The sequence below is a fragment of the Plecotus auritus genome (genome assembly GCF_963455305.1).
Source record: "Plecotus auritus genome assembly, chromosome: 11".
Lineage (NCBI taxonomy): Eukaryota > Metazoa > Chordata > Mammalia > Chiroptera > Vespertilionidae > Plecotus > Plecotus auritus.
Genome location: NC_137777.1, coordinates 55,050,992 through 55,122,476, shown reverse-complemented (window position 1 = coordinate 55,122,476; position 71,485 = coordinate 55,050,992). Strand labels below are relative to the sequence as shown.

Genomic DNA, 71,485 nt, shown 5'->3' with positions numbered 1-71,485 from the left:
TCAATGCTTCTCTGACTCTGGATTTGTCCCTGTTCATCAGTTTATGTTGTTCATTATACTCCACAAATGAGTGAATCATGTGGTATTTATCTTTCTCTGACTGGCTTATTTCACTTAGCATAATGCTCTCCAATTCCATCCATGCTGTTGCAAATGGTAGGAATTCCTTCTTTTTTATAGCAGCAGAGTATTCCATTGTGTAGATGTACCACAGTGTTTTAATCCACTCATCTGCTGATGGGCACTTAGGCTGTTTTCAAATCTTAGCTATGGTGAATTGTGCTGCTATAAACATAGGGGTGCATATATCCTTTCTGATTGGTGTTTCTAGCTTCTTGGGGTATATTCCTAGAAGTGGGATCACAGGGTCAAATGGGAGTTCCATTTTTAGTTTTTTGAGGAAACTCCATACTGTTCTCCACAGTGGCTGCACCAGTCTGCATTCCCACAGCAGTGCACGAGGGTTCCTTTTTCTCCGCATCCTTGCCAGCACTTGTCTTTTGTTGATTTGTTGATGATAGCCATTCTGACAGGTGTGAGATGTTACCACATTGTTGTTTTGATTTGCATCTCTCAGATAATTAGTGACTTTGAGCATATTTTCATATGTCTCTTGGCTTTCCTTCTGTCTTCTTTTGAAAAGTATCTATTTAGGTCCATTGTCCATTTTTTGATTGGATTGTTTACCTTCCTTTTGTTAAGTTGTATGAGTTCCCTGTAAAAGTTGGAGATTAAACCCTTATCGGTGATGACATTGGCAAATATGCTCTCCCATGCAGTGGGCTTTCTTGTTATTTTGTTGATGGTTTCTTTTGCTGTGCAAAAGCTTTTTATTTTGATGTAGTCCCATTTGTTTATTTTCTCTTTAGTTTCCATTGCCCTAGGAGCAGTATCAGTGAAGAAATTGCTTTGGCATATGTCTGAGATTTCGCTGCCTGTGGATTCCTCTAGTATTTTTATGGTTTCCTGTCTTATGTGTAAGTCCTTTATCCATTTTGAGTTTATTTTTGTGTATGGTGTAAGTTTGTGGTCTAGTTTCATTTTTTTGCATGTATCTGTCCGATTTTCCCAACACCATTTGTTGAAGAGACTGTCTTGACTCCATTGTATGTTCATGCCTCCTTTGTCAAATATTAATTGGGCATAGTGATTTGGGTCGATTTCTGGGTTCTCTATTCTATTCCATTGGTCTATATGTCTGTTCTTGTGACAGTACCAGGCTGTTTTGAGAACAGTGGCTTTGTAATACAGCTTGATATCTGGTATTGAGATCCCACCTACTTGGTTCTTCTTTCTCAGGATCGCTGCAGCTATTTGGGGTCTTTTTTTATTCCAGATGAATTTTTGGAAAGTTCGTTGTAGGTCTGTGAAATATGCCGTTGGTATTTTAATGGGGATTGCATTGAATCTATAGATTGCTTTGGGTAGTATGGACATTTTGATGATGTTGATTCTACCAATCCATGAACACGGTATGTTCTTCCATCTGTTTATGTCTTTCTCTATCTCTTTTTTCAGTGTCCTGTAGTTTTTCGCATATAGGTCTTTTACCTCCTTAGTTAAGTTTATTGCTAGGTATCTTAATTTTTTTGGTGCGATGGTAAATGGGATTGCTTTTTTAGTCTCTCTTTATGTAAGTTCACTATTGGTGTAAAGAAATGCCATAGATTTCTTGGCATTAATTTTGTATCCTGCTACATTGCTGAATTCATTTATTAAGTCTAATAATTTTTTGATGGAGTCCTTAGGGTTTTCTATGTACAATATCATGTCATCTGCGAATAAGGACAGCTTTACTTCTTCTTTTCCAATTTGGATGCCTTTTATTTCTTCTTCTTATCTGATCACAATGGCTAGTACTTCCAGTACTATGTCAAACAGGAGTGGTGAGAGTGGGCATCCCTGTCTTGTTCCTGTTCTTAGGGGAAATGGTTTCAGTTTTTGTCCATTGAGTATGGTGTTGGCTGTGGGTTTGTCATATATGGCTTTTATTATGTTAAGGTATGATCCTTCTATTCCCACCTTGCTGAGAGTTTTTATCAAGAAGGCGTGTTGGATTTTGTCAAATGCTTTTTCTGTGTCAATTGATATGACTATGTGATTTTTATCTCTCAATTTGTTTATGTGATATATCACATTTATTGATTTGCGGATATTATACCATCCTTGCATCCCCAGGATAAATCCTACTTGGTCATGGTGTATGATCTTTCTGGATCCGATTTGCTAGAATTTTGTTGAGGATTTTGGCATCTATGTTCATGAGGGATATTGGCCTGTAATTCTCTTTCATTGTGTTGTCTTTATCTGGTTTTGGTATTAGGGTGATGCTGGTTTCATAGAATGAGCTTGGAAGTGATCCTTCCTCTTGAATTGTTTGGAATAGTCTGAGGAGGATAGGTTTTAGTTCTTCCTTGAATGTTTGGTATAACTCCCCTGTGAAACCATCTGGCCCCAGGCTTTTGTTTGCTGGGAGCTTTTTCATGACTGCTTCAATTTCTTCCATAGTTATCAGCCTATTGAGATTTTTAGAATCTTCCTGATTGAGTTTTGGAAGGTTGTATTTTTCTAGAAATATGTCCATTTCTTCCAGGTTGTCTAGTTTGTTAAAGTAGAGTTGTTCATAGTATTTTTTAACAATCCTTTGTATTTCTATGGGGTCTGTTGTTATTTCACTTCTCTCATTTCTGATTTTGTTTATTTGAGTCCTCTCTCTTTGCTTCTTGGTGAGCCTGGCTAGAGGTTCATCAATCTTGTTTATCCTTTCAAAGAACCAGCTCTTGGTTTCACTGATCTTTTGTATTGTTTTTTGTTTTGTTTTGTTTGTTTGTTTGTTTGTTTGGTGTCTATGTCATTTATTTCTGCTCTGATCTTTACTATCCCCTTCCTTCTGCTCATTCTGGGCTTTTCTTGTTGCTCTCTTTCTAATTCTTTGAGTTGTAGAGTTAGATGATTTACTACCATTTTTTTCTTGTTTTTTTTGAAGTAGCCTGTAGAGCTATAAACTTCCCTCTCAGGACTGCTTTCATTGTGTCCCATAGATTTTGGATTGTTGTGTTTTTGTTGTCATTAGTTTCCAGAATGCATTTAACTTCTTCTTTGATCTCTTTGGTAACCCAGTCATTATTTAATAGCATGCTATTCAGCTTCCAAGTGTTTGAGATTTTTGGATTGTTTTTATTGTAGTTTATTTCTAATTTTATGGCATTGTGGTCTGAGAAGATGCTTGGTATGATTTCAGTCTTCTTGAATTTAGGGAGACTTTGCTTGTGACCCAATATGTGGTCAATTTTTGAAAATGTCCCATGTGCACTTGAGAAGAATGTATATTCCGTGGCTTTGGGGTGAAATGTTCTGAAGATGTCAGTTAAGTCCCTCTGATCTAGTGAGTCATTTAGGATTGCTGTATCTTTGCTGATTTTTTTTGTCTAGAGGATTTATCCAGTGATGTCAGTCGTGTATTAAAGTCCCCTACTATTATTGTATTGTTGTCAATCTCTCCCTTGATATCTTTCAGGAGTTTTGTTATGTATTTGGGTGCTCCTGCATTGGGTGCATATATGTTTATCAGGGTTATATCCTCTTGTTGTATCAATCCCTTTAGTATTATGAAGTGGCCTTCCTTATCTCTTGTTATGGACTTCACTTTGAGGTCTATTTTGTCAGATATAAGTATTGCTACCCCAGCTTTTTTTTTTTTTTTCATTTCCATTTGCCTGAAAGATATTTTTCCATCCCTTCACTTTCAGTCTGTGTGAGTCCCTTGTTCTGAGGTGGGTCTCTTGTAGACAGCATATATATGGATCATGTTTTTATATCCATTCAGCCACTCAATGTCTTTTGATTGGAGCATTTAGACCATTTAATGTTTAAAGTTATTACTGAAAGGTACTTGTTTGTAGTCATTTCTATTTTTGTGCCTGTGTTCCTTCTTACCTTTTTATTTCTTTTTTTTTACAGCATTCCCTTTAGCATTTCTTGCATTGCTGGTTTGGTGGTGATAAACTCCCTTAGCCTTTTTTTGTCTGCGAAGCTCCTGATTTCCCCTTCAATTTTGATTGATAGTCTTACTGGATAGAGTATTCTTGGATTCAGTCCTTTGCTTTGCAACACTTTGTATACCTCCTTCCATTCCCTTCTAGCTTGATGTGTTTCTGTTGAGAAATCATTTGATAATCTGATGGGGGATCCTTTGTAGGTAATGCTCTGTCTCTCTCTTGCTGCCTTTAAGATTCTATCTTTGTTGTTAATATTTGCCATTGAAATTATGACGTGTGTTGGTGTGGGTCTTTTGGGATTGGTCTTGCTTGGGACTCTGTACTTGTGTAACTTTTTTCTTCCCCATATCCGTGAAGTTTTCTGTCATTATTTCTTCAAATAGATTTTCTAATCCTTGCTGCTCTTCTTGTCCTTCTGGCAGCCCTATTATACATACGTTACTTCTTTTCATCTTGTCCCAAAGCTCCCTTAGGCTCTCCGTCTGCTTTTTAATTTTTTTCTCCAGTTGCTGTTCAGATTGAGCTTGTTTCTCTACCTTATCTTCTAACTCACTAATTCGGTCCTCTGCTTCTTCTAGTCTACTGTTGAAACTTTCCATGGTGTTTTTGATTGTAGCTATATCACTTTTCATTTCTTCCTGATTCTTGCATAGGTTGTTGATTTTCTCATCCATCCGATGTATGAATTGCACGACCATTACTTTGAATTCTTTTTCGGTCACGTTGCATGCTTCAGTTTCACTAATTTCCTTTCTTGGCGACTCCTCATTTTCTTTACTCTGGGGATTGTATAAGTTAGCTTTTTGGTTGATTAAAGAGAAATGGAAATATGGCTTAACCCAAACATATAGGGACATAGATCCTTCTCTCTTATTTCTAGCCAGAGCCTCTCAGTACAAAATGACATCTTAAAAGTGCTATCTTTACTCTGACATCTGTCCAGTCCTGGTCAACTCCCTGCTTAGCCCACATGCTTGTACCAAAGGTTCCTATCTCACAAGCGGACCAAGAGTTCATACAAATGGCAGTATTCACCCGGAGCAGTCCTTAGGCATGACCTCACCTGAGGCAGGCTCCTTTGCACCTGGCAAATGGGAGTGTTTGGAGGACTTTCAATTAAACATGACAAAAACACACTTATTCCCGTGTTTCCTAGTTTTGTATCCAAAACTACTGTAATTTCAAAATAAAGGCAGATAGTAGATGCATAATGAAGAAAACTGTCTTGGGAAATCCTGGCTTTCGGCTTTCTTAGTCATTAACTTTTAAAAACTGTAAATGGTGACTCAATTTTATCATTCCCTCTAATCCAGAAATATGCTCCTGAAAGGTTTAACACATTTAAAGATTTTAGATGGGTCATAGAAAGTTTCATATTACAGGACTTGTACGGCGAACACTTTTGTAAAGTAAGTCATTGCCCCCTCCCTGTAACTGTTGCAAATCCAGATGTTCAATACTGGATGGGCTTAACTTTTAAAATTATAATGTAATACCATAAAATAAGAGTTATAATTTGGGCCTTGATTTCATTTTTCTAAGCCTAGTACCTCCAATCAAAAAGAAGTTAGAAACCCTGGGTAATGAGTAACCCTTAGATTGTGCTCATTGTATTTCTTTGCTTTTTCTATATTTTCTTTTTATCTTTAATTTACTTTCATTAAAATTTTCTCTATAACCCAAATATTTACCAGTGAGTTGATTCTCCTCTGGGTAAAATGCAACTTAAACTATACTAATTGGGAATTATATTTGTAGACTTGAAGGGAGCATTTCATTTTTTGGAGTGAAATTGAAACCAACACACATTGGTTTGTGTTGCTTCTTCAGAAAAGATGTTGTAGCTAAAGATCAAAGCAAAAGCAAGGGTTTGATTGCATTAAAAATTATAAAATAATAGCACCATTTATGCTTATCTTATTTTTCTGAATTTTATGATGCATCGAATTCAGCCATAAAAATATGAGTACTTTAGCAGAACTGAGAATGACAATGTCTCAGCTTACTAATTTTAAAAAGAAATATGCTCTGTGAACTTCTGTTACATAACCCAGCACTTTAAGTATATTTTCCATCAGCCCAAAGGTGCCTGTCTGCAGGTCAGCTCCTCCTGCGTAGGGCACTGCTTCGTTTAGCAGGGGTGCTGGGGGAGGTGGTACTGCGAAGCCGCTTCTGGGAAAACAAGCACATCTTTGCAGCGTATGTCGTCGGACACAGCTGTGTCGAGGCTGGCATAGATTCTGTGCCTATGTTGTTTCCTTCCACAGATAACATCTCCAGGGAGAACTTGCTCAGAGGTCGGACCATAAACCCTTGCTCTCCAAACGCAGCAGAATCGCCCCGAAGGACGGCAGAGCAGAAGGGCACGGGGGCTGAGCAGGAAGGCCTGGTCAGGTGAGCAGTCCTGAGGCACTAGCCAGCCGTGGGCAAACTACGGCCCGCGGGCCGGATCCGGCCCATTCGGCTGTTCTATCCGGCCCGCGGAGCCGAAAGAGCGGAGGGTTCTCTTGCTCTCCCCTCCGCTCCTTTACTTTGAATTTATATTAGTTCACACAAACACTCCATCCATGCTTTTGTTCCGGCCCTCTGGTCTAGTTTAAGAACCCATTGTGGCCCTCGAGTCAAAAAGTTTGCCCACCCCTGCTAGCCCGTGTTGGAATGGGCCAGGGCGGGGGAGCAGCAGTCAGCAAACCACCAGGGACTGGCCGGAACCGAAAGGGGGCTTCTGTCCAGCTCCCTGTCCCTCACCAGCTACTCGTGGCCACTAACCAGGTCCTGGGCAGCCAGTTGACTGTCACCAGATCTCACCCACGAGCGTGTTGTGCTCTGTGTCTGGTCATTGGGGTCACCTGGTTGCTGGGCATGCTTCTGAAAAGAAGGAACTGAAGAGGCTGCAGGACTCTTTCCAGGTTAAGAAGAAGTAGCTGTTCCAGTTCTGTAAATGCTTTATTTTCCCGGAGATCGGCCATTATTTCCTTTCACTGCTGAAGACCATGTGCATAGCCACCCAGTGTAATGACGGGAGTGGGCAATCTCCATGCCCTGAAGGGGTACTGCTCTATGCACACTTCCCCCAGAATTAATGGGACTGTCACAGGAGGCGGCGGTTTCCACGGGAGTCACTGAGCTCACAGCACAACGCCCCAAGGAGCCCTCGGCTCCCACTGCCCGAGCTCTTCCTGGGCTGCTCCAGTTGCACCTGCTCAGCCGCAGCTCATCTCTCTGCTCCACACCCCTGTCTGCCTCAGGCCGCCCCACTCCTGAGCGGGGTCTTCTCTGGAATAACGGACTTTTCTGCAAGGCAGGCAGCCAAGTGGCCTGAGAGCTGTGGACGAGCTGAGTAGATCCACGTTAGCTTGAAGCTCCGGCTCTCGTGTGAGAGGGCGGGCATGTCTCCTCAGGATGGGGTGAAGACCCGCTGCTTGAAGGGGTGACTGGCATGGCACTGGGTCCTCGTGTCCCGGTACCAGAGCCTTGCCGTTTCCACTTCATGGGCAGCAGTGGAGCCAGAGCTGGAGTGCTAGAGGGCAGGGTTTTAATGTGTCACTAGAAAACAGCAACGATGAAACAACTTCCTGTTAGAAGTGTTAGCTCATCGCACACTGAGTAAAGATCACGTTGGGATTTGTAGTCACTGCAAGTCAACACCTCCCCTTGGGCAAAGCCAGGTGTTAAAAAGCTCTTTCTCTGAGAAACACATTAAGGATGTGATTGATTGCAGGCACTCGGTAGATGCTATGTGAGTGACTGGTGCTCACCTCAATCTTTTGAATTTTGAAAGCGTTAGATTATTCATAAGTAAAATTTTAAGATAGGTTTCTCATTCTAAATGAATTTACCTCGTCCTCTGGCCTAAGCCCTCTGCTGAATAGGGATTGTGTGTCAACCTGACCAATAAGTCGGGGGAGAGTGCATGTCCTGGGTTTTGCTGTCTGTGTGTGAAGTACCGTGTACTATTTTTGATCACGCCTTGAGTTTTTGGCACACTCAGAGATGGGCAGAGGCGGGTACCAGAAAACCACAGGATGGATGGATACCGGCAGATGATAGATTGATAGATAGATGATAGATAGAATGAGATTTAGTATAAGCGCCTGGCTCCATGGTTACGGAGGCTGAGAAGTCCCAACATCTGCAGTGGGGAGCTTGAGGCCAGACATCCCGGCGCAGCTCAGCGGAGCCTGCGGCCTGAGCGCGGGAGGAAGGACGGTGCAGTTCCGGTGCAGAGGCTGGCAGGTGCGAGACCCGAGAAGAGCCGTGTTCCAGCTCATGAGAGGGCAGGAAAGACTCATCCCAGCTCCCACAGGCAGGCCCACGGACTTGCCTCTCACTTGGGAGAGGGTCAGCCTTCCTTTGCAGTCACACCTTCGGCTGGTTGGACGAGGCCCACCTCCACCGGAGAGGGCAGTCTGGTTTATTCAGTCTCCAGATTCCCTGGTTAATCACACCCACAGCCCCTCTCAGACACTGAGTACTGTTCACACCTGCAGCCAGTCTAGCTGACACATAAATCACCCGGCACCTGTCTCCATGGCCCATGGAAGAGAAGTGAAACTGCCAGGTGTTGTTCTGATGCTATAGTGCAGTCTCTCACCCTCTCACGCCCTCCCACCTCGCTGCAGTGGACTGGATGCTCATGTTCCCTGGACCTCCTAGGCCAGTGGTCGGCAAACTCATTAGTCAACAGAGCCAAATATCAACAGTACAAAGATTGAAATTTCTTTTGAGAGCCAAATTTTTTAAACTTAAACTATATAGGTAGGTACATTGTTATTAACTTAACTAGAGGCCCAGTGCACGAAATTCGTGCATGGGGGAGGGGGCTGTTCCTCAGCCCAGTCTGCACCCTCTCCAATCTGGGACCCCTCAAGGGATGTCCGACTGCCCTCTCACAATCCAGGACTGCTGGCTCCCAACTGCTCACCTGCCTGCCTTCCTGATTGCCCCTAACCGCTTCAGCCTGCCAGCCTGATCACCCCCTAACCACTCCCCTGCCAGCCTAATTGGTGACTAACTGCTCCCTTGCCAGCCTGTTTGCCCCTAACTGCCCTCCCCTGCAGGCCTGGTCACCCCTAACGGCCCTTCCCTACAGGCCTGGTCACCCCTAACTGCCCTCCCCTGCAGGCCCGGTCACCCCCAACTTCCCTCCTCTGCAGACCTGGTCACCCCTAACTGCCCTCCCCTGCAGGCTTGATCACCCACAACTGCCCTCCCTTGCAGGCCTGGTCCCTCTCAACTGCCCTCCCCTGCTGGCCTGATCACCCACAACTGCCCTCCCTTGCAGACCTGGTCCCTCCCAACTGCCCTCCCCTGCTGGCCATCTTGTGGCGGCCATCTCTTGTCCACATGGGGGCAGCCATCTTTGACCACATAGGGGCAGCTATCTTGTGTGTTGGAGTGATGGTCAGTTTGCATATTACTCTTTTATTAGATAGGATAGAGGCCTGGTGCATGGGTGGGGGCCAGCTGGTTTGCCCTGAAGTGTCCCAGATAAGGGTGGGGGTTCCCTTGGGGTGTGGGGCAGCCTGGGCGAGGGGCCTGTGATGGTTTGCAGGCTGGCCACGCCCCCCGGCAACCCAAGCAGAGGCCCTGGTATCTGCAATTTATTTATCTTCTAAAATTGAAACTTTATAGCCTTGAGCAGAGCCAAGCCTCCTGCTTGCTCCATGGCCACAGCCATTTTTGTTGGGATTTATTTATCTTCTATAATTGAAACTTTGTAGCCTCGAGCGGAGGCCAAGGCAGGCCAGGGCTGCAGCAGCTTGGCTTCCTCCATTGCCGGGGCCAACTCAAGCCTCCTGCTCTCTCCAGCTCCGTGGCTGCCGCCATTTTTGTTAGGATTTATTTATCTTCTATAATTGAAATTTTGTAGCCTTGAGTGGAGGCCTGGGGCGGCCAGGGTGTGCAGAAAACTTGGCTTTCTCCATTGCAGGGGAAACCCAAGCCTCCTGCTCTCTCTGTGGCTGCAGCCATCTTGGTTGGGTTAATTTGCATACTCGATCCTGATTGGCTGGTGGGTGTGGCTTGTGGGTGTAGTGGAGTGATGGCTAATTTGCATATTACTCCTTTTTTTAAATATATTTTATTGATATTTCACAGAGAGGAAGGGAGAGGGACAGAGAGCTAGAAACATCGATGAGAGAGAAACATCCATCAGCTGCCTCCTGCACACCTCCCACTGAGGATGTGCCCGCAACCAAGGTACATGCCCTTGATCGGAATCGAACCCGGGACCCTTCAGTCCGCAGGCCGACGCTCTATCCACTGAGCCAAACCGGTTTCGGCTGCATATTACTCTTTTATTAGATAGGATATGGATGGGCAAAAGTAGGTTTACAGTTGTGAGTACACAAAACAGCTTATTCTTGTATTATTACTTATTACTAGAGGCCCAGTGTAGGAATTGTGCATGGGTGGGGCCCAGCTGGCCTGGTGCCAATTAGGGTGGATTGGGGCCAGGCCTGTCTGGAGGAGGAGACTGTGGGAAGTTGGCCTCAGGGGGATTGGCTGGCACCCCGCCCCAATTGGGGTGAGGGGGGTGATTGGGGGCGGGGCCAGCTGTGGGGACTGGCTGTGGGTGGTTGGCTGGCTGGCTCCGCCCCCAATGGTGTGGGGGGGAGCTATGGGGGCGGAGCTGGCTGGGTGGAGGGGCTGTGGGTCTATGGGGTGATGGGGGCTGATGGGGGTGGTGGGGCTGGCTGTGGGGAGGGGCTGCAGGAGGTTGGCTTCTGACAGCCTCCTATTGGGGTAAGAGGGGGCAATCAGGGGCAGGCCGGCTGTGGGGAGGGGGCTGCGGGTGGATCAGGGTGGGGCAGGTGATCAGGGGCAGGCAGATTGAGAGAAGGGGGGCCACGGGGCATTGGCCGGCCCCCCACCCTAGATCAGGCCAGTTAGTTGGCTGCAGTGGGTGTCATAGCAACTGGTTGTTCCAGTTGCTGGCTTTTTATATATATAGATTTGTATGCCTACTCTTGCCCACCCCTGTATATATATGAGCATGTTATATGTAAAACAATATTCATATATTATGCATCTATCATTCATATATGTGTGCATTTGGTGTAAATTATCTCCTAGAGCCTCCACCTGTGCCTTCTGTTTGTACCCACCAGAAGTTAGGTGCATGAGCAGGATGAGCCGGGGGTGGGCACAGCCAGAGTGTCCTCCGGTGGGCGGCTGGACATGAGTCAGCAGACAAGCAGGCACATGGCCCGGAGAGGAGCCTGCCTGTAGACTCCATTTGTGCTCCCCTGTAATCTCTTTGTTGTTCATCATGGAGAGAAGACAGATCAGTTGCCTGTTGCCATAGAAACTGGAGCAGACACACTTGTGTCTACTTCCTCTCTTCTGGCACAGAAAGAAGAAAATTAGACAACTTTTGTATCATTTTGCAGCACCTAAATGATGACATGCAAACCTGGGTCTTCCCGTGTCCCTAGAAAGCAGTGGTACCACAGGCTGCCTGAAGGATGATTGACTGAGAGGGTGTCTCTGAGGCTGGCAGGTAACACCGTGCGTGAAGCACACTGTGGACGGACGAGCCGGCCAGGAAAGGAGGTGGCTGGGAGAGGAGTGCACCTGAGCTTGTTCCCCACGGACAGCCATCTGCCTGAGAGCTGTCCTATGGAATTTGGGTCCAGTGATGCCAATATCATCAATTTTTTAAGAAAACCCCAAAATCTAGAAGTCCATATTTTGAGTACCACCAGAATACACTGAAATTCTTTTGAATAGAGGCCAAATAAACAGCTCTGGACCAGGAGCTGCCCATCTCTGTGAGGTCACTGTCACAACGCTGAGATGCAGCCCTCAGAACAGCCTTCGTGTGAGCTGGGCCTGGGCAGCGTGTCTGCAGGGCAGACTCAGAAGTGTAGGGACAGTCTGTGCACTGTAAGTAATAACTGCTGCATTCCCTTTAAGTGTAATTTTGTTATTAGTATTTGGGTTTATAGTGTAGTGTGTTTTTACATATTGTATTTTCAGTGTCTGAGAGATCTTCTGCCTGCCGTTATTTAATAAGCAGCATTCCATGTTCTTGCAGCCAGTCAACTTACTGCATTCATGAGAGTCACAGATACATCCATAGAAGAGTCTAGAAAAGAGGTCCGTTGAGTCCATTTGAGTTAATTGACTAATGGAGGTGGGAAAATCTAGTTAATAACAGTGGTGAAAGCAGACATCACTGCCTTGATCCTGTTCTTAGGGGAAATGGTTTTAGTTTTTGCCCATTAAGTATGATGTTGGCTGTAGGTTTGTCATATATGACCTTTATCTTGTTGAGATATGCTCCCTCTATCCCAGTTTGATAAGAGTTTTTATCAAAAATGGGTGTTGGATTTTGTTAAATGCTTTTTCTGCATCTATTGATATGATCATGTGATTTTTGTCTTTCAATTTGTTTATGTGATGTATCATGTTTATTGACTTGCAAATATTGTACCAGCCTTGCATCCCTGGAATAAATCCTACTTGATCATGGCATATTATCTTTTTAATATATTGCTGAATCCAATTTGCTAATATTTTGTTGAGGATTTTAGCATCTATGTTCATGAGGGATATTGGCTGTAATTCTCTTTGTAGTGTCTATCTGGTTTTAGAATTGGGATAATGTTGGCCTGTTAAAAAGAGCTTGGAAGTGTTCCTTCCTCTTGGATTTTCTGAAATAGTTTGAGGAGTATAGGTGTTAGTTCTTCTTTGAATGTTTAGTAAAACTCACCTGTGAAGCTGTCAAGATCTTGGCTTTTTTTTTTTTTTTAATATATTTTTATTGATTTTTTACAGAGGGGAAGGAAGAGTGATAGATAGTCAGAAACATCGATGAGAGAGAAACATTGACCAGCTGCCTCCTGCACACCTCCCACTGGGGATGTGCCCGCAACCAAGTTACATGCCCTTGACCAGAATCGAACCTGGGACCCTTCAGTCCGCAGGCTGACGCTCTATCCACTGAGCCAAACCGGTTTTGGCAAGATCTTGGCTTTTGTTTGCTGGGAGTTTTTTGATTACTGCTTCTATTTCATCAGTAGTTATTGGCCTATTCAGGTTTTCTGATTCTTCCTGATTTAGTTTTGGAAGATTGTATTTTTCTAGGAATTTGTCCATTTTGCCCAGTTGTCCAGTTTGTTGGCATATAGTTGTTCATAGTATTTTCTTACAATCCCTTGTATTCCTGTGATGTCGGTGGTTACTTCTCTGCTTTCATTTATGATTTTATTTATTAGTGTCCTCTCTCTTTGTTTCTTGATGAGTCTGGCTAAGGGTTCATCAATCTTGTTTATCCTTTCAAAGAACCTGCTCTTGGTTTCATTGATTTTTTGTATTGTTTTTTAGTCTCTATGTCATTTGTTTCTGCTCTAATCATTTTTACTTCTTCCTTCTATTTACTCTGGGCTTTTCTTGTTCTCTTTCTAGTTCTTTAATTTGTAGGATTAAATGGTTTATTATTAATTTTTCTTGCTTTTTAAGTAGACCTGTAGTGCTATGAACTTCCCTCTCAGGACTTCTTAGCTGTGTCTCAGAGATTTGGGGTTGTTGTATGTTTATTTTCATTTGTTCCAGGAAATTTTTTATTTCTTTCTCGATCTCATTGGTAACTCATTCACTGTTTAATAACATTCTATTTAGCTTCATGTGTTTGATGTTTTGAGGTGTTTTTACTGTAGTTTATTTCTTATTTCATTCCACTGTGATCTGAGAAAATACTTGATATGATTTCAATCTTCTTGAACTTGTAGAGACTTGTTTTGTGTCCTAACATGTGATCTATCCTTGTGAATGATCCATGTGCACTTGAGAAGAATGTATATTCTGCATTTCTGGGATGAAATGTTCTATAAATGTCAATTAAATCCATCTTATCTGATGTGTCCTTTAGAGCCACTGTTTCATTGTTAATTTTTTGTCTGGAAGATCTATCCAGTGAAGTCAGCAGGGTGTTAAAGTCCCCTACTATGACTGTATTGTTGTTGATCTCTCCCTTAAAGTCCTCTATAAGTTTTTTATATATTGAGGTGCTCCTATTTTGGGTACATATATGTTTACCGGGGTTATACCTTCTTGTTGGACCTATCCTTTTAGTATTATGTAGTGACCTTTGTTATCTCTTGCAATGGCCTTCATTTTGAAGTCTATTTTGTCAGATATGAGTATTGCTACTCCAGCTTTTTTTTTCTTTTCCATTTGCGTGGAAAAAATTTTTTCCATCCCTTTACTCTCATCCTGTGTGTGTCTTTTGTTCTGAGGTAGGTCTCTTGTAAACAGCGTATAGTTGGGTCATGTTTTTATATTCATTCAGCTACCCTATGCCTTTTGATTGGAGCATTTAATCCATTTACATTTAAAGTTATTATTGATAGGTACTTATTTATTGCCACTTTAATTCTGTATATCTACGTTTCTCTCTCTCTTTCTTCTTCTTATTACAGCAGTCCCTTTAGTATTTCTTCTAATGCTGGCTTGGTGGTGATGAACTCCTTTAGCTTTTTGTTGTCTTGGAAGCTCTTTATTTCACCATCTCTTTTGAATGATAGCCTTACTGGATATAGTAATCTTGGTTTCAGATTGGCCTGTAGAGTTTTTGATGAAAAATCAGGTGACAGCCTTATGGGAGCTTTTTTGTAGGTAACATTTTGTTTTTCTATTGCTGCCTTTAAGATTCTCTCTTTGTCTTTAATTTTTGGCATTTTAATTATGAAATGTCTGGGCGTGGGCCTGTTTGGGTTCTTCTTGTTTGGGGTTCTCTGTGCCTCCTGAACTTGTGTGACTTTTTCCTTTACGAGGTTAGGGAAGTTTTCTGCCACTATTTCTTTAAACATCTTCTCTAAGCCTTTTTCCCTTTTTGCCTCTTCTGGCACACCTGCTATTCCAATATTGTTACCTTTCACATTGTCCCACTCCTCCCTTAAGCTGTCCTCCTAGTTTTTAATTGTTTTTTTTCTTTTGGGTTCTCTGATTGAGTGATTTTTTCAACCCTATCTTCAAATTTTCTGATTCGATCCTCAGCTTCCCCTAATCGGCTGTGTATTCCTTTCAACGTGTTCTTTATTTGTGCTATGTCATTCTTCATTTATGTTTTCATAGTTACTGTATCTTTTCTCATGCTGTTGAGCATCTTTATCATCATTATTCTGAACTCTATGTCAGATAAATTTCTTGTCTCCATTTCATTTATCTCTTCTTCTGGAGAATTCTTTTGTTCTTTCATTTGAGGGATTGTTTCTTTGTTTCCTCATTTTGCGTGCCTGTTTGGGTTTGTGACTCTTTATTAGGTAGATCTGCTACACCTCTCAATCTCTAATGCAGGACAGTGTCAAATGCTGGTTTCTGTCTAATTAGATCAGGCAAAGACTTAAAGCCTACAGAAACTGCCTCTGCTTGCAGACCAATTGGATTTAGTCTTGAATAGCCCTCAGGCAACCATCCACAGGTGCAGTGAGAGTTTTTCCTAATAGGGTGGGACAATTACTTCTGCCTGGAGGTTAATTGTTATTCTCAGTCTCTTAATGGGCCTCAGCAACTCCACACGATGGGAAAAGGTGCTTTCCAATAGGGTGGATCAGCTGTCTTACCCCCACCCCCAGGCAAAACTGCCTAGATAGCACTTGTCTGTGAGAAAGATGTCCTCTGCAGCGTGAGGGAATGACTCAGCACAGGAAACTGGGGTGTTTGCCTTCTGAGGTCTAACCCCAGAGCCCCCAACTCTGGCTCATGCTCAAACAGCTCCAGTCCACTCTGCCAGAGCACAAGGTAAGTTGTTCCACAGGGAATATTGTGCATTGGTCCTTTAAGAGCATGCTTGAATTTCCAGCCATTTCTCCCTGGGAGACAGCAACCCTGCTGCATTTCACAGCCACATGTTATGTGGGCACCTTTCTCAGTTCTGGTGCTCTACATTGGGGGACCCAGCTTGGGGATTAGATCCCAGAGTTCTAAGTGGGAACCCCTCAGCTGAGATATCTCCTCAGAACCTTAGTTGCTGTCTGTGGGAGCCTAGTCAGCCCTTTCGCACCTCTGCCCCTCCTACCACTGTCTATGTGGTCTCCACTTTCCATCCTTCATTATCAGGGTTCTCTCCAGCAAGTCTTCAGTTGATTATTTGGTAAGTTTTTCTGTATTTTAGTTGCAATTCCAGTTTGATCACATGCAGCATCCACTTACTCCACCATTTTTAATCTCCAGTCTCAGGTGTTTTCTGTCCTTCCTTGCTATAAGTTGCCTCCTCAGCTGGGCTTAATTTGTTAATTCCAGGTGTATGTTCTCCAATTCAATTGTATTTCCAGTCTGGCATCCATTTTTTTCTCCTGGAAAATCTGGTTAAAACAGACAAAATGGGAGCTCCTTGTGGGGAGAGGATAAGTAAACTCACTGTGGTTCTCACACCTCTCGCTTGGGGAGAGGAGAGTGATGAGTCAGACTGGCAACTGGCTTCTGAGGAGAAGGAGGAGGCTGATGGGGTAGGGGCAGCTGCTGATAGTGGTAGACAAAGGAGTGATCATTTGGGAAAGAAAAAAGATACTTCCTCCTCATGAGAGACAGTCTCAGCCATGAAGACACTGGCACGTGGTTGCAGCCGGTGGATTTTCAAGCAGCAGCACAATCACAAACACCGCAGATAAACTGAGGGAAGCAGCTCCCTTAGCAGCTGGAAGCCAGCTGCCCTGTGGGAAAGTGGGGGGAAGCTCTAAGACCCCCCACCCTCTCTGTCTTTGGAGCAAGGAAGGGATTGAGGGTTTCAGCAGGTCAGCCAGATAAGGTGTGGGGATAACTCACCTGCTGAGGCACCTGCTGGAGGGGTGCCACAGTTTCCTCAGACATTCAGTGCAGAGACCAGCACTCACTACAGCCATTGGAGAGAACCACCCTGTGAGTAAAACACTGTGTTTTATTCTGCTCCAAGTCAATTCCTAGAAGGGGAATTGCAAAAAGCATACATATTTTTTAAGTTTCTGATAGAAGTTTTATGAGTATAGTTTTAGCCTTGAATGTTGCTCTCGTTTTAAATATAGGAATCTTTTCTAATATGGCTGTTTCACCAGCCAGGCAATGTCTCGCCAGCCCTTCCTCTCTGTGGAGGTCATGTTCTCCATTACTGGCATCCCCTCCAGCATTTTAGATGCCTGGTCAGTTCATTACACAAAACAGGGCTTATGTGTCTAACAATTCTCTACCAATAAGTGCCCACTTACTTCTGAGACAGGAAACAGTCTACAGCTAGTGTGTGTGCCTACAACCAGCTAGGGACCCGCCTCTGCCTGGGCCGAGGGAGGTTTCACTGCAACTGCCCCCCACCCCACCTCCCAGTGGCCTTGTTTGGGCACCCAGTTCATGGAAACACTGAGCACTTACTATGGTGAGACACGGCTGTGACCAAGCACGTGGGACCCCAGGCTCAGGTGGGAATGACAGCCAGGGGATAGGTGGTCAGAGGAGCACTTAGACCTCCCCCACCAAGCATAGCAGGTGTCTGTGCCCCCTGAGCCCATTCTCTCAGCCTTCACTCCTGCTACAGTTGGTGAGCTGGCATACTGTGTTCAAGACCACCTCCCTCTCTCCTCCTCCCCAGCACCCCTGCATTTCCCCTTTCTCTTGGCAGCATCCACTTCATCCTCTCTCTGTTGGATCATTTCCTCAGCATTTAAATACCAACAACAAAATGCCCCTTAACTCCACGTGAGCAGATAGCTGTGGTCCTGCTTCTTTCTTCTCAAACCAATCACTGTGTTCACTTCTCTACGTCCTCTCCTCCCACGTCCTCTCCTCCCACATCCTCCTGACTATTTCAACCAGGACTTCACACATTCACTTTGCCAGCTTTTACCTGCTTTTATGAATGCTTTCGAGGGTTATATCCACAGTCACCAAAGTCAGCCCTGCCCCTACACTGCCAGCTACAGGCCAGTCCCGTTCCACTGCCTCCCTCCGCTCGGCAGCACCACAACTGCCCTGGTTTGGCTTCCCAGATGCCTGTCCCGGAATGATGCCTCACTCACGGCCACTCCTCCTCGCTGTTCACTGATGGCTCCCCCCAGTCTCCCCACCCTAAAGCTTTGGAGGCCCAAGCACTGCCTTCAGACTCCTTCTCTGCTCTTCCCACATTCTCACAGTACATGATTTCATCTGGTCTTAGGGCTTTAAGCATCATTGACACCCGGATGACTCCCAAATTTATTATCTCCAATCCAATCTCTCTCCAGAGCCCAGTTTCAAACACTAGTTGCCAACATAATATTTGCACGTTGGTGCCTATGAGACATGTCAAAATGTACATGTTGAAAACCACCTGTTCACTTCCCTTACTTCTTCCAAATCTGCTTCTCCTGTAGCCTTGTCCATCTCCAAATAAAGCACCTTCATCCTTCCATTTGCTCCAGCCAAAGCCCACCCTGTTCCTTCTCAGACAGCTGGTCTACCAGCATATTCTGTTGGCCATTCCTGTGGGACATATTCAACATTTTATCACATCTCAGCATCTCCATTGCAACTACCTTGTCCATCTCTATTTCTGACAGAAAGATTGGAATGCCCTCCTAAGCAGTCATCTAGTTTCCTGTCTCTGCCCCACAGTGGTGTTTTTGTTTTTTTCTGCCCATTTTTAATTAAATTGATGTCTTCCTTTTGTTGAATTGTATGAGTATTTTATATGTTTTGAATATTAACCCCTTATCAGATGTATTGTTGGCAAATATGTTCTCCCATAGTGGGTTCCCTTTTCATTTTGATGGTGGTTTCTTTTGCTGTGCAAAGCTTTTTATTTTGATGTAGTCCCATTTGTTTATTTTCTCCTTTGCCCTAGGAGATGTATCCATAAACATAGTGGTTAGATGTCTGAGTTTTTACTGCCTATCTTTTCCTAAGATTTTTATGGTTTCATGCCTTACATTTAAGTATTTTATCCATCTAGAATTTATTGCTGTATATGGTGTAAGTTGGTGGTCTAGTTTCATCTTTTTGCATGTGTCTGTCCAGTTTTCCCAGCACCAATTGTTGAAGAGACTGTCTTTATTCCATTGTATGTTCTTGCCTCCTTTGTCAAATATTAATTGACCGTAATGGTCTGGGGTCTCTTTTATGATCTTTTGGTCTATTTGCCTGTTCTTGTACCAGGCTGTTGGTTATAATGGCTTTGTAGTATAGTTTGATATCCGGTATTGTGATCCTTCCTATTTCATTCTTCTTTCTCAAGATTGTTGCCACTGTTTGGGGTCTTTTGTGGTTCCATATAAATTTTTGGAGTATTAGTTCTATCTCTGTGAAGTATGCCATTGGTATTTTAATATGGATTGCATTGAATCTATAGATTGCTTTAGGTGGTATAGACATTTTAATGATGTTAATTCTTCCAATCCATGAACATGATATACACTCCCATTGCATCTTCCTCTATTTCCTTTTCTAATCTCTTATAGTTTTCCAAGTACAAATCTTTTACCTCCTTGGTTAAGTTTATTCCTAGGTATATTATTTTTTTGCAATAATAAATGGGATTGCTTTTTTAATTTCTCTTTCTGAGAGCTCATTATTGGTGTATAAAAAAATGCCATCAATTTCTGGATGTAGATTTTGTATTTTGCTATCTTGCCAAATTCATTTATTAAGTCTGGTAGTATTCTGATGGAGCCTTTAGGGTTTTTTATGTACAATATCATGTCATCTGCAAATAATGACCATTTTACTTTCTCCTTTCCAATTTGGATGACTTCTATCTCTTCTTGTTTGATTGCTGTGGCTAGGACTTCCAGTACTATGTTGAATAAGTGTGGTGAAAGTGGACATCCTTGTTTTGTTCCTGAAAATGCTTTTAGTTGTTGGCCATTGAGTATGATGTTGGCTGTAGGTTTGTCACATATGGCCTTTATCATGTTGAGGTATGATCCCTCTATTCCCACTTTACTGAGAGTTTTTATCAAAAAAGGGTGTTGGATTTTGTCAAATCCTTTTTCCGCATCTATTCATATGATCATGTGGTTTTTATATTTCAATTTGTTTATGTAATGTATTATGTTTATTGGTTTGTAAATATTGTACCAGCCTTGCATTCCTGAAATAAAGCCACTTGATCATGGTGTATGATCTTTTTAATATATTGCTGGATCCAATTTGCTAATATTTTGTTGAGGATTTTAGCATCTGTGTTCATCAGGGATATTGGCCTTTAATTTTCTTTCTTTGTACTGTCTTTACCTGGTTTTGGAATTAGGTAAAAAATTCCAAAATTTTTTACTGGTAAAAAAGAGCTTGGACATGTTCTTTCCTCTTGGATTTTTTGGAATAGTTTGAGGAGGATAGGTGTTAGTTCTTCTTTGAATGTTTAGTAAAATTTACCTGTAAATCCATTCGGTCCAGGACTTTTGTATCCTGGAAGTTTTTTAATTATTGCTTCTATTTCATCAGTAGTTATTGACCTATTCAGCTTTTCTGACTCTTCCTGATTGAGTTTAGGAAGATTGTATGTTTCTAGGAACTTGTCCATTTTGCCCAGGTTGTCCAGTTTGTTGGCATATGGTTGTTCATAGCATTTTCTTACAATCCTTTGTAATTCTGTGGTGTCGGTGGTTAGTCCTCTGCTTTCATTTCTGATTTTATTTATTTGTGTTCTCTCTCTTTGTTTCTTGATGAGTCTGACTAGGGATTCATCAAATTTGTTTTTTGTTGTTTTTAAATATATTTTTATTGATTTCAGAGTGGAAGGGAGAGGGAGCGAGAGATAAAAACATCAATAATGAGAGAAAATCATCAATTGGCTGCCTCCTCCATGCCCCCTACTGGGGATCAAGCCCACAACCTGGACATGTTCCATGACCGGGAATCGAACAATGACCTCCTGGCTCAACCACTGAACCACAACAACTGGGCTCATCAATCTTGTTTATCTTTTCAAAGAACCAGCTCTTGGATTTATTGATCTTTTGTACTGTTTTTTTAATCTCTGAGTCATTTATTTCTGCTCTAATCTTTATTACTTCCTTTCGTCTACTTACTCTGGGCTTTTCTTGTTGTTCCCTTTCTAGTTCTTTAAGCCATATGGTTAAATGGTTGATTATTAATTTGTCTTGTTTTTTGAAATAGACCTGAAGTGCTATGAACTTCCTTCCCACGACTGCTTTCGCCATGTACCATAGGTATTGGGTGATTGTGTGTTCATTTTCATTTATTTCCAGGAAGTTTCTCATTTCTTCCTTGATAACATTATTTAATAACATGCTATTTAGCCTCCATATATTTGAGTGTTTTCGAGTTTTTTTTATTGTAGTTACTTTCTAACTTCATGCCACTGGGATCCAAGAAGATGGTTGGTATTATATCAATCTTCTTGAGTTTGTATGGACTTGTTGTGTGCCCTAGCATGTAGTCTATGTTTGAGAATGTTCCATGTGCACTTGAGAAGAATGTATATTCTGTTGCCTTGGGGTGAAATGTTCTGTAAATAGCAGTTAGCTCTATCTGATCAAGTGTTTCATTTAAGGCCTCAGTTTCCTTGTTAATTTTTTTCTAGAAGATCTATCCAGTGATGTCAATGGGGTATTAAAGTTACCTACTATGACTGTATTGCTGTCAGTCTCTCAAAATCTATCAAGAGATTTTTTTATGTTCTTGGGTGGTCCTATATTAGATACATATATATTTACAAGGGTTATATTTTCTTTTTGAATCATTTTCTTTAGTATTATGTAGTGACCCTTCTTTGTCTCTTGTTATGACCTCTGTTTTGAAGTCTATTTTGTTGGAAATGAGTATTCCTACCCCAGCTTTTTTTTTTCCTTTCCATTTGCATGGAATATATTTTTCCATCCCTTCACTCTCATCCTGTGTGAGTCTTTTGTTCTGAGGTGGTCTCTTGTAGACAACATATAGTTGGATCATGTTTTCTTATCCATTCAGTCACCCTATGTCTTTTGACTGGAGCATTTAATCCATTTACATTTAAGGTTATTATTGATAGGTATTTATTTATTGCCCATTTTATTTTCTCTATGCCTATGATCCTCTCCCTCTCCTTTTCTTCTTCCTAAAGCAGCCCTTTAACATTGCTCACATTGCTGGGGTGTTTTCAGCAGAGCAGCCCTTTCTCATCCCGGTTCTCCACTGGCTTCCTGCTCATGCTGAGCCAAAGCTGAGGTCTTCATGAGGACCCCAGGGTCCTCCATTATCTGCCCCCTTCCTCCCCACTGCTTCTCTGCCCTCAGTTCCCTCCACGCTCACCCTCATGCTGGATGGACACCCTCCCTCTCATACGTCCTCAGGTGTCTACCCACCTGCCTCCCTCGCTGTTTCCAGAATCTCTGCTCAGGGGCCCTTTATTGCAAGACCATCCCTTCCCTCCCCACCTGGTTTGTTTTTCTCTGTCGGTGGGTCATCCCCTGGCTTGCCTGGCCTTCCCTCCTGGGTGCTTGAAGGCGGAGCCTCACTGTCTGCTTCTAAATTTACTCATAAATGCTGAGTGGATGAATAGGGTCTGCATTGTACAATTTTAGAGGGCGGATAATGCTTTCCCCACAAATGTGTGGTTCCTTCCTTAAATTCAGCCTCTTGTCACATTCCTTTCTCTTCATTACCTGAGTGCACATCTCCTTCCATGACTGTGGGTGACCGAGCGCCATGTCTAATTTTACAATATTTTTATCACAAAATTCCACCGAGTTTGCCCAGTGGCTCAGAGCAGCTTCACGGTTCATTGTGGTTGTCAGCTACTTGGGGTCAAGAACAACGCTGGGCCCCCTGCTCTGCCTGGTGAGCAAGTGTGGGAGCACAGGCTCCGCATCCCGTTTCCTCTCTGCACCCTGCAGCACGCAGTCATTGCAGTGGGTGACAGCCACGCTGTGGAAGCCCGTGATCAGGCGGCGGCTGCACAGCCTCGCTGCTCTCCTCCAGACCCTGGACGGGATTTAGACTCAAAAGAAAGGAGAACAGTGCCAAGTGTGGGCTGAGCCGGATGGCCTGGTAACCACGTGCCTGCTGTGGCACTCAGGGAGCCGCCTCTGGGGCAGAGCTCCTGGGAGAAGGGCCGATCCCAGGATGGGGACTCAGAGGAGGAGGATGGGGACTCCGGGGCGGAGGATGGGGACTCCGGGGCGGAGGATGGGGACTCCGGGGCGGTGGATGGGGACTCAGGGGCGGAGGGTGGGGACTCGGGGGCGGAGGGTGGGGACTGGGGGTGTTGGGTGGGGACTCAGAGGTGGCCGTGTGAAGGGCGCTCAGGCCGGGCACTCAGCCACCGGCGCTCAGTGCAGTGTTTGCCTTGCACTAGCTAGCAATGCACTCAGTAACATGCTTTTAAAATTGAATCAGGGGGTAATTTTTAAAGTAATAAATGTTTGCTTAAACATACCAGCCTGTATTTTGAAAGGAACTGGAGCTGTGCCATGCGGTGCACCTAGACTCCGATAGGCCTGGTTCAGACCTTCATCCGAGTAAGAGGGCTGCTGGGGGCTCGGCGCCTTCGGCAGCGGCCTCAGTCTGCTCGCCTGAGCTCACAGGACCCGAAAGGCCCTTCACCTCCTGCTTTGTGAAGAGTTTTAAACACATTCACCGAGGAAGAGAAACCACAGTGCGACACGACTTCCTAGTCCAATTATGAGCGTTAATGCGCAGAAGCAAGGCACTCAGCACGTGCTGGGCCCCAGCGGCCCCGAGGAGAGTTAGGAGCTGACAGCTCCTCCCCTCGGCGCAGTGACAGCAACAGTGAGCTCCGGCCCCCCTGCGGCACCGCCCGGCTGCCGCTCTGTGTCCCGGTGTCCGCACCGCTGGGATCCCGCAAAGACGAGCCTAGCAGGCCCCGCAGCTGACCAGTCACCGCCGCTGAGGACGAAGCCTGGGCACCCCGATGCTCAGGACACGGCCCCCTGAGCCCGCACTGTCCTGCCGGCTGTGTCCCGGCGTCCAGGTTAGACCTCTCTCCGGATTGCCCTTCCTGCTGGCGCCCAGAGCGGGATTTCTGCGTTTACGGGCTTACATGATGCCTCGCCCCCTCCAGGTACTCTCCCCGCTTTAAGCCTGTCCCTTTTGCCATTGAGGCGGCACGCGCCATCTCCCACAGGCTTCCAGGGAGGGTGGCCCTGGTGCGGCTTTCATGCAGTCACAGCTGTGGCTTCTGCACTCTGGGACCTAATGCTCACTGACCCGAAGGTCGACTTTAGCAACTAAATTCAGTAAAAGACTGAACAAAACTGAAACAGTGGAAATGAAAACTTCCTCAGACCTGAGCTTCAATTGGCCTAGTAAAAACTCTGCCCTCTCCCGCTCCCTTTCTCATTCTCTAAAAATTAATAAAAATATTTCTTTTGTAAAAGTAAACATCACTCATAATTCCAACACTTGGCTATAGCACAGCAGCTATTCACTATGTTGAAAAGGATGGATGGACGGACGGATGGACAGGGTCATGCTATCGGTGGCCACATGGCCCCCAGCCTGCAGCAAACGCTGAGCCAAAGCTGGGTTCCATCTGGGATTCTAGGAACCAAAAACCCTGGAGCAGCCTGGGTGTGCGCCACACATGTGCTGACACTGCCCTCTGGCGCCCACCAGGAGTAGTGCGGGCACCGACTAAAACAATTACAAAGCTGGGTTGCCACCAGAAGAAAACAGTGAGAGATGGAAGGAAAAGATTGGAAAAGAATTCCAGTTGTGTGCACTCAGTGAATTCCTATTGTGGAAAAGTAAATTACCAAAACTCATTTTCTTCTCCTCCTCCCACCCGCCCCCCCCCCCCATCTGTCTCTGCCAGCGCCATACCACAAACTTTCCGTTCTGACCTGGCCTGTGAGGAGGGGGAGAGGCCCTGTAGTAAACCTATGAACAAAGAAATAGATGCTAATTTGGGTATATGTGATGGATTAATTAGCCTTGTTTGAAATAAGAAGTTGATTAACAGAGAAAGAATAATACACTAAAAGAAAATAAAGATGACATCAAAAATCACAAGCATATCAAAGATTGTCAAATACCAGAGGCCCAGTGCACAAAATTCGTGCACGGGGGTAGGGGGGTGTCCCTCAGCCCAGCCTGCACCCTCTCCAACCCAGGACCCCTCGAGGGATGTCTGACTGCAGGATCGGGCCTAAACCAGCAATCGGACATCCCTCTCACAATCCAGGACTGCTGGCTCCTAACCACTCATCTGCCTGCCTGCCTGATGGCCCCTAATGGCCTCTGCTTGCCAGCCTGATCACCCCCTAACTGCTCCTTTGCCGGCCTGATTGATGCCTAACTGCTCCCCTGCTGGCCCGATTGCCCTCAACTGCCCTCCCCTGCAGACCTGGTCACCTCCAACTGCCCTCCCCTACCGGCCTGGTCGCCCCCAACTGCCCTCCCCTGCTGGCCTGGTTGCCCCCAACTGCCCTCCCCTGTCAGCCATCTTGTGGCGGCCATCTTGTGATGACATCTCGGCAGCCATCTTGTGACATCACGTGAGGGTGTCGCACAACATCACCTAGGATTTTATTATATAGGATTATGTTAGGTGGTGAGCTATTTGGTAGAAAAGGAGGTATATTTAGATCCTCACTGCAGATCAGGGAGTCAAATATATTTCAGATGGATGAAATTTAAAATAAAATCAACTTTCAGAAATTATGAGAAGATTAAAGTAAATCTTTATCAATTATATGGAGAACATTCTGAGCTAGAAGACATGACAAGGGGAGTGGAGATAATTCATCTACATCAAAATAAAAGCTTCTCTACAGTAAATAACAGATGGGGACACATACAGTCCAGCTATAACAGAGTAAAAGCTCTGTGTTAAAAATAATGTAAGCAGGGACACAGAACAAAGAAAATGTTTGCACATATAATATACATGAAAGATAAAAGTAATATGACTTCAAAACTGGCCATTAAAAGTGAAAACAAAAGGGATTTACAGGTAAATGTGAAAGCATTCATTTGAGAGTAACCAAAAATGCTAATTAAAATTGCATGCAGTTTTTAGCCTACCACATAAGCAGAAATGTTTTCAAAAGAATATCCAGTGCTGGAGAAGGAAAGCTGGAGCGGACATTCTGAAATGTGATATATGCCTTAAAAAACACAACCGGCATGCATCGCATTCTTAGGAATAGTTCTAAATAGCCAGTGCAACCATTCTTGAGAACTTATTCTATAAAAAGTTTAGCGATAACAAGTAAAACCAATGATCACTGAAGTCATAATTAATCAAGCTTATTGCACACCCTCCCAAAAGGACAGTTTGCAAACAGGAAGCCCTCAAACCCAACCTTGGAGTGAGGCCCAGGGCGCTGTTATAAAGCAGCTGAGACAGAGAAGGCAGTGACTGCTTATTCTTCACACTGACTGGTGATGGCATTTGAATTTTCTTGTAGGAATGGCTCAGTGGTTCCCCCATGTCAACCGTGAGAAACAGTTGAAGTTTTGCTTATGATTTGCAGACGTTTAAGCAAGAAATGACCCAGGTCAAGCGAGTCTTGCAAAATAAGCTAAATTAACCTTTGCTCATGTGACTAAACTGGTTTTGTCTGCTCAGGGAATTTTCAAGGTTGGTCTGTTTCTTCTTCTTTATTTCAACAATTCTAAGGAAATAGCCTTAACTGTGTGGAAAGCTTTATGCTCAAAGGTGATACTGCAACATCATCTTTACTAATAAAAAATGGACACACCTCTTAAACGGCCAATGATGGAACAGTGCAGAAGAGCCTTAGGAACAATTGCTTACGGGTGGGTCCTGCTCCACGGTGGAAGGTTCCAGAAGCTGATCATCTCAGGCCTCAATGGTGATCAAGGGGTGTGAGAGTTGCCCTAGCTGGTCTGGCTCAGTAGATAGAGCATAGGCCTGCAGACTGAAGGGTCCCGGGTTCGATTCTGGCCAAGGGCACATGCCTGGGTTGCGGGCTCCATCCCCAGTAGGGGCATGCAGGAGGCAGCCAATCCATGATTATCTCTCATCATTGATGTTTCTCTCTCTCCCTCTCCCCTCCTCTCTGAAATCAATAAAAATATATATATTTTAAAAAGGGTGTGAGAGTTGCCTCTGGCCTCACACGGCTTCGTCTGTTCACCTCAGAGTGTCTTAAAAATAGTCATGAACTGAGAAAAGATGGGAAGTATTATACAGTATATACATTAAAATGTTTACAAGGAAATCTACTGCAGCACGTTAGGTTGTTAACAACATAAAGGAGACTCAGGGTTGTGTGTATCATGTAATCTCAAATATGTTTTCAAACCCACATGGAGAACACAGACTTGAATAATATGCACCAGATGTTAATAATGATGTCATTTGAATAATCACCCAAACTCATTTGTGTTCTCTTCCTTCACCTTTATGTAGTTTCCAAGTCCGCATTAGTGACTACCCATTTTTCATAATTAAAAAATAATTGTGAAGTCTTTAGCGGAACAGTCTCCGTGAGATGGCATGACAGTGGCTGTCCGTACAGAGCTGTGCTTCAGGTGCTGCCGGCTGCACTGCGACCTCCCTGTCTCTCGCTGGGAAACACCTCAAGGAGCCCCAGAGCACCTGCCTGAAGCTGGGTGCTGCCTGCCAGGCCTGAGGTGCGATGCTCAGGGGTGGGATTGGAGGCCTCTAGGTGCCGTCGGCACCCACTTTCACAAGAAGCATGGGTCATTGCTGGTTAGAGCCCCACAGGTATTTCAGGAACCACCTCAACACTGAAAGAAACATAATCTCCTCCTCAACTCGGTAATATTGCCAATGTTGACATCTTTTGCAATTTTAGACTTAAAAAGTTGAAGTTCCAGTCCATACTCTTTCCTTCTGCCTCCAAAGGGATTTTCTACAGCCCAGGCCTGTCGGGGTCTAAAGGAGGAGAGGGGAGGAACTACATGCATGACTTCTAGTTTGGGTAGCTAGGAGCTCATAGCTGTTAAATAGAAAATGTTCATTTCCATGGGTTATCAAGGGATAACGATAGCATTCTCTCAGGGCTGAGGAGGCAGGGAATTTAATGAACTGGCCAGGGTTGGGTATTGGCAGTATTTCTCAGATTTTAAATGATATGGAACATGATAATTTCCCAGAGTCTACAAATCAGGACTTGGAAACATCCAGGAGCACCCCTCCGCTTTGCCCCCCGACCCTTCCCCCCACTTTGAGGGTGCTGGCTTGGACTTATACTATAGCCTGAAGGCATTGGTATATGAGGAGAAAAGAAGTCAGAATTTAAATAACTTAACCTTCTTAGTTGTAACTGAAAAACTTCTTGTAAATAGAAAACATTTTTTTAAATGTCCTACACTAAGAAAAATATCCAGAACTTTTACTGTAGTTACAATTTAAATACAGCTCACTGAAAATATTTATTCTTGGAAATTCTCTAGCAGTAAGTTTCCATATGGCCAATTGCATGGTGCTGAGTACCTAGCATTTGAAGACGGCAGGCAGGTACTTTAATAATTTCCAAGATGGAATGCTAACGCCTTAGAATGAGCTGAGTTCATCACTGGCAGCTTTTAAAACAGCACAAAGGCTTTCAGGTGTTTATATTAGTTAAGTGAAATAATCCTTTTAAAAGTTGCTTCTTCTCAAAGGATATTTGGAAGCAACCAAGATGTCTTTCAGTAGGCCAATGGGGAAATAAACTGTGTACAGCCACACAATGGAATATTATTCAGTGACCAAACATCTTCCCGGGAGGATGTGGGGAGACTTTAATGCACACTGCTGAGCAAAAGAAGCCCGGGGAGAGGCCACACTCCAGGGCTCCGACCATATGACAGTCTGGAAAAGGACACACTGGAGACAATAAAATGATCGTTGTTGCCAGGACTGGGGGCGAGGGGGATGAACAGTGGAGCACGAGACCTTTAGGAAGTGAGACTAGTCTGTGCATATTGTAATGGTGGAGTCATGACATTGTGCATTTGCCCAAACCCGTAGAACTGTACAACCAGAGTCTATCCTAAGGTAGACTATGGGTGTTAGTTAATGATGAACCAACACTCATTCATCCAGTGCAGCAGAGGGACCACACTCATGCCCGTACACCTAACAGGGGGACATGTAAGGTGTGGGGTGCACGCAAGGAGTTCTCTGTGCTTCCTACTCCATTTTCCTGGAAACCTAAACTGCCTAAAAGGTACAACCTTTTTGAGTAATAATCCTATCTAATAAAAGAGTGATATGCAAATTAACCATCACTCCACTACACCCACAAGCCACGCCCACTAGCCAATGAGGAGCGAGTATGCAAATTAACCCCAACCAAGATGGCTGCAGCCATGGAGAGAGCAGGAAGGAGGCTTGGGTTTCCCCGGCAATGGAGGAAGCCAAGCTTTCCACACACCCTGGCCACCCCAGGCCTCCGCTTAAGGCTACAAAGTTTCAATGATAGAAGATAAATAAATCCCAACAAAAATGACGGCAGCCACAGAGCTGGAGAGAGCAAGAGGCTAGGGTTGCCCCCGGCAATGGAGGAAGCCAAGCTTTCCACACACCCTGGCTGGCCCAGGCCTCCGCTTAAGGCTACAAAGTTTCAATTATAGAAGATAAATAAATCCCAACAGAAATGGCTGCCACCACGGAGGGAGCAGAAGGCTTGGCTCCGCTCCAGGATACAAAGTTTCAATTGTAGAAGATAAATAAATCCCAGATACCAGGGCCTCCACTTGGGTTGCCGGGGGTCATGGCCGGCCTGCAAACCACCACAGGCCCCTCGCCCAGGCCACCCCATGCCCCAAGGGAACCCCCACCCTGATCTGGGACACCCTTCAGGGCAACCCAGCTGGCCCCCACCCATGCACCAGGCCTCTATCCTATCTAATAAAAGAGTAATATGCAGATTGACCATCACTCCAACACACAAGATGGCTGCCCCCATGTGGTCAAAGATCCTGCCCCCATGTGGACACAAGATGGCCACCACATGATGGCCAGCAGGGGAGAGCAGTTGGGAGGGACCAGGCCTGCAAGGGAGGGTAGTTGTGGGCAATCAGGCCAGCAGGGGAGGGCAGTTGGGAGGGACCAGGCCTGCAAGGGAGGGCAGTTAGGGGTGACCAGGACTGCAGGGGAGGGCAGTTAGGGGTGACCAGGCCTGCAGGGGAGGGCAGTTGGGGGCAAACAGGCTGGCAGGGGAGCAGTTAGACATCAATCAGGCTGGCAGGGGAGTGGTTAGGGGGTGATCAGGCTGGCAGGCAGAAGTGGTTAGGGGCAATCAGGAAGGCAGGCAGGTGAGCAGTTGGGAGCCAGCAGTCCTGGATTGTGAGAGGGATGTCCAACTGCCCATTTAGGCCCAATCCCAGATTGGGTCTAAACGGGCAGTTGGACATCCCTCGAGGGGTCCCAGATTGGAGAGGGTGCAGGCTGGTCTGAGGGACATCCCCCCTTCCCGTGCATGAATTTCGTGCACCGGGCCTAGTAATAATAACGTCTATCAATTTAAAAAGATCTTACCAGCTTTAGCTGGTTTGGCTCAGTGGATAGAGCATCGGCCTGCAAACTGAAGGGTCCAGGGTTCGATTCTGGTCAAGGGCACATGCCTAGGTTGTGGGCTCCACCCCAGTAGGGATTGTGCAGGAGGCAGCCAATCAATTATTCTCTCTCATCATTTATGTTTCTACTAGAGGACCAGTGCACAAAAATTCGTGTACTGGGGGGTGGGGGGTCCCTCAGCCTGGCCTGCACCCTCTCACAGTCTGGGACCCCTCAGGGGGTATCCACCTGCCAGCTTAGGCCTGCTCCCCGGGGGAATCAGGCCTAAGCTGGCAGTCAACATCCCTCAGGCAGCCCAGGAGCCCTCAGGGGATGTCCAACTATGGCTTCGGGGAGCAGCCTAAGCCACAGTCAGACAGCCTTAGCACTGCCGAGGAGGTGGAGAGGCTCCCGCCACTGCTGCTGCACACGAAGCCATCAGCCCGGCTTCTGGCTGAGCGGCGCTCCCCCTGTGGGAGCACAGTGAGCACCAGGGGCAGCTCCTGTGTTGAACGTCTGCCCCTGGTGGTCAGTGTGCATCATAGTGACTGGTTGATCCCGGTTGTTCCACCATTAGGGTCAATTTGCATATTACCCTTTTATTACATAGGATCTCTCTCCCTCTCCCTTCCTCTCTGAAATCAATAAAAAAAATTATTTTTTTTAAAAAAGATCTTCACAGTGATGAGAGCTGTTTATATGTGGAGTGGGCAGACAATTACTCTCCCTGACAAAGTTCAGAGAGAGACAGTGACCATCATTTTGAACAAGGTAGAGAGACGGTGTGGCCATCCACCCTGAACCAGGTAGAGAGGCGTCTCTCCTGACGGGGGGCTGGGCTGGACCCTGGGAGCTGGGTCCTCCCCTCCAACCTGGTCAAGAACAGGCCTTCCAGCCGACTCCTCCGCCTCCTCCGCTTTCCCCACTGGTCACCTCCAGGAGCCTGTGGCCAGTGGAGGAGGGTGCTTGTGTCTGTGAAAGCGAAGCTCCTCCCCTCCTAGGCGGCCATCTGCACTACTGAACAAGGATGGGACTTCCTTCCTCGGGATCAGACCCCTTTCCACAGGGTGCCCCCTAAGCAAGGAGCACTTCTCTGGGCCTTAGCACGTGGGCTGTCATGTTGTAATGTTACCGCATTAGTAACAGTCACTAACCAAGTGGATGAATGGATGGTGGAGTTTTTAAATTAATCAGTTGAGTGACTCATAAAGCATAAAGTTAGCCATTTTGAAGTGAACGATTCAGTAGCATTTTGTACATTCACAATGTGGTCAGCCACCTCTGTCTGTACAAAGCATTTCCATTGGTTTAGAGCCAAATGCTTTACCCACCAAAGTTCCCCCTCATCCCCTCCTGACGGCCCCTGGCTCCCACCGACCAGCGTTCTGTCTCCAAATGGAATCGTCCGTATGACCTTTTGTGTCTGCCTCCTTTCACTTAGCATGTTTCCCTATGTTGTGGCATGTATCTGTACTTCATTCTTTTTTAAGGCTGAGTAGTAATCCATACATGTGTGTATATACTATAATTTCTTCATTTGTCCATTGATGGATGTGTGGTTCCATCTACAGGTACATGTGCCTGGCCGTTGTTAGTGGGTGTGTTCCTAAGAGCGGAACTGCGGAGCCATGAAAGTTCTAGGGTTAACTTTTTGAGGAACCGCCAAACGGTTCCACAGCCGCTGAGCCCCATCGTGTGCCCCAGTAATGTACAAGGTATGAAGTCTCCAGTTTCTCCGCATCCTCACCATCCAGTTCCTCTGTTGCTGTTACAACATCTGCTGAGTGAGGAGTGGTCCCTCTGGACGGGCTGCTGTGCCCACACCCGGGCGCCTGCAGCGGTGCGCTCCCGTGCAGCTAGGAAAGCTGGCTGCAGGGCTCCTCACTGAGGACTGTGTCGAAATCAGAGTTCATTTTCTCCCCTTTTTCTCTAAAAGAGCCCCGTCCGTCATGTTTTCGGCCTCACAAAACTTGCGATTTCCCTGCACACCAGCAGATGAGGCGATCGGCCCATCACAATAGCAACATGCCTCTCTCGCGATGGCGGTTGCTCTTCTGCTTCCTCCTTCCACGTCAGCCTTTATGACAACACACACCTCGTCGCTAGAGGAAGGCTAGGGGCCTGGTGCTCCCTGTGGCCTGGCAGCGCCTGACCCGCCCCACCCCCACCCCCACCCCAAGGCTGCTCCCATGGCAACACCCTGAGTTATTGCTAAACATCCGTCTCCGTTTCCCAAAGGCGGGAGCATATTCCGCTGGCAATGGCCTCTTCTCACGGAGGAGACTGAGACGGGCGCCGCGGGCGTCTGCACTTTAAAGCCGTGGTCACCTCTTTGCGTGCTTTCAGCCCGCGGTAGCCAGTCTGCTTCTGTCGCATCCACTCAGCGGAATGAAGCTGCACGTGCAAATCCGAGGGCGGTGGAGCCGCGGTTCCGTGGGAGCCTGAGCTGTGCCCGCCGGGTCTGTCCTGGCTGCAGACCCCCAGGAGCCTCGCCGGCGGCCGCGCTGTGGCCCTTCGGAAGGCAGGCGTTTGGACTGAATGTTCAGTGTCATGGGCATGTGCCGGCAGCACCCGTCATGTGCACATTCTGACCATACCACACGGCGGCTGTTCGCAGGAGCGCCTGCCCGCAGGAGCCCTGGAAGTGTGTGCTCTCCACGTCTTCCTCTTGAAATTGAAGTGTTTCCCATCGGTGATCATGTCACCCTCCTCTGAGAAGTGCTGCTTCAGTCACTGTGGTTCGGGGCACACACCCGCCCGCACAGGATGCTAAGCTGGGGCCAGCCCCTGCCCCGCCCGGCCCTGCTGGGGCCAAGCTCTCCGCTCCTTCAGAGGCCACAGCGGCCTCCAAAGGCAAAATGCTCACCTTTCACAGACCACCCAGGACGAGCTGATTTCCACCCTCTTCTCCAGCTGTCAGCCCCATCGCCTCTTTCCCGCTTGCCCTTCAGTGAGGCGGCGCCTCTGTCAGTCTGTCTGGAAAGGGCTAATAAGGCCCAGGTCCTTGTGTTTGGTGAGAGCCGTGTGTTCATTTCCTTGGACACAGCTAGCTTCCGAGAAGTTAGGCCTTCCAGCCCCTCCTGCGGGAGGAGGGGAGGAGGGAGGGTCAGGCCAAGGGTTTCAGATTTCAGCTTGCAGGCCATTCCTTGAGCAGCGCTGCTCACAGGTCACCTGCGGAGCCTGCGGACACGGACACCGGACACGAGGCTCTCGGGCTGGCCCACGCCCACGCCCACACCCATGCTGCACGGGCAAGGCCACCCTGAGCAGCGAGTTACGTCCAAGCTTCCATCCAACGAGACTGAACGGGACTAACCAGGCAGCCTGCCATCAGGTTAATGATGGCGCTTTCTCTTACTAACTTCTAATTCAGGATAATCACAGACTTACATACAAGAAATCATAGGAAGCTCCACACACCCTTTACCCCATGGGAACATCTTCCAGACCTAGACCAATGTCACTACCGGTTGTTAACATTGACGTGCACGTGTATGGATTGCTTTACGTAATTTTATCACCTTGTAAGGTCAACATACAAAGCGTCCCATCGAGGATCTTCCTGTCACCCTTTTCTAGCCACACACATCTCTCCCCTGCCCCGCACCCTCATGCACCCTGCCCCCAACAGTCACTAATGTGTTCTCCATCTGGACAGTTTGTCATTTCAAGAACGTCACGTAAATAGCGTCAGTATTTGACCTTTGGAGGTTGGCTTTCAAGCGGCACCATCACCTGGCCATTCATGCAGGGTGTGTGCGCGTGGTCCTGTCTTCCTCCCTGACAGTATCCCTCCACGGCTGCACCGAGGGTGAACACTCATTCGCCCAGTGGTTGCCAGTTTGGGGTATAAACATAGCTGCTATCAACATCTGTGTTCAGGTCTTGTGTGAACACAAATTTTTATTTCTCTGGGATAAATTCCAAGAGTACAATTATCGGGTCATGTGATCACCACATGTTTAGTTTTATAAGAAAATGCCAAACTGTTTTTCAGAGCGACTGCACTAGTTACGCTCCAGCCAGCAACGCGTCAAGGATCAGGGTCTGCGTCCTCGCCAGCATTTGGTGGTGTCAGTTTGCATTGAGGCCCCTCTGGTGCGTGTGGAGTGGCCTCTCCCTGGGGCTCTGCTCCACGTTCCCCACTCACCAGCGATGCTGTCTGTCTGCGGAGCTCATGTGCAGTAGTCACATCCCTGTCTTGCTCATTCATAAGTGGCTTGCTTTCCTTTTTTACATGCCCTTGGTTGGGTATGTAGCTTGCAAACATTTTCCGCTTTATCTGTCCATCCTCATAGGATCTTCACAGAGAGAAGTTTCTAATATAGATTAGATGCAACTTACATTTTCTCCTCTAATGGTGTCAAACTTAAGAACTCTTCTTCTTTTCTTATAGTTTTTCTTCAAGTCTTGTGGTTTTATTGTTTACACTGACGTTCATGATTCAGATTGAGGGAGGGGATTTCTGGATAAAGGATGAACTTTGGGATGTTCCTGTTTCTGTCTGGACGTCCCATTGCTCCAGCACCATTTGCTGCCAGAGCTCTCCCTCCTTCCTTGAACTGCTTCTGCACCTTCGGTCAAAGACCAGGGGGTGTCTTTTCACTGTGGCGTGCATGTGCCGAGGCCTGGGCCCTGGGCAGGAGGGGGACAGCAGTGAGGACAGTGATGGTGACCCAGCTGGGACAGGGACCACAGAGAGGCCGCTCCACACTGAGGAGCGCTGATTCCAGAGCCAGAGGACAGCGGTTCTGGAATCTATGCCCGGGGTTGTTGGCAGCTGCTCTCGCAGAATCTTGCTCTTATTAATCTGCCCCTAACAGGCGCTCATCCTTCCTGCAGCGCCACAAGTGAAGAACCAGGACCGTGTGTCCGCTGGCCCCGTCGCGCCTTTAACCCGCTCAGCTGGCTCTTTGGTGCTGCAGGTCACCTCGATGCCTTAAACATTTAGAAGACCAGCAGCATGAACTTGACACTCAGAGTCCCTTAACCGTCCTTTATCCAGCCACCCTGCATGGCGCCCACAGAGAAGGGAGCGTAGGGGTGGGTGCTGGAGAGTGGGGTGCCTCTGGCTTCCAGAGAAAGGAGCTCATGCTCTCCATGAAGAAGCCGTGTCCCTGCGCCCCGCCAGGGCCACACTGAGCGCCCGGCACCCTGCACCCCCCCCCCCGGGTCCTGGGTGGGCGGCCTGGGCGCCTGGGCTGCGGGTCACACGCACACCAGCAGGCCAGCTCCAGGCCTGGCCTCACGGAACTGGAACTGGGCCTGGCTCAGCGCCCAAGCCTCTCCTGCACCCATTCTGCTCCCGGCACCCGACTTGCGTGGTTTTGCTTCACCAACTCACAGTCTTGGTTCCCTCTTCCCACAGTGGCCTCTCTCCACAAAGGGAGCCCTGCTCACCTGTCTGCACTGGCCCCTGGCAGAGCCGCCCTCCCATCCTGGGCCTCTCCTTCCGCCTCTCCTTCCGCCTCCAGGCCGCCTCCAGGCCCTGGCTCTGAGTCCTAGCTCCTCCCTCACACCTGCCTCCGCAGCCCACGGACCATGGAAAGCTGCTAACCCAGGGGCCCTCAGCACACCATCACCCAGTCTCAGGCCGACACAGGCCCGCCCTCCGCCAGGGGTCTCCTCATCCACCTGCCCAGGGGTCACTTCCCAGGAGCAGTTCTCCCCTGAGTGCTTCGGTAGTGGTGACCATGCCCAGCTGTTCGGTGACTCTTACCTCGTTCAACCACCTTTGTGCTTGGGATCCCCACACCCTCAATAGGTCAGAGGTGCAGAGCGGACGGAGGGGAGTCTGTGTGTGGGTCAGATGGGAGGGGAGTGTGTGTGTGTGTCAGATGGGAGGGGAGTGTGTGTGTGGGTCAGATGGGAGGGGAGTGTGTGTGGGGGTCAGATGGGAGGGGAGTGTGTGTGTGGGTCAGATGGGAGGGGAGTGTGTGTGTGTGTCAGATGGGAGGGGAGTGTGTGTGTGTGTCAGATGGGAGGGGAGTGTGTGTGTGGGTCAGATGGGAGGGGAGTGTGTGTGGGGGTCAGATGGGAGGGGAGTGTGTGTGTGGGTCAGATGGGAGGGGAGTGAGTGTTTGGGTCAGATGGGAGGGGAGTCTGTGTGTGGGTCAGATGGGAGGGGAGTGTGTGTGTGTGTCAGATGGGAGGGGAGTGTGTGTGTGTGTCAGATGGGAGGGGAGTGTGTGTGTGGGTCAGATGGGAGGGGAGTGTGTGTTTGGGTCAGATGGGAGGGGAGTCTGATTGTAGGTCAGATGGGAGGGGAGTCTGTGTGTAGGTCAGAGGGGAGAGGAGGCCTGTCAGGGACAGATGTGGGCTGTAGGGGTCAGAGTTCAAAACTATCAGCACAGGGTGATAATACAAAGGGGAACAATGGTTAGTCACTACAGCTCTGCTTTCATTCCCTGGGGACAATACAACCTTAGGGGCCTGCAGGAGGGAATGTGCCTGTGCTGGTTCCCACAGGGAAGGCTGAGCCCCTCTCCAGCCAGCATCTCACCCCTCCCTGTGCGAACAGCGCAGGCACATTCTGTTCCATGGACTCTTCTGTGTGTGGTGGCTCCGGAGGAAGGAACCTGCTGGGAGGAGCAGGAAGCTCAGCCGGTCTGAGTGGAGCCCTCTCTCTCGGACTCTGGCTCCACCTGGGAGGCAGCCTCCCTTCCTTCCGACTGCCCGCTCCTCCGCTCCCAGCAGGTTTGGGGAGAAGGAAGACATCGTTCCTCAGCGCTCTGGAGGTGGTTCCCGTGGCATCACCCGAAGGGTTGATGATGCCCTGATGGCCTTGAACCCATGCCCTCCAAGGACCGAACACCCCAGGGCCCTCTCCTTGGCAGCAAACATCCCCGGGGGGTGTTCTGGCTATGGTTTTCTTCATTGGAAACAAGGCAGCTCTGCCCTAGGCCCAGCTCAGTGGGTGGGACGTAGAGGAGCGAGCATGTGCCTCTGTCTTTAAGGAACTTCTCAGATGTCCTGCTTTCAGCCAGCAATTTCCTGTTTCCAGTACTGTCGATTTTTTAATCATCTCTGTCATTTTAGAGATTTCTGGCATTCGGCTTATTATCTTGATCCAGTTGTTCATCTGCTTCATAAAATAGCTTTACTGGTTTTTGCTAGACATGCAAGCATTCCGTAATCGTCTGCTCAGGCGGCCAGAACCACACCTACACGCTGGAGCATAAACAGCAGAAATTTATTCTCACAGTTCTGGAGGCCGGAGTCCAGATCCAAGAGCTCTCTTCCTGGCTCACAGTGGCTGCTCTTGCTGTGGCCTCTCCAGGCCTTTCTCCTGTGCCTGCAGAGAGTGGGGGATGGGGGGGTAGGAGAGAGGGAGGGAAGGAGTGAGGAAGGGGGAAGGGAGAGGGGGCGGAGGAGTGAGGGAGGGTGGGGGGAAGGAGGGAGCGGGGAGAGAGCCCTCTCTGGGAATCCTCCTCTTAGGACGGCAGCCTGTGGGATTAGGGCTTCACCCTCAGGACCCCATTTAACTCACTCCCCTTCCTCAGCGCCTGTCTCCAACTGCACTCACATGGGTTATGGCACCAACACAGGGATCTGGGGTGACAGTTCAGTCCACGGCACATTCTAGTGCAGGCTTTTTGGATAAAGAAAACAGCAGTCTGTTAGGAGAAGGTAATCAGTAGGAACAGATGTGAGGGCACGTGTAAGAGAGAGAGGAAAACTAACTGAAGGACCTTCAGAGCCCATGTAGCACAGGTCCTCTTTCCACACAAAGTCAGCGCGCAGTCAGAATGGATGAACGAGATGCTCCCGACGCCCCGCCCCGCAGAACCCCAAGGCACCATTGTCAGGATATTCTTTGACTTGCAAGCTGCCACTACATGGGAAATGGCAAAAGCATAGTTGTTGCTGACTCTGCTCTCAGAAAACGCCTGAAATCATTAAGGAAGTTAAGCTGCTTATTGAAAGGAAATGTAGTAGATGGTGACTGTTTTGTGTTTACACTGGTGTTTATATTCATTCTCCTTACTGTTGGGTTAGATTTGGGAAGGCTGCTCTTCTTATGTGTGTTGGTGTATGTGTTAATGTGTGTGCATATATGTGTACACATGGGTCTTACAGATGTAAATTTATAATCTATGTTGTAATATTTTTATAGCTTTTTGGTTACTTCAGTCTTAAAACAGTTGTTAAACTTTTAAAGTTAGGCACCGTTACACTTATGGGCCCGAGGATGTGATTCACGAGCGATGCAGATAAACGCACTCACAGATTCACAGGAGCGGGGCCTGGAGTAGGCTGCCGGGGGCATGAGCGCTGCGGAGCGTGAGTGCATGGCCGCGTGCTCTGGACAGACCCGGGGCATTTAGGTTGGGAGCCTGTGCCGGGCAGCATCCACGTGTACATCACCCTGTGTACACACTGCTGTGTGCACAGTGCCCTGTACACAGGGGAAACATGGCAGCAGCTCAGCACCTGCCCAGCTCCCGGGTGAGTGTGAGAAGGCCGTGGGGTGAGGGCCGGGCTCTACCTGCCAGACCAGCTGCCCTCAGGGCCGTGGCCCGTATGGCAGGCCAGCACATACAGCGGTGAAAATCGGAATTTTGTAGTAATTTTCAGTATTTTTTACCAGAAATTACTCCTACAAAAATACTCACTTTTTCAAAGCAGACTTTTCTTCAGATTTAACTTTTGAGGACAACTGTCTGAATTTACCATTAACTTTTGTAAAAACAGAATGGAAGGGAAAGGCCTGCTCCTCTCCTGCCCCAGCCCCCAGAGTAGGATGTAATGTTCCCTGCCTGACTCCTGTCTCCCAGCCAACAGGACAGCAATAGCAGGTGTTAAAGGACTTTGATCACCTACAATATTTTAAGGAGCTAAGTCATTGAAAAATGAGTTTAATTCTATGTAATATTTTTTTACAAAATACTTACTAAGCCAATGGGGAGAAAATGACAAAAGGCTATGACCTTGCACACTTCTGCAGCCTGTTTGCTGGAAGGTCTGAAGTCTGCACTGGAGTCGCTGTCCAGCCCTCCTGCGCCCACGCGTGACCTCCTCCCACAGACCAAGCTTCCCGGCTAGTGGCACCTCCTCTCACAGGTCTAATGTTTCTCTTGTGCTGCCCCTTCCACGTCAGCAGATGCCGAGGTGTGCCGTCCCGTCTTTTCTTGTTCCGGGCAGGCTCTTCCCAGGACCTGACCCACTGTGGGCCCGTCCCCTCCGACAGGCCAATCCCAGCCCAGCACCTGGCCTTCCGTCCTCCCTGCCGCCGCCCCTCCCAGGTCTCAGCTGCCCACCGCACCACGCGGACATTGAACACACCTTGATTTTTCCTTCCCACCTCATTTAACATGCACGAAGGTGCATGCATGTGTATGTGGCTGACAATGTACGCCTCCCTCCCAGGTGCCCACGGGGTACCACAGTTATCCACTTCGCTCGCTCTGTTGTGTCCGGGGGCTGCCATACAAAATACCGCAAACTGAGTGGCTTACCACGACAGAAACGTGTCCTCTCGGTTCTGGAGGCTGGAAGCCTGAGAGCAAGGTGTCGGCCAGGTGGGTCCTCCTGAGGCCTGAGGGGGTCTGTCCAGCCCTCATGGCTGCAGCGGCGGCCAGCATCCTGGGCATGTCCTGGCTGTGGCCACATCCCTCCAGCGTCCTGGGCATGTCCTGGCTGTGGCCACATCCCTCCAGCCTTGGCCTCCGTTGCCACCAGGCCTCTCCGGGTCTCTGGGTCTTCACCTGCCTCCCTACAAAGCACTGTCGTTAGATTAAGGGCCCACCTGCTCCAGAGCGGCCTCATCTTGTTCACCAGTGACATCGGGGACGGCCTGGAGGTCAGCTTCTGAGGTCCAGGTGAACACCGACGGTGGCAGGACTCGGTCCGGGAGAGCCCAGGCCCCGCCTGCCCCTCCTGCCGTGGCGTGAGCCCCGAGTGCTAGCAGGCTCTCTCCTCTCAGTCGCGCTGCCTCCTCACCACGGCTCCTCATCTTCCTTCCTCCTTCAGTTATTGGCCGCAGCACAGCTCGCATGCCCTCCTCTGCTGCGGGATCCGCCGGGGCCACTGGGGCCCCTGGCCTTTCTTCTGGGTGCGGTGGGCTCCTGCGTCAATGTGGCACCCACGGGCGGCTGCTGACACGTCTCTGCTCTGGCTGCGCCCTGGCCTCCGGGTCCTCTCCACCATCCCAGCGCCCTTCACCTTCACGCTTCCACTCAAATGCGTCCCTCCATGTGGGCTTGTCCCGCCACCGCTGCCTGCTCCCCGCTCCCCATGGGAACCGCCACCCCTCTGGGTCGGGCTAATGCACAGCCTGACACCACCTTAGTGCATGTTAAAGTGGAGATGTGTGGCGGGTGGCAGGATGCTTTCCTGACAAACTTGGAGACCGTCTGAAGAAGCACTTTCAAGATTCATGTCTCACGCGTGCACTTCTTAACATGGGCATTCTGAGTCACACCCACCCACAGACCAGGCATGGCCTCCACAGGGCGTTTCTCCTGGGACCCAGCCACCCGGCCACCCCGCGTGGCGGCTCTGCTGCAGTGCCCCAGTGCACCGGAGGCTCCCCAGCCCCGTCTGACACTGGCCGAGTCCATGGCTTTCTCCCGCCCTAGCCCTGAATGAACGTAAAGAAATGAGGAACGCTGCTGTAATTCTACGCTTTACCACCAACTTTTTAAAGATGCGTTTTCTCTGAGCCCTTATCAAAAAAAGGAATAAGTATTATTCTAACAATTACTCTTTATTTTTCCATAGGTACATAAACAAACACTTACTTTTTTATGTTTTGTATTAGAGATGTTTACATTTGCACTTTTATTCTTAACACAGAGACTATAAGTAAGGCTAAACGGTTACATTTCGAGTCTCTTTTGTTTCCTTTTTATTGGATGTATCACTGGTTAACAAAATGGTGCAGCTTTCAGGTGCACAGTCCCACAGCACACAGAGAAGCAAACTTCCACACCCTCATCCATCTCAGGAAGAGTATTCAATAAGACTTTCCTTCTGTATTTATCAAAACTGGTAAAATACATTTATCGTTCACTAAATCTTTCATCAGGAATTATGAGGAATCATTATTTTAAAACATAATGAATAATGTGAATAGTAAATGCCAAATACAGTTCAAATGAAGCATAGTTATATGAGGCATATACCTATTGGTTTCCTCTCTTACCCTCATTTGATTTTTTATCTCATGGGATATATGTTTCTTCAAATCTATTTGTCTTTTTTTGTTCAACCACAAAATTACCTAAAGAAAACTACATTCCTAGCTTCTGTGTATATGTGGAAGATGGGCAAAGATTACTCTAGAAAACAAACTGAAGAAAAGGAAGAGATGATAATGACTGATACACCAGTGCCCAGATACCCCAAAAAGAACGAGGTACAGTAGTTGAAATTTAGCTGCATGGGTCTACCTCAATTTTCAGCATTTTGGCCATGAGGCAGGTTTGCACAGTACAAACTGGATGATTAAGGGCCATTACATGGTCAGTGAGGGCTTTTAGGTAAGTCAGCAAAGAAAAGCATTCCTGGGTCTTAGGGCTTCAGTTAGACTTTCTGACAGTTTGAATATCTGGCTTTATGGCTAATGATCCAACAACTCTCAACTTCCCTTTTTATGGAATTTTTCAGTGCATTGAGGCACATCCAATAAGGTCAGACAAAAGTGTAGACATGTGGTTTATTGAGTCAATAAGCATTTATTCAGAACCTCGCTGCCTGAGGTCTTGTGGAGGCTGATAAGCTCTGAGCTTGACCTTGAGAACTTCAGTCTGTGATGCTGTCACCTACGTACAGGGCTGCAAACAACCCACCGTCACCGCTAACACCACCTCATTCGCCAGCACTGTGTTTGAAAGGCCTCGTGGGTGTCACAGGCGCGGCCCACACACAGACAGAGCTGCCTTTTCCATCCACTGTCACCATTGCAAGCCAACGGCTCCTTTCTGAATCCCCGGGTCACATGACTTCATCTCCGGGGATCTGGTCTCTCATACTAGAAACCGGGGCGTTCTTCTCAACTCCTCCTTCGGGTTCATCCAAAAGGAAAGTTCAGATCCTTTGATTTCTGCCTGTAAATAGCTCTTTATTCTCTTTTTCCCTCATCGGCTCTAATCTCACCTGCTGCATGCTCACCACTCCTCTTCTCCAAAGCACCCACCTGCTCTGCACTCTGCGCGGCTCCCTTCAGCCTGCGGGCCGATGCAGGTGACGGAACAGCCATCAGAAGCTGGCCCACTCCTCGCCCCGCCACCCAGCCCCAGCTGCACCGTTCCCATCATGTCGAATGCCCTGTCCACCTTGGAGCGCATTGTCCTCACAGCCCGGAAAGCCTCCTTCCATTTCTCCTTCGACGCCCTGCTAAGCTTCTCAGCCTGAGACGCTCTCTCTGTGCAGCCCTCACGCACCCCAGGCCGAGTCCCATGTGTGCGTGTCTTTACGGTTGATTGTTAGTTACTCACATCCCTGCCTCCCGAGAAGCTGTGAGCATCCACCAGGGACTCTGGCTAACTCATCTTTGTTTCCAATACATACAGACGCAATAACTCTCTGACGGGGGAATCACGTCTAGGTATACTAAGGTTTTAAAAAGAAATCTGTGAAGCGGTATCTATAACAACACTTCTTACTCATAAGAAGGGTTTTTCGGGTTTTGTGGACCTAATGCCCTATTTCCATCCCCTTTAAGGCGTATCGGGTCTCCTCCCACCACCTCCGCCTTCGCCGTTCTAGAGAAGAATCGGAAAGGTCTTAGTGGACACAGTTGAAGAATCTTGATGCTCGCACAGGACTTGTGACATTTGAGAGAGAAATGAATTATACTGTGAAAAGAAGAAGGGGAGAGAGAGACACCGCTGGCCTGGGAGCCCGCAGCAGTTCGGAGATGCTGTGCTTGTGGGCCTGTTCTGGAGAGGGTCAGGGTGGGTCACACCAGCTTCTCTTTAAATGGAAACCTCAGGTTCCCCAGTTCCACGTGAGCCCCAGGAGTTCCAGCTGGAAGTAGATGAAGAGGGCAGGTGTGGATGTGAGGGAGTGAGAGTGATGGAGGCTGTGTGGGCCCACGAGGCCCAGGTCAGACCTCGGAAGGAAGGTGGAGAGTGAGACGAAGCCTGTGCGGAAAGTCAGATCCTTAGGAAATCACTCGCTTACACCTTGTACCCTGTCCTAGCCTGTTTGTATGCTTTTTTTAGAAGGAACTTCACTAAAGGACAAGTCATCACAAACTTGGTGGCTTAAAACAGCACCCATTTCACAGCTCACACGTCCATAGGTCGGAAGGCTGGTGGTTGGCCCGGTTCTTGCCAAAGGTCTCACAACTGAACCAAAGTGTCAGCCAGGGCCGGCTGCGCTCTTACCTGGAGGCACGAGAACAATCCACTTCCAGGCTCATCCCAGTTACTGGCAGGAGGCAGCGCCTGCGGTTGCAGGACAGGGTCCTCAGCAGAGTTTATGGGGGCCCTTTCCTCTTCAGAGCCAGAAGGCAGCATCTCTCCAGTAACATCGCCCTGGCGCCCAAACCTCTGCCTGCCTGCTCCGACGGCAGCTGGAGAAACTGCGGTTAGAGGAGGCTGCCTGTTTATAACCCTCTAGCTTCCAGTGGGCTGAGCTGTGAACACGGCTGGATTCCCCTTGTGAGCCCCACCGTGTGCATCGGCCGGTCTACGCAGGACGGTTCACCACGCCGCTCTAGAACCCTGCCCGCAGGCCAACCGAAGCTCCTTCTTCCAGCCACGCGATCCAGGCGGCCTTGCAGCCCAGAGGTGCAGTGTGGCCAGGAATGGCACCTGCTGTTTCTCCTTTCCCGCCCGGCATCTGCTCGCACCTGCCCTGTCTCCATCAAGCTTAATGCTTGGGTTTTCTAGGCCTTCTAGTCAGCTACAGATTGGGCATGCAGGGAGGGGGAAAGACGCCACCCCGTCCCTGTGCAGATCTTCTCATGAACCCTTCTCTGTCGCTGTTTTTCCCTCATTTAGTCAAAAAAGCAAACCACCTGGAGCCCCTCCTGTAAGTGAGCTCGGGGCAGCCCAGCTGCGAGGCCTGGTGAGAAGGCTGCGGCTCAGGACCGCCCTCTGCAGGAGGCGGCTGGCAGAGGGAGGCCTGTCCTCCGAGGCCAGCCCCTCAACCGGTAAGCCCTGGTCTTCCAAGCGCTGGGAGGAGGTCATGGGGGACGTGCATGTTGCAAACGTCTCAGTCTGAGTCCCTCCAAAAGCAGTGTCTTAGGTTCATATAGTTGACATTCAGGATGACCCAGGGAGGTGAGAGCAGACAGGAGACAGAGCAGGAGCTGAGACGATGAGGGTGCGCGAATGAGAAGGTTACTCTGGGTCACGGGGCGGGCCAGCTGTAACAATGTGGGTCACACAGAACACTTACCTGAGGAGGATGGAGCTGGGGTCCTTCGCCAACGGAGAGCTGCCACAGGGCATGTAGCTGACGCTCAGCCCTGCAGGTGCGTGGGAGGAACACTCCAGCCGAGACCAGTGTCCTCGCCCCAGTGTCCGGCAACAGCATCGCTGTAGCAAGTGTTACTGTAAATGCTCATAGAATACCGTCATGTACAAAACTCCTTATAAAGACAGGAGCACTATGAGCACACACAGCGCAGGGTCACCCACAAACTGATCCCGAGATCCCGGGAGGCGGGGACCACTGTCAGCCTCCCTAAGGATTCCAGAAATGTGCTTATGGAAACTCAGGGAAGCAATGAAGGACAGCGCCACGCCCATAGACGCCATGCCCACGCCTCTGTGCCGGGTCTGTGCGTGCAGAAGGACCAGGGGAGAGCGGTTGTGCGATGGCAGTTCAGTCAGCCAGATGGTTGACCCACAGCACGGAGCGAGGTTCCCTGCGGTTCTGGACTGGAAGGCTGCATCGTATCATCGTTTCTTAAAGAGGCTAGCATGCAGCCGTCACTGGAATTTGGTAAATGTGCTGAAAGGGATATTTTGAACTTTATTTGTCCATAACTTGAAGGACACATGCGAGCCTAGAGAAGCTGAAACTAACACCTGACGGATGGTGTGCGTTCGTGATGTTCCTTTTCTGTTTAAATCCAAGCACTGACTACGCTCGAAAATATATGAGAACCACGCTTGCGTTCTAAGTATCCATCTGTGACACCTCCGGGGCAATCCGCTCATGAGCTTTCAACCTGCTGTTTATTTCTAAATTCCAGTGTTTTCAGGACCTGGATATTTTCATGAATGTCACCATTTTAAATGTCACAAAATGCCTCCTCTGCCTGTATTGGGAAGGGGAGATTCTGGAATGTTCTGACTTCAAGAAAGCCAAGCTCTCTGCTCATGAAGCTAAGGTAGCCTCCTAACACTGCTTTCCTCTTTTTCCCTGCAAAGCCCAGCCCGCAGCTGTGCGGTCCACACCGCAGGCCGGGCCTCCAGAGGGGCCGCCCGAGCGAGTCCGGCTCCCCAGCTGCATGGACTCCTGCACAGGTACGTCCCCTCGCGGGCGGACCGTCCCGGCGGGAGGCCCGGGCCCAGTCAGGTGGTTCTGCTCCCTGCCCACCTGGAAGGCAGTGCGGGCTCCGCGCAGTCCCAAGGCCTCTAAACCAAAAGCCGCGGACTCCCCGCACCGGGTGCGCTGACTCCCCTGCCCGATGTCCTCTGCTTGGTGGCTCCGCCTGGGGAGCTGGGGCCAGGAGCAAGTACCCCCACAGGCCTCTGGGCAGAGGAGGGGGCGCTGTGAGGGCACGTGGCGGCCTCTGGGCCCCATCAGTCTGCCCTCGGGTGAGAGGCGGCCGCTCACACCTGCGGGCGGGGGGGGGGGAGCGCCCCTTTCCTGACTCATAGGGCACCCTCCTGTGGGCACGACTCGGGGTCCACTTCTCCACGCTCCTTCCGCCGTGGGAAGAGCCGATAAGGTCCCTGGCTCCCCGGGGAAAGCCGGCGGCTAGGGGGAGCGCTGTGCTGCTGGAGCACGTGACCCCCGACCCCCCAGCTCTGAGGGCGGGTGGGCGCAGGGAGCGCCTGGCACGGCGCTCGGTCACGCGGCTGCTCCTCCAGACACGCGCTCGCTGCTGTGGCTGCTGCTGGTGGCCGCCGCCTGCGGCTGGAACTGCTGGCTGCTCCCCGCGCGCCTGGCCTTCCCGTGCCAGACCCCGGGCAGCGCGCGCTACTGGCTCGCGGCGGACGGCGTGTGTGACGTCATCTACCTGTGTGACGCACTGCTGGTGCAGCCCCGGCTGCCGGTCACCCGCGGAGGCGACGTCATAGTAAGTGGGCGGGCGGATGCGACGCGGGCGGGGTGTCAGCTCCGAGCGGAAGGGAGAGTCACAGCCTCCGGGGAGCCGATTGCCCTCTCGCCCCGCAACTCCTGCGCCTCGGGGCGCTGGTCTTGGAAAGGAGAGGAGGGTAGCGCCTTCGCCGTGTGTGGGGGTGTGCTGGGGAGGGCCGCGCCGAGGAGGCGGCGTGGTTATCGGCCCTACGGACGGGGGGGAGGGGGAGGGGGGAGGGGAGGGAGGGGGAGGGGGCGGGGGAGGGGGGCGGGCACCGAGGCTTCAGGGGGAGGGGACTCGCTCAGGCCTCAGACCCAGCAGGGCATCCGGCAGGACTCACCCTGCGCAGCACTGGGTCGGGCGAGCTCCTCGGCGTTGGGTAGGACGCGAGGGTACAAAGATGACGTGGTTCTGAACGGTCAAAACCAGCCGGACACACGGCTTACCTGACTAACTGAAAGCGTCCAGCACCGTGCACAGGAGAGTGACTAATACTCTGGTGCTGGAGCCTCAAAGAGTGCGAGTTAGGCATCCATCTTCCGTCCCGTTACAGCCTGCCATTCACCTCAGCACTTTAAAATCAGGCAGAAAAAATAAAATAATAAAATAAAATCAGGTACTTCATCCCGTGCTGCTCGCCTCCCGGAGCCCGGAGCTGTGAGCTTTGTGGAGACCCCGCGCGGCTGCGCATCACTGTGGCCCGCACCCAGCCTCTGCCTGCAGCCGCACACAAGTCAGGTCCAGGTGCTAGTGGCCACTTGGGGACAACCTGGCTGGAAAGGGAAGGAGGGGCCCTGGCCCTCGGGTCAGAGTGGACTCACACGCTGTCCAGTGCACTGGCCACGAGCCATGTGTCCATTCAAATGTAAATCCTAATTAATTGAGATGAAATGACATGGAAAATCTTGGTTTCTCAGCCACACCACCATCCTTCCAGGGCCCAAAACCACTGGTGGCGGGGCTGCCTGGCAGACAGCACAGAGCGAGGCCTCCCATGTGAGATCCGCCATTGGGCGGTGCTGTTGGGAGAGAACCGTGAACACCAAGGTCTGCAGGAGAGCCAGACCCCAAGGAGGAAGCCACGGCTGCAGGCCGCGCCGAGCACAAGCAGGAACGCCAGTCTCGTGGTGCTGCTTTTAATCACTACACCGCGGGCCTGTCTTCTGTTCACACTTCACTTTGCAGCTTCCTCCCCAGAACTGCAGCGCCTACTCAGAAACCGGCTGCCTGCTCTTAAGGCAATGAATGGTCTCTGGGCTCATTCCCCGCTCAGGGACTGCACGCCCAGTCAGCTAAGGCAGACAGAAGGATGTTCCCATGAGCACAGACCCAATCTACAGCCTCTGCCCCTCGCCTTCCCCCGCTTCCTTTCCAACCAATGCCACTGTGCCGTCCTTGCCTCCCGCCCACCGGGTGGCCCAAAGCAGACCCGCCAGAGTCACAGTAGGGAGAGCAGAATGACCAGGGAGTGGTACTGAGTTCTTCTGTATTTTGGGGAGAAGAGAGGTAGGTTTCTTAATCGCCTCAATATTCTCTTTTGAGTCTCCAGGTGATCTTAAATTAGCAGAAAGCTGGAAGGACTAATTTTGGTGACTTTTTAAATGTTATTTGCTGTAGAGTGCTTCCTGTACTTGAAATCTCTCCTAGAAAGGAATCTAAAGGCCAGAGCAGACGCTGTAGCAAAAATGTATTCACAGCACCACTCCTGAGGAAGTCAGGCCTCAGCGCTCCCCCGCGCCTGCCCAGGCTGCGCCTGCCCAGGCTCAGCCGCGGCGTGATGAACGACGGTGCTGGTGGACAAATGGGAAGTAAACAGCGCACACGGAGCTCATTTCAACCTCCATTAGATGCACAAGGGGGAGAAAATCAATGTTTGACAAATGAAAATGACAGAATCAGGAAGGGGAGACTTTTATTTTCCATTTTCTAGGAGGCCTTTGCACACAATGGACTGTTAAACCAGGAAAAATAACCAATGAAAACACACTCATAGGCTCTATTTAAAATGCATTATCACCAGCTACAAATGTAGAACAGAGATGAACTGCCTTGTTTGTTCAAAAGACATGTAATGGTTTCTTTAATTTAGGGTAGGTCATTTTCGCCTTCGAGACTTGATTACACTTTGGAAAGAAGATAGAGTCGCCAGTCGAGCACGGGACCTGAGAGTCTCACTACCTTTGGATGGGCAGATCATTCATTCATTCCTTCATTCATTCATTCATGCATGCAGCAAGCGTTTATCAAACACCCACAATTGCCAGACATTCCAGGGCTGGAGGATGGAAATATTAATTCCACGGGGCCTTGAGGGGAAACAGAAAAGTAGCAAACAACAGCTTGAGATGCTGAAGGTCCCAGCAGAGGGAGCTGGGGGTCGGGGAGAGGGGAGGCCACAGGTTTTCCATCCTGTGGAGTATCTTCCACAATGGGCTGCCCTAACAGACAGCAGCATGGTGGAGCGGAAGTAACAGTGGGATGGTTGGCTAGGAGCTCTCATGCCTGCAGTACTTTGCAAAGACCAGGGACACACTCAGTGCCCTCCAGTGACAGTGTGGGGCAGGCCTGCGGGGAGAGACCGCCTCTGAGTCACTGTTTGTACACTGGCCCACCAGGGAGCAAAGTAACGGCTCCCTGCGTGGTGCGCTGCAGGCCTTGCTCAGACTTCCCACTCTTCTTTGTTAATAACAACTCCGCTAATTGGAATGAAGTAGAAACGAACATCAAGGTCAAGCTGCATCTCTGAACTTACTAATAGCATTACTTGAAGAAAATAAATGTACCCTTTCATTGCGCACCATCATTTTCATCCATAGAATGGGAATAATAGGACCCCACTCAAACCCCTGTGAGGGTCAGAGAAGACAGCGTGGGCACCTGGGCCCGGGCCTGGCGTCTGGAAGATGCACGTGAAGTTGCTGACCGGTCAGAGGGATGACATCCGCACTTGCTCCTCCCTCTCGTCTCCTGGCTGTGCATGTCGCTCTCGCTCTTTCCTGAGGAGAGGTTTTTGGGAGCAGGCCAGTGTTCAGCCCCTCTCTCCTGGATCACAGAGTCTGCGTGAAAATGGTGGAGGGGTCCATGGGTGGCAACCTGGGTTCAAGGACTTTCTTTCCTTGAATAATCGTTTCCTCTGCACTGAAGTTGTTGCAGAGGACTTTCTTATTTTGGAAACATCTATCTGTTCAATGTGAAATTACGGCATTTTTACGGATTGTTTACCAGAAGAGGTAAATAGTAAGTAAATATAATAATTCCTGGGCACATTCAAAAAGAGTTTACACATTAGCATACCTTCCCAAAGTAAGCCTCCCCTGAGGAAATGTGCCTGCAGACCGATGAGGCTGGGAAGAGAGAGAATTATACAGGGCAACATTTTAAAAATAAGAGCCTGTGGTAACCAGTAAGCTGATCCTCATAAAACTAACGAAGCCACATCACTTAGGGCTCCAGAGGAGAGCCATTTAGAATCACTTCTGGCATTTCCATTCAGTCTACCAAGTTGCAGTTTCATTTACATTTTTCAATCATAGGAGCTTAGACAACTCTGAAAGGAAAGGCACAAATGTGCTAAATCCATTCTCCCAGCGTTGGGAGGGGTAATTCACCTTCATTTCTTAGCACTTGCGATGAATCGTCGGCCCCACGTAAGCTTTGAAGGTGCTGACGGGTTGGTCCTAAGCTTGGCGCAGGGTTCAGCTAGCCTTCAGATGCCGACCTGTGGCTCAGTGAGCCGTTTTACACAGTAAAAATCACTAAACAAGCATGTCTTATATATTTTCGGATATATTTCTGTGACATTTAGTATGTGTACATGGGTAGAATTCTAGCCAAAAGGGGGAGGGCAGGGAATGGGGAGTGACTCGAACATCCTGCAGAGCCCTGAACTTGGACAGCCCGGTGGTCAATGGTAGAAGAGGCTGCTTCTATGTGTACAAGTCATCATGCTTTGTCCGCTAATTAATAGCACATAGACAAGTCCTTCCTGCCTATAACTCAATGTAAGGATCCAAGTTCAATGTTAGCATTAGTTCTTTTAGGTCTGAATGTTAACAAACGCTATCCTCCTCCTTTATCACTTACCACACATTTATTGAGAGCACCTGCTATGGGTTAGACATTGTGTTAGAAACTGAAGAAACTATTTTGTAAGTGAGAAAATAGTTTATTAAAACAGTTAAAATATAAATATATTTCAGATGGATCCCCATGAGCTAGCGAGGCACTACAGGAGTTCTACAAAATTTCAGGTAGGTGACTTACAAACGCAAAATTATTCAAGCAACCTGTTGCCATTTTACTTTTAAGTCCCACCATACATTTCTACCTGGAAACCTGCTTTCTTTCACAACTGTAGCCTTGGGAACAGTTTGCACAGGTGATGTTTGTTTAGAGGCGACCGAGGTGACTCCCAGCGGTGCACGCATGCTTCCTCGAGGTGCAGATGTGTCGCTCCACATGGGGGTCTTTACCACAGAACAGATGGCTGGGCCACACGGACTCTCGGAGTTCAACGTCAGTAAGGAGTGTGGCTGAGCCTTGTCCTGCCCGCAAACGGAATGCTAGCCTCATTCATGTGCATGATGACGTAAGCGCCTACACAGTTATTCCCCTCCCCTTTCTTTCTCGTTCTGTATGAGAATGAGAAATACAAAAGAAGCGAATAGTTAAGTGACACGGCATGGCCTCTGCCTTTCCTCCAATGGCAGCATAACCTTGTTTTTCACCCGCAATCATTTACAGCCAAGCGCTTGTTACCTTCCGTCCGTTCCCCCTAACTGTGAGACACAGGCAGGGATTTGGGGGTCACCCAACGTCACCCAATCTGAAGGAGTGAACTCCAACCTCCCATTTCAAGGACAATACTTTAGTGGCCTCAAATTTTGTTTAAAAAACCCAAATCTGGGTCTAGGTGCCAAATTGTCACACTTGCTGATGTTTGGTGATTAGAATGCCTTTCCGTGTGTTTTATCTCCAGCGCCTGTTCTTTGTAAACAAGGCGTCTGCTCAGACGCACTTGAAAAAGCTGCTCTACGGGGTGCCCTCTACGGAGAGGACCATCTCCTTTCTAAGCGCCCCACGCTCACTCCGAACTTCATCGCTCTCTTGAATGTGATGAGGGGAGACTTACTCCTGTATTTCATTGAGTTGATAAAGATAAATGGTTGTGTTTACTAGGATTTCGTTGTGGTCGCTCCTGCTTTCGCCTGCCCTGAGCCCTCCCTGCGGCACTGTGCACGAAGGTAGAGGCACCTGTGTGCTTGGCGACTGCACTCGCGGCCTGGCAACTTCTGAGGACAGACGCGCCTCTCAGCCTGTGTCCCCCAGGCTTTGCCGGTGCCGTGCACAGCGCACAGCACACAGCGCACAGTGCTGGTCAGCACCGCTCCATTCCCATCATCGAGAAGTGAGTCATCACACAACTCCCCACACGTGTCAACATCGACCAGAATGAGGGCCCGGCCGCTGAGAGAAGTCGGGGGCAGGTGGATATATGGCGAGTAAAAGCTTCATTTGGACAGATGGGTTTTCTACCGTTAAAAAAAGATGATATGGCCCAGCCAGTGTGCTCGGTGGCTGAGCGTCAGCCTATGAACCAGGAGGTCACAGTTCGATTCCTGGTCAGGGCACATGCCTGGGTTATGGGCTCCACCCACAGTGGGGGGCATGCAGGGGGCAAGTGATCAATGTTTCTCTCTCATCATTGATGTTTCTATCTCTCTCCCTCTCCCTTCCTCTCTGAAACCAATGAAAGCATATTTTTTAAAGATTAGTATGATCTGAACCAGAAGGCACTGCAGCTGGGGCAGCACCTGCCTTCCTCAGTGGGGAGATGTAGTTAGTAGCTGTTCCTTTCACCCTCGGCTGGTCCCGAGACTCAGCATCCGCAGGATAAAGCCCAGGGGGCTGAGGATATGATGCAGTTTACAAACCAGTACTGTTAGTCAGTAATTGGTGTCTAATAGCCGGTGGGGTCCAAGCAAACCGGAAGTGCAGCCGCTGTGAAACGCTGGCCCAGCTCAGCGCCTCCCCTTCCATAATGTGGCCCCACAGGACGCTGTTCACTGCCCTTAATTGTCTTAAATAAATAAATGTTTTAATGTAACCCACTTTTCAGTGTCACCTAAAAAATAATGAAAGCGAGTAATTCTTTTACGTAAAGAAGTGTGATCGGACAGGCCACACTTGTAATGCTGTCATTCAGAATTACCAGGGGTGGGAGGCCAGGGTATAGAGACACAAGACAGACCCAAAATACACGTGTCCGGTGGAACCGCACTGCAGTGCCCTCCCCCGCCGTGACACTGTTGGATGGAAACCGCACGATTCCTCCTCCCGACCCACAGCCTCGGCGCACACCTCAGGGCAGGCGTTCACTGTTTGCCTGTGACCCTAGGTGGACAGGTGCCCGCACCTTCATCAGTGTGAGCGCCCAGAACTGGCAGAGCAGAAACATGCACTGCAGGGAATGTGCAGGGGTTTCAAGTAAAATCAAGACTTGCTTTTCAGCCCGGGAGCCCCGTGTTAAAAACTGTTCAAGTGTAGTCCCACATCAGTAACCACGCCACCTCTGCAATACCTGCCCAGGTGCAACGGGGTCCTGCAAGCTCAGAGGCCGAGGCCCCCGGGGAGGGCTCAGAAGGCAAGCTCCTTCTCCCCCACACCCTCTACATACGTGGGTATAATCCACATCCAAAAAGGATGCAGACTCGACATAACCGCACATGTGTTCTCCCAACAGCTGGATGTCGCCTCAGTGATGCCATTGGATGTGTTCTGCCTCTTCTTTGGCTTTAATCCAATATTTAGGACAAACAGGATATTGAAGGTGAGATAATTATTGATACTAGAGGCCTGGTGCACGAAATTGGTGCACGGGGGGGCGTGTCCCTCAGCCCAGCCTGGGACCCCGATCGGGCCTAAACGGGCAGTCGGACATCCCTCTCACAATCCAGGACTGCTGGCTCCCAACTGCTCACCTGCCTGCCTTCCTGATTGCCCCTAACCGCTTCTGCCTGCCAGCCTGATCACCCCCTAACCACTCCCCTGCCAGCCTGATTGCCCCTAACTGCCCTCCCCTGAAGGCCCGGGCGCTCCCACCTTCCCTCCCCTACTGGCCTGGTCACCCTTAACTGCCCTCCTCTGCAGGCCTGGTCTCTCCCAACTGCCCTCCCCTGCTGGCCTGATTGCCCCCAACTGCCCTCCCTTGCAGGCCTGGTCCCTCCCAACTGCCCTCCCCTGCTGGCCATCTTATGGTGGCCATCTTGTGTCCACATGGGGGCAGCCATTTTTGACCACATGGGGCAGCCATCTTGTGTGTTGGAGTGATGGTCAATCTGCATATTACTCGTTTATTAGATAGGATAGAGGCCTGGTGCACGGGTGGGGGCCAGCTGGTTTGCCCTGAAGGGTGTCCCGGATCAGGGTGGGGGTTCCCTTGGGGCGTGGGGCAGCCTGGTTGAGGGGCCTGTGGTGGTTTGCAGGCTGGCCATGCCCCCCAGCGACCCAAGAGGAGGCCCCAGTATCTGGAATTTATTTATCTTCTACAATTGAAACTTTGTAGCCTTGAGTGGAGCCAAGCCTCCTGCTTGCTCCATGGCCGCAGCCATTTTTGTTGGGATTTATTTATCTTCTATAATTGAAACTTTGTAGCCTTGAGCAGAGGCCAAGGCAGGCCAGGGCTGTGGAAGCTTGGCTTCCTCCATCGCCGGGGTAACTCAAGCCTCCTGCTCTCTCCAGCTCCATGGCTGTGGCCATTTTTGTTGGGATTTATTTGTCTTTGATAATTGAAACTTTGTAGCCTTGAGTGGAGGCCTGGGTGTGCGGAAAGCTTGGCTTCGTCCATTGTCGGGGAAACCCAAGCCTCCTGCTTGCTCTGTGGCCGCATCAATCTTGGTTGGGTTAATTTGCATACTCACTCCTGATTGGTTGGTGGGCGTGGCTTGTGGGTGTAGTGGAGTGATGGTTAATTTGCATATTACTCTTTTATTAGATAGGATTCTTACTTGTAATTGGCTTCTTTTAATTATGAGAATCTTGAAGTGATTTAAAACATCCCAAAAGTACAATGTTCTTCCTTCACCCAAACTGTCCTCCATTTTTCTGTCCTCATCCTTGCTATGAATTTTAAAAACTCAGGAAGGAAACACATCATTGCATCCACTGGGAGGTGACTTGGCTGTTTTCATTCTGTATCTCACAGCAGGTGTTTTATCACCAGAACAGGAATGCTTTGGTCTTCTACACACAACTATAGCTACAAATGAGTCTCATGTTTTATTCTTTTCCATTCGTCCTTTTTGCTCAGACAGTCGCTGAATGCCTGGAGTACTGGCTGTGAAAGGAGAGAGTCTGATCAGACAGTCTTCCAGTTCCTGTACTCACCCAAAATTCGACAATCCCAGAAAATGCAGACATACTTTTCCATAACAAAATTATTTACATAACATGGGTACAGCTCAAATGTCCATTATCAGGGAACTAGTTAAATAAATTGTGGTACATCTGTATAATAGAACACACTTTGTGATGCAAAAATAAATAAATAAAGAGGAAGTTTTCCATGAACTGGTATGAAAAGACCAACAAGATAAATTGCTGAGTGTAAAGCAAGCTCGTTATAGAACAGTGTATAGAACAATACTAACTTTTGTATAGCAGAAAGTGAAAATATTCCATTTTTCTGAGTACATGTAAACAGTGGAAGGCTACAAAAAAATCTAGTGAAAATATTAGCAGGTGGGGATGGGAGGCAGGGGGGAAAAGGGGATGGACTGAGGCAAGACTCGTGAAGGGATGTACTTGCTATTGTTTGAATGTGTAAGTGCGTTACCTGTTCCACAGATTCTAAGACATAAATATTTTATAACTCATAGCTTCATGAGGTAACTAACACAAATATGGGGAGAGTCCGGGTCTGGAATTTCGTGTAAATCATTAGCCATAGCAAGAGTAGCTATTTCCAAAGACAGCCTCTTGAGAGAAAGGCCAGAGGTCGTGTAAATCTCGGTGGGCTTCGTGCGGATGCTGGCGCCAGCGGACATGGGGGTGAGGGGGGGCTGTGCTTCGTTAACCTGGATATTCATTACCTTGCTGGTTCTTCCAATCGACTTCATTGTAGCGGCGAGGAAAATGAGAGCTAGCAGGGTGAAACAGTCTGTCCCCAGTGCTGTGGTGAGCGGGGACCTAGGTTCCTCTCAGGCTTCCCGACCAGACTCCACCCTCCAGGCCCACGGTCTCTCCAGTGGAGAGGGAAACAGCCTCAGGCCCTCGGGACAGCTCTAGATGGCGAAGGCCTGACCAGGACTGCGGCCTGGGGGGGCAGACGCCTCACGCCCAGCACCGGGTGGGCAGGCCATCCCTTTCTCTTCTCAGGTGAGAGTAGCAGGAAGCTCCTGTTCAGAGATGACCAACTTTCAGACCCTCAGGCATGTGCTTGGGAGTTCGGCTGGCCGTGCAATAAAATGTGTAAAGTGCCAGCGCTTCCCACCCATCCCTGTGTCCCTAAGGGATCCAAAATCCATCTGTATTCAAAAGCTTTTTTAATATAGGACATTCTGAAAGTCAGCATTGGTCTTTTTTCTGCAGCCCCGTGGTCCGGTCATTTCACATATAAGTGAGTCATTTTGATGCACAGTTCTCTGGGAAAATATTGTTGAGAAACACTAAGAATATAAATTTTCACTTCAGTGATCACTTAAGCTGACATTTAAACCATGTCTTTGTGCAAACTTCTGTTAAGAGCACCATAAACAATTTACCACCAATTGGAATTATCTTAATCTGAATGTTTGAGGGATTTTTCCTACTCAGCAATTCTGGGAAAACAAAGCATTTGTATATATTTCTAATTAAAGAGTCATTACTATTATGTCTTTTTTTTAATTCCAAATGTTCTACTATAGTCAGATATACATTGGATGAAATTTTGAACTAAATAATCTTTGAACAAATAATCCCTAATAGTCCTTCCTAGCTATAGATCCTGTGATTCTCAGCACAGTAAATAATTAAATACATTAACTGGGTATGCACCCAACCCCTTCAAGAGACATGTTCTTTTATTGTCCCCATTTTACAGATGAGGAAACTGAGACACAGAAATGTTAAGTGACTTTTCCAAGGCCACACAGTTAGCCAAGGGCAGAGGCGCAGTCTTACTCCTGCATTCCTCTGCCTCGGGTAGTAAAGGAGGAGGTGGGCGAGGCGTACGTGTAGGTCAGGTGAGTTGAGGTAGAAGTAGATGTAAGCAGGAAAGAACCTCAAGGGAAATAGACACTCTGTTTGGATTCAACCTGTGTAAACTCCCTGTCTCTTTAAACAATGTCATGAATTGCTAACTGATGCTAACATTTACTGGACTTGAAATTTTGTTGAAATTAAGCACATTTAATGGAAATGGCTTAGGAGCAGTGCTGGCCCTGAGCCTCGGGATCAGCATCTATTTATGACTTCACCGTGTTACCATCTTCCTCTTTCATGGATGTTCTGGGGCAGTGTGATTTTAATTCTTGTAAAATAGAGTTCTACTCTATACTTTATAAAGAAACAGAAAAACACTTTTAAGCTTGATTTTCATTAGCATTAGGAACAAGACTAACTAGAGAGTGGAAGTCCAATAAGCCAGGAGCTGTGGAAGTTGGTTCGGCGCTATGCTAAGGACCCTCGAGGAAAATCCACTGAACAGACACTAGTTTGTTTGTTTTAAGACATGTAGATGGGATTATTTTGAATGACAAAAAAAGTGTGTCATATAGTTTTATTTAAATGGATGTCTTTAAGACTAACACATTTTGGGATTTCTTCTGCTTGTTTTCTATATAGTACAGGTCATTCTTTGAGTTTAATCATCGCCTGGAATCAATCATGGACAGAGCGTATATCTACAGGTAAGATGGAGTCAATCATGGACGGGGCGTATATCTACAGGTAAGGTGAGCTCCGTGTTTGTTGGCTGGAAGAGAAGGCAGGGGTACATTTCAGATGGACGAATGTGACCTGCAAAGAGAAGGGGTCATCTCGGATTTTGGCCACATAATGTGTAAGGTTATGTTCTAAAACAGACTTGAATATATTTTGAAGTGAGATGAGAGTATGGAAATCATACTGCCTAAAAGTGAGGGTGTAATTCACACCAGAGTCTGATAACTGTTTTTCTCAAATATGACTAAAAAAATAGGCCGAATTCCCGGCTTCCATCAGAACAGGTACAAAGAATCGTGCTCGGTCACAAGCTCGGTCTCCCGCAGACAGTTCAGTCTCAGCCGAGTTTCATCTATTTGTTCTGCTGATACTCCCGTGCATGGAGACCTCCACCCACAGTTAACCATAGAAGGAAGCCGGCGAGCTTTCCCGAGGTTAAGTGGGCACAGCTATTTCATGGACTCGAGGTGAACAGGTGACCCTGGGGCACGTCTTTCAGGGAGCAGATCCATAGCATCTGCGGAAAGGGGGGGGGTTTTTACTCTCTCAGTGCCCGTCCAGACACCGCAGTCAGACAGCATGCCCTGGCTCCATCCTGTCACACTGCCGCTTGGGAGTTAACGCCCAGATTTGGAGCAAGGAGACTCGGCAGCAATGGCCAGAAGAAGGAACCACTAGCGCGAGTCCTGCTCTGCTGTCCTCCACAGGGTCACTCGGACGGTGGGCTGCTTGCTGTTTGCTCTGCACGTGAATGCCTGCATCTACTACTGGGCTTCCGACCACCAAGGCATCGGAACCACCAGATGGGTGTACAATGGTGAAGGAAACATGTGAGTTTTCATTTTGAAGGAAACTTTTATTGCCTTCTTAACTTTCTGTTTCAGTGTAAGAGTCTTGTAAAGCCAGTGTTTTTGAAACTGTAAGTCACAACCCATCCGTGAGCAGTGAAAACTCTTTAATGGATATTTTCAGTGAAAGAAGGTCAAGTAGAGGAGGACAGAATAGGAAACATCAGAGTCTGTCCTATCTAGTAGGGGTGCGTATGTGTGTGCATGTACGTGTGCATGTATGCATATATGTGTATGCATGTGTGCACATGTGTGTGCACATCCTGTGCTGACCCAGGAAATGCATTTCTTATGCTGCATCATGACCAAACAAGTTTGGAAGCCTCTGCCTCAGACAGCTGAGGGCCAGGTAACATTCAGTGACTGAGTGCTGATTTTTAGGAGTGAACCGTGTCAGTTATTTGGGGGCAGGTGAGGGCTCATTAGTTTACCACTGAAGGGCTTTATGGTTTACGGTCAGCGATGACCACTGACTCAGACACTTAGAGGGTCAAAAGGATCCTGTTAAACGTGATGATTAGACAGGCAGGAGCCCAAGGGTAAAGAGATCACTTGACAGTGTCAGGGCAGCGGAGTCAGGACTCAGTAACGGCACCAGGGTGTCTACAGTGAGACTCCCTGGGGGCAGACACAGGGGCCCAGCTCAGACCACTCCACTCGCTTCTGCACCAGTGAAACGAAATTAGAGGCAACGTCCTTGCAGGAAAGAGCAGCCCCAGTGTGGCTCTGATGGGCAGCCCACGCGGCCTTCGGGAGGAAAGCAATGACTGATACAGCAAACAAGGGGAGACACCTCACAGCTCACACGCCACCTACAGAGAGTAGGATGCGTGTAAGGAATTAGAGCAACAATTTTGAACTTTTAACCTAAACTGATTTTTAAAATTTAAAGTCAGAGGCCCACTTATTAGGAAAACACACCTACATACACACACAGACACACAAACATACAGGCACACAAACACACAGAATATCCCATAAAAGTTTACAGCCAGATCTATAAGTAATTCCCTTTAGCATGTGAATTAACTTAAGTAGGTATTTAGTTTATCTTATATAATAAAGAGGTAATATACAAATTAACCCTCACGTCCTCACAAGATGGCTGCCTACAACCAGGCCAGCAGGGGGGTTAGTGAGGGATGACCAAACAACTAAACAAGCAGGCTGTGGGGCGACCAGGCCAGCAGGGGGTTAGTGAGGGACAACCAAACGACTGAACAAGCAGGCTGCATGGGGCGACCAGGCTGGTGGGGGGGCCATGCGGGGTGACCAGGCCAGCTGGGTGGTGGGGGGCAGTTAGGGGCAACCAGGCTGGCAGAGGGGAGCAGTTGGGGGTGACCAGGCCAGCAGGGGGGGGCAGTTAAGGGCGAACAGGCTGGCAGAGGGGGGCAGTTGGGGGTGACCAGGCCAATGGAGGGGGCAGTTGGAGGCAATTAGGCTGGCAGGGGGGGACAGTGAGGGGCAACTAGGCCAGCGAGGGGGGCCATTGGGAGTGACCGAGCTGGCAGAGGGGAGCAGTTAGGGGCAACCAGGCCAGCAGAGGGGGGCAGTTGGGGGTGACCAGGCAGGCAGGCAGGTGAGCGATTAGGAGCCAGTGGTCCAGGATTGTAAGACGAATATCCGACTGCAGGTTTAGGCCTGGAATTGGGTCTAAACCAGCAGCCAGACATCTTCCGAGGGGTCCCGGTTTGGAGAGGGTGGAGGCTGGGCTGAAGGGACCCCCATCCCGTGCACAAATTTCATGCACCGGGCCTCTAGTTATAAATAACTTATTTATATAGGAAACTGAGTAAGGTACCAACTCTAGTAAATATTGCCTAAAAGTGAGTGTGTAATTCATGCCAGAGCCTGGTAACTGGTTTTCGCAAATCAGCAAGCTGGTACAGAGCTGCACCGGAATTCCTTCTATGGGTGAAAGTGCGCTAACATTGGACTTCTGATCCCAGCCGTAGTGCAGGCCAGATGTCCACAGGGGCCATCTCTAAAATTCAACAAGATCCATTACTTGTAATGTTTGTTGTTTGTGATTACTTGTTACATTTCTGGATAATTTATGATCACAACTGCTTTCAGTAATTGCAAAATTGTAAGAAGGATCGCTAAGTCTACCAAACAGCTGTGTGTGCTGAGGCCAGAGCAGGTGGCGAGACGCCACCGGGGAACAGAACCAAGGACAGTGTCTTCATCCAGAGAATGGACAATAGGATCAGAAAACTAAAAAACAGAATCGGTCAAAAAAGAATGGACCAAATTCGCCAACCAAAAGAGATTGTCAATATCAGTCCAATAAGCTTTAAAACAAAAATAATTTTAGGAAAAAGAATGTCACCATATAACAGTAAAAGTTTCAATTCCCCATTAATATATCCCAATTCTAAATGGTATGCACATAATAAAATACTTATAATAAATCAGAGAAACTCGTATAGCAAAAATGAATACAAGGAAGAGAAATGAGCAAATACACCATCAAAGTGTGAATGGCTGCATGTGACTGTTCATTGGTCTAGAACAAGAACAGTTAGTGAAAACAGAAAATGTGAGAACCCAGCTGACAGGTTGGATTTAGTGGCTATAAATAGAACCTTGCACCAAATGATTAGAAACCACCTGTTCCTCTTAATCACTCACAGAAAAATTATAAAAAGTGATCCCTTCCTAGGCCAGGAGCAGATTTCACACACTTCCCAGCGGTGGTTCCGGCCCAGCCCCTCCGCTGAAGGTAAGCATTGCCTTTCCCCCGGGCACCAGTGCTGCTCGTGCAGCCAGGAGACTCACTCAGAACCAAAGCTTCCACATCCAGGCCCCGGCCAGGGACCCGGGCTGCCGTCCTACGAAGAAACGCCTGTAGCAGCATGTTCACATATTCTAGGCGATCTGCACGGGGCCCTGACGAGCATGGCCTGATCCTCGTGTTGCTTTGTGCCCTTTGGCCTTCAATCCTGTGGTTTCTGATGACCCCTAAATGCAAGGGTGCTCCTGAGGCCCCTGGACTTGTAAACTTTGCCCTGGCGAGGACCAGGCGGCGGACTGTGGGACCTAAGTCCAGCGCTGGGAACATGTAAAATAGAATCAAATTCATTGCTGTCCCGTGAATCCTCACCAGATTGACACTGTGCACTTCAAGGGAGACAAGAAGCCCCTTCCATTCGTAGGGTTAGAGGGCATCCTCCCTTAGAAAGCTGAGAGGCAAGGACTGGGCTTAGCCAGGGAAAGCATAACCAGGTAAGGTTACCTGGTTCCCGTGAATACTCCCGGTCGACCTTTGACCATCTATTTATCTCTTTTCTGACATAAATTCCCCAATATGCCGGAACCTCTCCGCGAACCCCAAGCCCCAATGCTAGCACACGGTCTTCACAGGAAAGGGGAAGCACCGGGCTGCCCTGGGAACCACGGCAGAGGACCTGAGGAAGGGTTGCCGCCCGGGGCAGGGGAAGCCGAGGGTAACACCCCCGTCCCCCCAGGAAGACGCAGGCCCAGGTCCGTGAGGGCATCTCCTCGTAGTCCCCTGGATACTCAGTTCAGACCCTGGTCAAAGCTCAGGAAGACCAGCCTTTACCCAGACACGCGGCACCTTCACATGTAACCAGACCACCAGGCCACAGAGTTCGTGGAGCAGAGAGAGTCGGGAGGATTAGCTGGGTCATTACGCTAATCCTAGAAAATCCGTAAGATACCATCTAATTAAATTACAAATCTTACCTTTGGTTGTGCATGTCTGGGTATACGACATGACAGAAAAGAATCCCCAAACAAACCTCGGAGCATCAGGGCAGAAAACCTCCGATTAGCATGCAGACTATTCACACACACACAATAGTGGAAGCCAGCACCTGAGCCCCACAGCGGAGTGATACTGAACATGGAAAACAAGAAAACGAGAGAGGAATTCACATGCTAGTCCCTGCTCGCACCGGGTGACGGAGGAGGGCACGGGAGTCCCAACACCTGTCGGAGAGGGTCACACAGGGAGTGGCGCCGGCCCTCCCCACTGCTGGGCAGTATTGGCTCCAGTGGACACAGACCAGAGGGTGGTGAGGGCCTGGGGTGGGGGTGGGGTGGGCTAGAAGAGGTCGATGTGGGGGAGAAGGGACATATGTAATACTTTCAACAATAAAGATTTAAAAATAAAAATAAGGTTCCTTGTTTTAAAAAGACACATAGGTGCAGGTGACAGGAAATGATAAATTTGAAAGTTAAAACACAATCCATAAAATTCCTTCCATACTTCTTCAAGGTGGTTCTCTTTAACGCCCAAGTTCTCTGTGCTAGTGTGGAGCCCAAGGAAGCTGCTGGAAGGAGGTGCAGTGATGGCATCTTCATCCTCTTGGCAGAGTGTTTCCATCCTACCAATGAGCTCATTGCCTTTCTCTTCCTATAGCTGCCAAGAAAAAAAAAAGCACAACTCATGTCTTCAAAAGGTATTGAACTTCAAAATGAGTGATTTCTTTCTAGATCTGATGAAAATTCCAAGCTTCGCCCTGGCCAGGTAGCTCAGTTAGAGCATCATCCCAATATGCCAAGGGGGCAGGCTCAATCCCCAGTCAGGGCACATACAAGAATCAACCAATGAATGCATGAATCAAGGGAATAACAAATCGATCTTTCTCTCTATCCCTTCCCCTCTCTCTCTCTCTGAAAATCAATCAATAAAAATGAAATTAAATTTAAAGCCTTCAAAAAAATTTTTAAAAGAACATTCCAAGCTTATAATCATGGCGTATTCCTTCCAGTGACCAGCCTCATCCAGGAGCCAGCCCAGAGTCACCTCCTTAGGACAAAGAAATACCCCTGTCACCCAGGAAACCACAGGTGTCAGGAGCTCTGAACCAGGAGCTGGGCAGAGACCAGTCTGTGTCTGCTGGTACCTCCCAGCGCTCCAAGCAGACAGTGCAGGACAGAGGACCACACAAGGCATAGGATCCAGGCCCATACACCTGGCCTCAGTCAAGACTTTCCAGCTCTCCCCAGCCACCCCTCCCCTCCCGAGGGCCCACTCCTCATGGGCACAGAGGACCCGTCTCTGCTGGGCCTGGCACGAGTTCCTGAGCCACAACTAACGAGATAGTTGTTGGTTTATAACATCAAATTTTGGAGTGATTTTTTTTTGCAGCAAGAGATAAGAGGAATCACTTAGTAGACACCCTCCTTGGGTTTGTTGAGTCATTTCACAAGGTTTATCAATAGGTGACATTAGCCCCAGCTGCAGTGGCTCAGTTGGTTGGGTGTCCTTTGTGCACTAAAAGGTCACTGGTTCAATTCCTGCTCAGGGAACTTGCCCAGGTTTTGGGCTAGATCCCTGGAAGGGGGCATGCAGGAGGAAGCTGATCCATGTTTCTCTCTCTCTCTCTCTCTCTCTCTCTCAAGATCAATTTTTTAAAAAAATTTGTCTGTTAATCCTCACCCGATGATATTTTTCCTATTGATTTTTTGAGAGAGTACAAGGGAGGGAGGGGGGGAGAGAGAAAGAGAGAGAGAGAGAGAGAGAGAGAGAGAGAGAGAGGAAAATACATACACACACACACACACACACATACATCGACTGGTTGCTTCCCACAGGTGCCCAGGCCAGGGATCAAACCTGCAACCGAAGTACATGCCCTTGACCAAGAATCTAACCCAAGACCTTTTGTTCCATGGGCTGACACTCTAGCCACTGAGTAAAACTGGCCAGGGCAAAATATCTATATATATAAAAGGCTAAGTGACCATCTGACCATCCAACCAGTAGCTATGACATGCACTGACCACCAGGGGACAGACGTTCAATGCAGGAGCTGCCAAGCTGTGGTGACTTGGCAGCAGCAGTTCTCAAGTGATACACCCCAAAACCAAAGAGTAGGGAGCCTGATTCCAGGGTGCGTCACCTGAGAACCACCCTCTCGCAATTGGAACCCCTCAGGAGATGTCAGAGAGCCGGTTTCGGCCTGATCCCCGCAGGCCAGACTGAGGGACCCCACCTGCTGGAGGGACCCTGCTCACTCTGCAGGTGCCCTTTGCGCTACACCGCCACCCCAGGTGCGGCCAGACAGCCAGGGAGGGACTACAGGAGGTTGGCTCCATGGTGTGTCCGGCCCATCTCACCCAGTCCTGCCCCACCAACCACCTTCTAATTAATGTCCTTTCAATGTGCATGAATTTGTGCATCGGGGCACTCATTTAAAATAATAAGAAGTTGACATTAGAACACATGGTGCTTCCCAATGCTGCCGCAGAAAGAAATCTTGATCAGGAGGATGTGTGTTATAATGTGGTGGTGATCTATGTTCCCAAGCACAGTGATATTTTAATGTTAGAGTAGAAAGCAAAATGTATATTTTCTCTTTTCTCAGGTATCTGAGATGTTATTACTGGGCAGTCCGAAGTTTGATTACCATTGGAGGTCTTCCAGAACCACAAACTTTATTCGAAATTGTGTTTCAGCTGCTGAACTTTTTCTTGGGAGTTTTCGTGTTCTCCAGCTTGATTGGTCAGGTCAGTCACAATGAGAAAACTAGGTACATGATGCTGTCACTTTGGGAAAGTGAGTGCACCTCGGTCAACTTCACAGGAAAAATCCAAATCTGTGTGGTGCTCTTTTCAAACTAACTCTCATCTACGTTAGTGAATTAGAAGAGGATGTGATGGGCCTTTCTGTTTTCAAAGTGTCAAGTCTATTGGGGACCTGTGCACACAGAACGTTGGGTTAGACTCACCAGTGTGGCTTGGTGTTGAGGGTTGACCTATGAACCAGGAGGTCACAGTTTGATTCCAGGTCAGGGTATATGCCCGGGTTGCAGGCTGGATCCCCAGTAGAAGGCATGCAGGAGGCAGTCAATCGATGATTCTCTCTCATCATTGATGCTTGTCTCTTTCTTTCCCTCTCCCTTCCTTTCTCTCTCAAATCAATAGAAGTATATATATTTTTAAAAGGGGGTGGGGGGGCTAAAATCCACTTCAGAGATCATATAATGGGGAGGTCAGCAAATGTCACCCAAATTAACTTAAGAAACCATCAGTTCATCAGTGTTCATTGTGGCAGCTCCTGTCTTCGTTCCCAAGGAGCCACAGTCCCAAAAGAAAGCAAAGCAGATGCATAAGGAACTATTGCAAGGTGGTTGGCACTTGCAAGAGACAGAGCCCAATATCCTCGCGGAGTCCCAGAAACAAAAAGCTCAACAGCAGAGCATCTGCAGAAGTCACACCTCTCCAAAGGTACTTTACACTGCACATCTGAGAGTAAAAAGCCATGTTGAGATCGGTGTGCTGGGTAGAGTCAGAGAAAATCAGAGTGATGTTCCCGCTAGATAAACAATCGTTCCCATTCACCACACTCACCGTGGTGTGAATAAAACCCATGCTGTAACAAAACTTAGCAGTAAGCACTGCTCTTTATAAGCCTGAAGCTGACCACCCAGAGTCAACACTAACTCCTCCCTCCATGAGTGGCAAGGACTTGCCCCCCTTAGACCAGAGGGGAGTTGGAAAACTCTTGTGTTCGCTCAGAAAGGGGGTGCTTCCCAGGAGGTTTCTTGGAGAATCCATTGAAACATCTTCTTAAAAAGCAGGTAAGAATCAGTACTTACAGGTGGGTGGCTTCATGCATCTGGTGGGCAGTGATGAGCACAGGCTGTGTTCGGGGAAGTAGAACAGGTTCCAGAAGGATGGAGGGAGGAACACTTATAACTAAGGTTAGAGGTGTGTGTAGGGATGAGCTGGTTTAGGGGCTCTGAATGTTCAGTCAGAGATGTTGATTTTATCCTAAAAGCAATGGGAAGTCGGCCAGGGGAGGACTTTGAAGAAGAGATTCAAGAAAGATTAACCAAAATATAATATAAATTGGAGGGGTGGTGCTTTTTAAAATGTAGGTTTTATTATTACTTAGGTATGGTGAGGCCAACAGACCAGGATGCAATTGGCATCAAAACATAGTTTGTTTTACAAACAGATCCAAGAGGACAGGTCACACAGGTGGCCACAGGAGGCAGGGCCAGGGCGCGAGCAGGTAAGTGGGGTTAGGACTCAGGTGGTGCTATGGCTCTGGGGAGTGGGAGTGTCTCTAGTAGTCTGGCCCCGCCCTGGGGTGAGGAAGGCAGGCAAGGAGTGACAGGGATGCGAGCGCCCAGGAAGGAAGGCTCCATGCTGGTCAGTCTGCAGCTGGAAGGCACACCCTGGATAGTTTTTTGCCAACTCCAGGAATTAGCTCTGGAAGGGGTGGTCCCATATATAAAAGCATCAAAATACAGAAAATAAAATGCATGGTTAATGCAATTACACGGGAATAGGGCAACTCCAGCCTGAGCCTGGTAACAGGGAGGAGAGAGACTGTGAAGCAACTCTCATTAGAAAACAGCTAGGTTTGAGAAGATGAACACCAAGCAGTTAACAACTGTGAGTGTGAAACAGAATCTTAGTGGCTGGGAGACTGCATTAACGATGACTGGAACTCGCAGGTAGGTTTCGAGAGAAGTACAATTCAAATTCACATGAGTAATGTATACAGTCGTAAGCTGCAGCCCTGTGATATACTATTGGTACTAATAGCAGAACCCAGCATGAACTCAGCACTCTATGTCCAAGGCAATGTTTACAAGATTCAACACCGTCTGGCTCCAGATCAGTATTCTTGCTACTCAGATGTGGTCCTCAACCAGCAGCAGAGTCTCCTGGGAAAGTCAGATTCAGGCCGGACGCAGGCCAAGACCTAAGGAGCTGACGTCTTCACTCTGACAAGATCTTCAGGTGGTTCCTGTGCACTGGAGGTTGGAGAAGCAGTGCTGACACCCACCCCGCCTGCCTTGTGACCTGTGACCTCTTGACTGAGATTCCGACAGGAACGGGGAGAAATGCCACGCTATTGGAAATGCAGAACCAGAGCCCAAGGGCAAGATGAGGCGGGAGGTGGGAGCTGTGCCTTGAACTCTCACAGCGAGCGAAGGTGATGAGGGGAGCAGCTAGAAACACACCTAAGAGGGCCTGGACAAGGCACGGCTCGCCCAAGACCCCACCTGTACCCAAGGACTGCACGGGACCTGCACCTCCCGGTCCACTGCAGGACTCTATCCTTCAACCCGCCTAGAGACCCACGCCCTCCCCTCCCGCCTCACACCCTCCCTGACCTGGACACACCTGGATCCGCGTCTACCTCGGCTCCTGCTCCCACAAACCCAGCACACGAACCTCTCAGATGCCTGTCGCTGCCAGTGGTGGGCCTTCAACACGGCTCAATAATGCTTTTAATGGAACTTGGTTCCCAATTTAAAACTATTAAATTTCCCAACCCAGCCTCGATGACTCGGTCATGTTCCCCTTTTGTCCAGAGCAGCCTGGAGAGAGGAGTGGTGGGGTTGTGGTCGCTGCGGAACGTTTGGAAGAGCCCCGGGAGTAAGTCAGAGGCTGAGGCGCAGGTGTCCAGTTGACCACCTGCACAGCTGCTCAGAAGCTGACAAGTACAAGGGCCTAAGAATTCCTTTTTTTAATATATTTTTATTGATTTCAGAGAGGAAAAGAGGGGGAGAGAGAGCTAGAAACGTCAATTATGAGAGGGAATCATTGATCGGCTGCCTCCTGCACACTCCCTGCTGGGGATGGAGCCCGCAACCCCGGCATGTGCCCTTGACTGGAATTGAACCTGGGACCCTTCAGTCCGCAGGCCAATGCTTATCCACTGGGCCAAACCGGCTAGGGCGAGCCTATAAATTCTGAAATGGAATCCGAGGAAGGCGTCCCAGGAACAGGGCCTTTGAGCCGGACCTCAGGGAGCCAGCCATTTCTCCTTAAGCAGGAAAGGCTCAGCTGCAAGAAGGAATGAGCGGGGCCAGTGAGGGTGGAGGTGGGGCCCCCTCTTCGGCCCTGGCTAAGCCCACCATCAGAGCAAGTTTACGGCCCCTTGCTTGCCTCTGTGTGAGAGAAGCCAAGCTGCAGGTCTCCGTGATGAGCCCGTAAAGGTCAGCTTCCACCTGCAGCGGGTCTAGGGGAGCCCCCCATCCCAGCAGTGAAGCCGGCCGGCCCAGGAGCAGGGTGAGGCCCGCTCCGTCTGCGCGCAGCGGCAGGAAAGCCAAGGCTGCAGGTCCCAGGGGCCTGGAGCCCCGACCGGGACGCGGGAAATCGAAGAGGGGATTGCAGGCGAGACCCCCAAACAAACTAGCCACGCCGCCCGCTGACACCGGCTTTGCTTGCACACTCCGGGCTGCGCACACGCAGGGTGGTTTTTGAATCACCAACATCCCGGCGGTAGTGCGCGCGCCTGCAAAGCCTGTGCAGCCACGCCCTTTGCGTGACGGGGTTGTGCTCCGCCTGCAAGAAAGACAGGCCTCGCTGTGGTTCCTTTGGGTGAGAATCTGCCCAGTATTCCATGTCAGCGGTAGAAGCCAGACCAGAATGGGGGTTAAAAGTCCAGAGGCCAGAGAACTGGGAGCGGGGCAGGCTGAGCGGCTCTGCTTTCAGATGCGCGATGTCATCGGAGCCGCCACGGCTGCTCAGAACAACTTCCGGGCCAGCCTGGATCGCACCGTCACCTACATGAACTCCTACTCCATTCCCAGGCCCGTGCAGGCCCGCGTCCGGACCTGGTATGAGTACACGTGGGACGCTCAGAGGATGCTGGGTAAGCAGGGCGCTCTCGGAGGATGCTGGGTAAGCAGGGCGCTCTCGGAGGATGCTGGGTAAGCAGGCCAAGTTCCTACATCCCCCACCGTGTCCTGTGACCTGTGACGGACGTTCAGGGGGCCGAGGGGAAAGGTTGAAAACAGCTAAGTGATCTCTGAGACATCGGTGATAGGCCAGGGGCTTGTTTGTTTTTTCTTAACTACCCAGCCCCAACTTACTGGTTCTGCAAATCCCGGAAGAGAAACACTGGTTTTATTCCGCAGCTGCCGGGGACAGGTGCTACCCGCATTGCCTCATAGAATTTGGGAAATTAGGTGTCTTCAACTTCTCTTAGGACACAAGGGAATGGGGGCCCCCAACTGAAAACTTTGGCCAAGGGCTCAAGAGCCAGTAGATCCCTCTGTGGTCTCTGAGGACCTGGGCCAGGGGTGGGCAAACTTTTTGACTCGAGGGCCACAATGGGTTCTTAAACTGGACCGGAGGGCCGGAACAAAAGCATGGCTGGAGTGTTTGTGTGAACTAATGTAAATTCAAAGTAAAGGAGCGGAGGGGAGAGCAAGAGAACCGGATAGAACAGCCGGATCTGGCCCGCGGGCCGTAGTTTGCCCACGGCTGACCTGGGCCATCACTGCCTCCTCCGAGCGCAGCACTCAAACCAGCTCCAGGCAGCGGCGCAGGGCACCGCCTTCCAGAGACCCTCAAGTAGGTCCTGGGCGAGTGTAGCCGGCATGCTGCAGTCACAGTACTGTGTATCAGATGACATAAAGCAAAGAGGATGTGCTCGTTCACAATAATCAGATTCAACTCTTGGTTTGTCCCTTCCCACATAAAAAGGGGGATTAGTGCCACTGAGAAACAAAACAAGTGTTCAAGCGCAAATCACACTGCGATTCTCCATCACAAAGGTTCTTGAGAGCAGGTGGGAGCCGCTGGTTTAGAGTGGGACACGTCTCTACCTTTCTGCCTCTCTCTGCCCGTGGAGCCTCTTCCTGAAGCTCAAGGCCAAGACCACACCCTCTCCCTGGAGGAAGTATGGGTTGCCAGCAGCTCCCCCCTCTTCTTAGGGACACCGCTCCCGCCTAGGGGAATGGGACACAGCCCTCCCGAAACAAGGGGCTATGCTTTTACAGAAGGGGTTTCCATATTTAGAACCAACATTGGAAGCAATATAAGGATATAATACAGTGATTGTTCTAAATGGTTATAAGAAAACATCAAAAATGATAACTCTCAGAAACTGGTAGCATACTAGACACTAAGAATGGGTAGTTTTGTTTATGGAACATTCTATCAGCCCATCATTTCATTCACAGGTAGGAACCCGTCGGTACATCCATATTCTTCACCGAGTGGATAAGCAAGTGAACAGCAGTAACTGGAATTCACTGGGCACATTTCTTCTTTAGGTCCCATTCCCAGCGGGTCCACGCCCATGCATGGCCGAGCACCTCTCTGAGCATTGTTCTGTTCTGTTTCCTCTTTCTGCAAAGCAGGGATGAGAGCTTACCCTTAGGGTTGCCACAGGGTCATATAAGGAGGACAGAGCCTGAGCCTTCAGACGCGCGTAGAGGTTGCCATCACCCGCCCACCCTGTGCTGCCTGAGATCCTCAGGTTCAGACGACAGGAACTAGACTATCCCACCCCTGCCTGTCTGTTCACTAGCCCTGGTCCCATGGCCACTAAACTGCATTTAAAGTTTCAGCAAACACAGGTTCTGGTTTATTCAGAACTGTTACGTTGTCCACAGTTAAGGTCATGGTGCCGCTGGGCTGGGCAGTGTGGCCAGTAGGCGTCCTGAGCATAGAATTTGATGCCACTCTCTGCTTAGAGAAGGAGTTGGCATTTTGTTCAGTTTTGTTTTCCCTCATACTTGAGTGATGTTTTCCATTAACTATTCTGCTCTGTGGTTGGATGTGTTTACCTTTACCAAGACGAGTCGGACCTGCTCGAGGCCCTGCCCGCCGCCATGCAGTCAGCCCTCGCCGTGGACATGAACTTCAGCATTCTCAGCAACATCGACCTGTTCAAGGCAAGTGCTTCGCGATGGGAAGAAAGACACCATCACTGTTTCTCTGTCAAGTCTAAGCTCTTGCTGTACACAGTATTTATGATTTTCTCCCTGCGTTTTAACAAAATCAAAATGTCTGGAGAATTTATGTGGAACTAGAGTCACTAGAGTCAAATAAACGCTGGGTCTCCCCTCAGCAGACTATTCTTTGGAAGCCTCTCTCTCCTGAGTTGTCAGAGAGAAAGACTTTCTCAGGCTCTTCCTGCGTTCATTTCCATATCCTCAGACCCTGCCATCTGTCTGCTGCTCCATCCTCCCTCCTTCCCTGTGTTGTTGGATGAGTGTGTGGGCGTTGCCTGACAGGTGGCCCAGACTTCCTCTGGAGGGCCTGACAATCAGAGAGCCCTGCCTACCCTTGTCTCCTGTTACAGATGCTCTGGAGCGAAACTTTTTAGATGCCCAATTCTAATTTAGAGGCTATAAAAAATGCATAACAAAGCTTTAACTTTTTAAAT

The 71,485-nt window shown here is 48.9% G+C and overlaps 1 protein-coding gene across 1 annotated transcript; it reads left to right on the top strand.

Annotated features, from left to right (window-relative positions):
• Positions 1-44,608: 44,608 nt before the first annotated feature.
• CNGB3 (cyclic nucleotide gated channel subunit beta 3) lies at positions 44,609-71,176 on the top strand (the record flags this gene model as incomplete). The annotated part of the gene is made up of 10 exons (XM_080646966.1): positions 44,609-44,621; positions 45,720-45,815; positions 46,386-46,594; positions 50,797-50,847; positions 53,340-53,426; positions 57,422-57,486; positions 58,228-58,350; positions 64,707-64,848; positions 68,800-68,959; positions 70,894-71,176. 10 exons carry the CDS (start codon positions 44,609-44,611, stop codon positions 71,127-71,129), a joined length of 1,182 nt encoding a protein of 393 aa, XP_080503092.1. The 3' UTR covers positions 71,130-71,176.
• Between the last annotated feature and the right edge of the window lie 309 nt (positions 71,177-71,485).